Here is a 71084-nt window from a genome sequence, read left to right on the forward strand (position 1 = left end):
CCAGAACAAGAACCAGGACCAGAACAAGAACCAGGACCAGAACAATGGACCAGAACCAGAACCAGAACCAGGACCAGGACCAGAACCAGGACCAGAACCAGGACCAGGACCAGAACCAGGACCAGAACAATGGACCAGAACCAGGACCAGAACCAGGACCAGAACCAGAACCAGAACCAGGACCAGGACCAGGACCAGAACCAGGACCAGAACAAGAACCAGGACCAGAACCATGGACCAGAACCAGAACCAGGACCAGAACCAGAACCAGGACCAGAACCAGGACCAGGACCAGAACCATGGACCAGGACCAGAACCAGAACCAGAACCAGAACCAGGACCAGAACCAGAACCAGGACCAGAACCATGGACCAGAACCAGAACCAGAACCAGGACCAGGACCAGAACCATGGACCAGAACCAGAACCAGGACCAGAACAAGAACCAGAACCAGAACCAGGACCAGGACCAGAACCAGGACCAGAACCAGAACCAGAACCAGAACTAGGACCAGAACCAGAACCAGGACCAGACCCATGGACCAGAACCAGAACCAGAACCAGAACCATGGACCAGAACCAGAACCATGGACCAGAACCAGAACCAGGACCAGGACCAGAACCATGGACCAGAACCAGAACCATGGACCAGAACCAGGACCATGGACCAGAACCGTGGACCGGAACCATGGACCACAACCAGAACCAGAACCAGAACCAGGACCAGAACCATGGACCAGAACCATGGACCAGAACCATGGACCAGAACCAGAACCATGGACCAGAACCAGGACCATGGACCAGAACCGTGGACCGGAACCATGGACCACAACCAAAACCAGAACCAGAACCAGGACCAGGACCAGAACCTGAACCATGGACCAATCTTTAATCATAAACAAAACAAAGGAGATGACTGTAGATTTGAAAAGGAACGGGGTCAAAGGTCATTATTCCCACCATGGGAGAAGATGTGGAGGAATGTACGCAGCACAGACTGCTACAGGAGCCTCTGACATCACAGCTGATTAAATCACATGAACTGTGAATGAAAGAAACATGAACAGCAGTAATTTATTCAGGAACCTGGAGGTTCATTTCTCAGGTTTTATTCAGTTATAAAAATTATTGGGGCCTGCCTAGCAATGCATAAGGAGAGCAGTGACTGACTTGCAAAGCAATCTACACCCAATAGAATGTCTCTTTATTTATTTATTTTTCTTCCGTCAACCGGAATGCGGCTCGTACCGCTGCGAGCCCACCCACAAAAGTGGTATCAAATCGTGCGGCTCGGGGTGCTATTACTTTTGGTGGGATTCGGAGTTACGATAAAAAAGTAAAAAGCGAAAAACCATCAAAAATTCTTGTCAGTTAGAAACTGCCCAAACTAGAGTGTAATCAACGATTCGTTAGAGCAGTGCTTCTCAAATAGTGGGGCGGGCCCCCTTTGGGGGGCGCGGTGCGATACCTGGGGGGGGGGGGGGGGTGTGATCCTGGGGAACAGGCTTTTTTTTGGCCGTACTAGTATAAAGTGTAATTGCGCACAGTAGGCGGCAGTGGCGCTCTCATTGTTACTTCTGTCACGTTTGCGACAGTGCAACATTTTACGACTTACAAGACAACAGGTTTGCCTTGGTTAGCAGTGTTAAGTCAACAAAAAGCTCCGACTGCGTTCTGTCTCTGGCCTCCGTTATTCAACAACCCCCAACATGAAAAAGTTTTTCACAGGGATGAAAAGAAAAGCGGAGAGAGACAAAGATAATGAGACAACAGAAAGTCAACCGAAAGCTAAGAAGAGGAAATACGACGAAGCGTATTTAGCGCTTGGCTTCACTGTGACTACAGTTGGAGAAGAGGAAAGACCGCTGTGTTTGCTGTGTCTAAAAATGCTCGCAGCGGACAGCATGAAGCCAAATAAATTAGCGCGTCACTTAAATACGTTACATCCCAATCACGCCGATAAGCCGCTAGAGTTTTTTCAGCGAAAAAAATGTTAATAAGGAAAAAATGTTATGCAGAGATGGATAGTCACGGTGGGGAGTGGGGGGCGCGAATAGTTTTCTTCTTGCTAGGGGGGGCGTAACGGAAAATAATTGAGAAGCACTGCGTTAGAGTGTGGGAAGCAGTGAGATTCTGACCCCAAATAAATTTTGAAATCGCCGTCACACCCACAAATATTGTCCTATCGGTATGAAACTTGGTCATGATAAAGATATGCATGCCTGCTCCGGTAAAATGTTTTCAAAATTTTTCTAGGGCTTACGGTTTTCTGTCTAGGGGCTTCAGAGCGAAGTGATGCGACAGGATTTCGACTCGCTCAGCCAGGATCACTTCCATGTATTTCTGAAAAATGTCAGACCTCAGCGCACACCATTTTTATCTTGTCGCTGTTATTACTGTGAGTGATGTACAGATATGAATAGCGGGACTATAGGAGATGAAAGATAGCGCTCTCATACGCTTCAAACGGTTTTCCGATACGTATCACGGTTTCCGAATGGGAAGCAGTTGTTCGGACCGCTTTTTTCAGTGAAAACTGACTGGGTGTCTCACAAAGATAGAATTCTTTCTGTCTCACACACATGACAGTTGCAGAGGATTAATTACCATAGCAACGAAGCACAGCAGGGCCGAGCAGCTGATTAGAACTACAAAAACGCATCACTGTAGTTTTTACTATGGCAGAGCTCTGAGGAAGGAGCTGGCCTTTAGAATTATAAATTAGAACTACAAAAACGCATCACTGTAGTTTTTACTATGGCAGAGCTCTGAGGAAGGAGCTGGCCTTTAGAATTATAAATTAGAACTACAAAAACGCATCACTGTAGTTTTTACTGTGGCAGAGCTCTGAGGAAGGAGCTGGCCTTTAGAATTATAAATTAGAACTACAAAAACGCATCACTGTAGTTTTTACTATGGCAGAGCTCTGAGGAAGGAGCTGGCCTTTAGAATTATAAATTAGAACTACAAAAACGCATCACTGTAGTTTTTACTGTGGCAGAGCTCTGAGGAAGGAGCTGGCCTTTAGAATTATAAATTAGAACTACAAAAACGCATCACTGTAGTTTTTACTATGGCAGAGCTCTGAGGAAGGTGTTGGCCTTTAGAACTACTTGTGTTTTGGGCATTTTATAACTGATTTTATCCAACCATTGTTACACACAGGATTAGTGTGGTAATTTTAAATTAAGTTGAATTAAAATTTCAAAATAAAAGCCCTGACATTCTTTTATATTATGGAATTGCTCTCTTGGGATTATGTGACTTTTTTTAACAAAACCACTGTTACACTTTGGATTATTTTGGACAGTTAAAATGAAGCTTACTGAAAATGTCAAAATAAAAGCCTTAAGACTCCTTTCTGGCTCATGCCTATTTTAGTGAAAATGGCTGCCTCAAACTTATAGAATTATGTCTCCCCCTGTCTGACTCACAGCCTGCAGAGGATGCATTACCATAGCAATGGAACACAGCAGGGCCAGATGATTAGGACTACAAAAACGCATCAATGTAGTTCTAACTATTGCAGAACTCAGAGGAAAAAGCTGGACTTTAGAACTGCTTGTGTTTTGGGCCTTCTATAACTCTTTTGACCAACCATTGTTACACATGGAATTAGTGTGGAAATTTTAAATTAATCTTTAAAAAATTTTCAAAATAAAAGCCTTGACAATTTTTCCATCAAGTAAGTGCTCTTTTGACCATTTTATGTCTGATTTCACCCAAAAATCATTACACATGGGATTAGATTGGCCATTTAAAATGAAGTTCAATGAAAATTTCAAAATAAAAGTCTTAAGAGACGTCTGTGGCTAATGCAGTGCCGCAGGCGCTGCAATGATATTAGCTTGCTTTATCTTTTCGTCTCAAGTTAAGGCACTAGTGGTCTTGCATTTCACTGTTCCCCAGTAGTGCACTGCCATGTTAGTGCACTGCCATAGGCAGTGCACTAACATTATCCTGCATGATGTCTTCCAATCAGGATAGGGCTCTGCCTTGCGCAGCAAGGCAGAGCATTAGCATTAGCCTTTTACCTTAAATGAGGTATTAGCTGTTTCCTTTACTTATTACCCATGTTCAATAATTCATGCTTGTGACTGTCCACGTGCTATTGATGACATTGCAGCTTTCTTTAGCATGGATGCTAATGTTTAGCATCAGAACGCTGGGTCCAAACCGACGGGCACACTTTGGCAGGCCCCGGTTAAATTTCTTCAGGAATTTTCTAGTTTTAAAATAATATTTTCTGATCTAAATCTTTAGATAATATGCTAATTAGCTCGCCGAAAATTGCGTCCATAGTTCTTCTGATTTGGAGTTTCAAAGGAACCAGAACTGGACCGGGTTCTGTGTGTCCTCATCTGAGAGGAACCGGATGAGCTTGACCGGGTCGGAACCGAACCGCTGTCACTGAGCCGTTTCTTTTCTGGACCGGTTCCTCCTCCTCTGGTCCGAGGAACGGTTCAGAACATTTCTGCTTCCTAACATTTAGCAGATCTGACTGGTTCTGGTTGTGGACTGGTTCTGATCCAGACTGTGTTCTGAAGGAGATGGTTGTTTTGCAGAACCTGAACGAATCTGTTGGGTTCCTGTGGGAGAAGGTTGACTGATGGATCCGGACGGAACCGGTTCCAGGCCCCCGGGTCGGGTCTGGTTGGGTTTGTCATTTTGACTTGTGAAGTGCTGCAGCTCTGCTGATCCAGTTGGTTCTGGTTCTGCGTGTTGCTGAGGAATGACGATAACAGACTGCCGGCCGCAACAACCTGCCGCCTGCGGCACTTTGTGGCGCTTTGTGGTTATTTACGAGCTGCTCAGGAATCCGGCCGTAAACTCACACCTTCAGCCGCGCTTCAAAGCCGCAGGAGAGGACTGACTGCGGGCCCCCAGTAGCCCCCAATGGTCCCCAGGGGCCCCCAGTGGTCCCCAGTGGCCCCCTGTGGCCCCCCAGTGGCCCACCAATGGCCCCCAGTGTCCCCCCAGTGGTCCCCAGTGGCCCCCCAATGGCCCCAATGGCCCGCAGTGGCCCCCCCAATGGCCCCCCAGTCGCCCCCAGTGGCCCCCCAATGGCCCCCAGTGTCCTCCCAGTGGTCCCCAGTCGCCCCCCAATGGCCCCCAATGGCCCGCAGTGGCCCCCCCAATGGCCCCCCAGTCGCCCCCAGGGGCCCCTCAATGGCCCTCAGTGTCCCCAAATTGACCCCCAGTGGCCCCCCAATGGCCCCCAGTGTCCCCCCAGTGGTCCCCAGTGGCCCCCAGTGGCCTCCTGTGTCCTTCCAGTGGTCCCCAGTGGCCCCCCCAATGGCCCCCAATGGCCCGCAGTGGCCCCCCCAATGGCCCCCAGTGTCCCCAGTGGTCCCTGGTGCCCCCAGTGCCCTCCAATGGCCCCCAATGGCCCCCCAGTGGTCCCAGTGTCCCCCCAGTGGCCCCCAGTGTCCCCCACTGTCCCCCAAGTGTCCCCCCCACTGGCCCCAGTGTCCCCCAGTGGTCCCTGGTGCCCCCAGTGCCCTCCAATGGCCCCCAATGGCCCCCCAGTGGTCCCCAGTGTCCCCCCAGTGGCCCCCAGTGTCCCCCCACTGTCCCCAAGTGTCCCCCCCACTGGCCCCCAGTGTCCCCCAGTGGTCCCTGGTGCCCCCAGTGCCCTCCAATGGCCCCCAATGGCCCCCCAGTGGTCCCCAGTGTCCCCCCAGTGGCCCCCAGTGTCCCCCCACTGTCCCCCAAGTGTCCCCCCCACTGGCCCCCAGTGTCCCCCAGTGGTCCCCAGTGTCCCCCCACTGTCCCCCAAGTGTCCCCCCCACTGGCCCCCAGTGTCCCCCAGTGGTCCCTGGTGCCCCCAGTGCCTTCCAATGGCCCCCCAGTGGTCCCCAGTGTCCCCCAGTGGTCCCCAGTAGCCCCCAGTGGCCCCCATGGGCTCCACCGTCAGGCTGCAGAGGACAACAGGACTCATTGTGTTCATCAGAATAACGTCCAGTTCTTATCAAGGCCAGAACATTTCAGCCACCTGATGCTTCGCCAGATGAAAACACCAGAAACAAACAAGAAACTTTATTTTGCAGCAGCAAAGAAAAAAAAAAAAAACGCTGAAACATCAAATCCAGACAGGAATGAATCTATTTCACTGATTCATCAAAGGTTTGGTGTCGCCTCCTGGTCCGCGGATTAACGAGCAGCGGATTCATTACAGCAGCACATCTTCCTCATCCTCATCCTCAGCTGGAACTGAGCCGGCAGCTGAAGAACGTTCTGTCAGTTTGGATCTGTTTCTGATCTAGAGCAGTTCCTCTTCCTCTCTTCTCCTCTTCCTCAGCAGCTCAGATTTAAACCTTTATTCTTCCCTAATATTCACACCAGACCTTAACAGCCGTAATTGTGCAGTGTCTCTTTAAGATACTAAATATTAACATTAAGCCTGACGCCAACTATTGCAACAGACTCAAAGTTCTGCTCTGGGTGGGAAATATTTCAGTGTTAATTTTTTTGTTTCGTTGTTGTCAGTTGCTATGGTTTCAAGTCTTTTCGTTGCTGCGGTGATACGGAGACAGAAATGGTCCTGAGTTGGACTTGAACGGTTTTTCTCTAATATCTGCAGCGGCTGATATGGAGGACATGGAAAACAATTGTCGTTTTCCCCTCCAGCTGGTCCGCATGCGCGAGATTTCCTTATGCAAACAATAACATGAACAGGAAGTGGTTTTCTCAGCAGTTTGTAGTTTTTTTGTTATTTATATATTTATTTGCCTGGACAACAGGAAGTCATTCCAACATGTTGAATCCATTGCTGCTCTATAAAATGACCGACTCCTGCATATGTAGTCGCCCCAAGTGGGCGGGGCTTGGCGCTGCAACGCCTCCTCTGATTGGTAATTGAGGAGCGGAACCGGCTGTTATTTGAATTTCATTTGGTATTTAATAGAAGATGGACTGAAATTTGTCACATTTGTCATGAAAACGCAGAAATTTTTTTCCCACATGAGAGGAAGAAGATTCAGATCAAGATCCTCATCCAGATCCAGATCCAAATCCAGATCAAGATCCAAATCCAGATCCGGGTCCGGGTCCAGGTCCAGATCCAGATTCAGGTCCAGGTCCAGATCCAGATCCAGATCCAGATCCGGGTCCAGGTCCAGATTCAGGTCCAGGTCCAGATCCAGATCCAGATCCAGATCCGGGTCCAGGTCCAGATCCAGATTCAGGTCCAGGTCCAGATCCAGATCCAGATCCAGGTCCAGGTCCAGATCCAGATCCTGATCCAGATCCAGATTCAGGTCCAGATCCAGATCCAGGTCCAGGTCTAGGTCCAGATCCAGATCCTGATCCAGATCCAGATCCAGATTCAGGTCCAGGTCCAGATCCAGATCCAGATCCAGATCCAGATCCAGATCCAGGTCCAGATCCAGATCCTGATCCAGGTCCAGATCCAGATCCTGATCCAGGTCCAGATCCTGATCCAGATCCTGATCCAGATCCAGATCCTGATCCAGATCCTGATCCAGATTAACCAACCAGCTAACTCTGTTAACTAAACTGTTTAGCCTGTTGCTATAGTTACGCTGTCCAAAAACCTTCGGGTTCTGGTTCCGTTTGAAATGACCCGACATGGAACCTGAGATGGAAAGTTCTGGTTCGGACCTAACAGAACCGGGTCAGAAGTCTGGTCAGTAGCTGGTTGATTTGGAGGTTCTGGTTCCGGTCGGGTCTTATCAGGTTAGAGTGAGACCTCCTGTTTCTCTACCAGCTTCGTTTCTGTGGGAAACTTTATCATCTTCTGTCAGTTTTAACATTAGTAAATATTCTGCTTAAGTTTGTGATATTATGGTTTTATTCATTTCTATTATTTTTCTCATTTAGTCTTTAAAATAATATTTGCGCATAATGTTATATTTTCTTTTTAAAATATTAAATACGTTCAGATCAGAACTCGCTTTATTTTATTTTCTCTTGTTTGACAAACTTCTTGGACGAACTTTTAGTTTTATTGTGGGAAAAATATTTTCTCTTTGCGATTTTATGGACCATCTCCATCTCTGCATAGAAATTAAGCAAAATCTGCCGCATTTCCTATTTGAATTTACATTTATTAAATTCGGGCTACAGATGAATTTAGTTAGAATCAGTTGCGCGCGCCTGAAAATGAACACATTTATCGCAAAAAGACGTTTTTGATTTATTTATGGAAACAATTATTCTGCTGTTATGAAAACAAATTTGAAAAAAAAAACATTGAGGGATCAAATCAAACGAAAATAACTTTAAAAGAGACATTTACTATTTTTTCACATAAAATATGACACGAAAAAAAGAATAAATTAATCAAATTAAGGAGATGAACATCCAGAACATCAAATAAAGTTTCTGATTCACAGAAATATTAAATCTTCTGACTTTCTTCATCGGTAGAAAATGAAAAACTTTCAACCTGCATCTGCAGAAGCATCAAGAAAAATCAGTTTTCATCTGAATTACAGAGAATTTCAGCGGAATGTGAATGAAAACACGGAAGCTTCAGCTGAATCACTCATTATTATTATTATTATTATTATTATTATTATTATTATTATTAGTCATTTCATGATAAAATCATTTTTAGCTTCTGTTTGTTGGTTTCAGCTTCAAACTTGATTTTGTTTCTGGCTCAAAACCAGAGAAATTAAAATAAAATGATTATTGTAGATTTTCAACATTTGCAACAATTATAAAACAACGTGCAAAACGTGGGATTTTTTTTTAAAGAGCCAGAAATGAATTAAACATTTTTTAAACATGTCCTTTAAATTTTTCCACCAACAACGAGAGAATAAAGCAAACAGAGGAGCTGCAGACGATTCATGCTTCTGATGCTGAGTGACATTTTTACAGCAACACACGCACGTGCGCGCGCGCGCACACACACACACACACACACACACACACACACACACACACACACACACACACACACACACACACAGCGAGGCCTCGGTCTCTCTCTCTTTCTCTCTCAGTTTCCAGTTTTAGAAACAAAATGATATTTTTCCGGGACTTAACTCTGAAGTTCTGATAAAGTTCGGTTTCACTCATGAGTTTCCTTCAGCTTCATGTCTCTGCTCGACCCACCGAACCTCCATCTCCGAACCGAGCTCCGTGGAAGGTCAGAGGTCGCATTGGCAGACACGAACCCGCAGTTTGCCCCGCGTTCATGCGGTCTTGCGGGCGCTCAGTGCACCGCCACCGCGGACTGCAGCGGCTCTGCGGGCCCGGCCGGGCTGCTCTGGCCGGCGGCGGTCTGCGGAGACGTCGGGCTCAGGAGCGCGGGGAATGGGCCAGGAAGGCCGGGATGTGTGCGGGCAGGCCGGGTGCGGGTTTGATGGGCACCGGGATGGCGGGCAGAGTCTGTCCGCCGTGGCAGAGCGTCTTCAGCGGCATACCATAGGCCGAGTAGTCGGCGGGCGCCACGGAGGGGGCGCCGCGGGGTCCAGGACGCCCGAGCCGTACATGTGCGGCCAGGCCGGGCTCAGCTGGTTGTGCAGCGGGTAGCCGGCGGCCGGGAAGGCGGCCAGTCCGCCGGGAACCTTGTACTCTCTGGCGATTATGTTCTCGATGGCGAACGGGTGCTTGAAGCCGGACGGCTGCGTGGAGCCCAGGCCGTACCCCGCAGGGACCTGCGGGAGATGCGCGGCGGCGTGCAGCGCGCTCAGCCGCAGCTTGGCCTGCTGCTGCAGGTAGTGCGCGGCGTCCTGTGGCTTGCTGGGGCCCAACGGGTCCGCACCGGCACGCCGCCCACCTTGAAGCGCTTCCGGCGCCGCAGGAAGCTTCCGTTCTCGAACATGTCTCCACAGTTGGGATGCAGCGCCCAGAAGCTGCCCTTTCCGGGCTGGTCCGGCCGGCGCGGGATCTTGATGAAGCAGTCGTTGAAGGAGAGGTTGTGGCGCAGGGAGTTCTGCCAGCGCTGCGTGTTCTCCCGGTAGTAGGGGAAGCGCTCCATGATGAACTTGTAGATGTCGCTGAGCGGCAGCATTTTGTCCGGGCAGCTCTGGATGGCCATGGCCGTCAGGGAGATGTAGGAGTAGGGCGGCTTCTGGTCGCTGTACGTGTTCCTGCCGGGCCGCGGCATGGTTCCGAACGGCCCGAATCACTCCAGTCCGAGTCTCTCCAAACTTTCAGCTCCTCACTGCGTCTTTACGCACAGCGACTGGCATTGTTCCGTCTGGCTGGGAGGGAAACTCTGAGTCAAAGTTCAGGAAAAGTTGGATGAGGAGCAGCGGATGGTTCTCCGGTCCTCCGGTCCTCCGGCAGGCAGCGGGGCTCCGTGCTGGCTGTGGCCGATGCTGCGCTGCGCTAGGCGGCCCTGTCCTGCTCCATGTCCCGCTCTGCTCCGCTCGGCTCCCTGCGCGGCTGTCAGCGCCGGCAGCTGAGCGGCTTCATTAATGGGACACTTTTCCACAGTCACGTGACGGCCACACGCAGGAAGGGGGGTAGGTGTGTGGGAGCCGCGCACGCTCACGGGACGCCCTCAGGTTGAATGGTGGAGCAGCTGGCGGAGCTGCGGCCGGGCAGAGGAGGCTGATGACGGGGAGGATCCGCGCTGCGGGTCGCTGCGGAGCCTCTCACGCACGGTGTGAGCGTGGGAGTGGCGGGTTCGTGTTTCTAAGTGGGCTGTGGGGCCCCTCCAATTTGCTGTGACAAATCGGTCCACTGAGAGCCGCTTTCATTTCTTTATCCTCTTCATGGCTGCTGAGGAAGAGGAGGATGAGGAGGAAGGCTCAGGTAAACAAGCTATAAAAAATTGTAAATATGAATAATAAAAAAATGAATGGAGCAAAATTTATGTTTGTTTGTTTTTACACTTAAACAAATATCAAAAGTTAACGGCTCGTTTTTCTGCTTCTGGATTCATATTTTCTTTATTTAATCTCATTTAATGTCGCGGACAGAGAGGAAAATGAATCTTACAAAGGTCATTTAATTTTAATAAAATTTGTCAGGTTTTGGTTTTAAAATTCAAAAATTACTGTTATTAATATCACTACTATTACTAGCAATAATAATAATAATCATAATAATAATGTTATTTGTATTAAACGTTTTTTTGTCATAAACATTGAAACGTCTCATCTCTTCTACTTATTTGTCACTTTTGGTTCTAATGATTTAATTAAAGTTTAATTTCACTGAACAGTTTAAAGAATTTATTTTAGCTTCATGTCGTGATGGAGCAGATGGAGGATTAAACACGAAGAGCTGGTGGAGTGTGCGTGTGTGTGTATGCGTGTGTGCGTTTGTGTGTGTGTGTGTTTGGTGGGGGTCGGTTACCACTTCAACACGTCTGACCTTTGACCCCACACTGCTGAAGCGACAGAAGGGATAAAAGTCTCATTAATTTATATTTATTGTGAAATAATTTGGTAATTTTCCTTTTTGCTCAGATTCTGTTTATTTTATTATATTTATGTTGCTCATTTAATTATTTGTGTTTTAATTTATTGACTCAATAAATTAAAATGAAGCTGCTGAATTATTCAGTTCTTCTTTCTCGTATGATTTTATTTAGTTCATTTTTTAGTTGTTCATTTTTACATTTAAGCAAAATGAAACTTGGATCCAAAACATAATTAATTTATACTTTTAGAAACATGGAAATCTATCTGTCTTGTCTTTCTTATTTATTGGTGGGTTGAGTCTGGATTTTTTAAAATCTGAAAATATTAATTTGATTAGAAATGATGTTAAATATTGATTTAACTGGGGAAAGTTGATCAGAACAAACAGAATTTACACAAAGCCAATATTTCCTCGGAGCCAACAGAAGCAGACAAAGAGAGCCTCTGATTGGCTGTTGCTCAACCAATCACAGGCTCCCAGCTTCTGACGTCATCCAAATACATCGTTGTTTTAATTGAAACTCTTCAATCATGTGACTCCGCCCCCTCATGTCAAAGGAAAGTCACCTTACAGAGTTCAGATCAGAACCGGACGGGTCCAGTTCAGCCTGCAGGTTTCTGGTTCTGGAGGTTCTGCTCTCCACAGGAACCCGCTCCAGCTGACCTGTGTGTGTGTGTGGGGGGGGGGGGGGGGTGTAGGTGTGTGTGTGTAGGTGTGTGTGTGTGTGTGTAGGTGTGTGTGTGTGTGTGTGTGTGTGTGTGTGTGTGTAGGTGTGTGTGTGTGTGTGTAGGTGTGTGTGTGTGTGTGTGTGTAGGTGTGTGTTTGTGTGTGTGTGTGTGTGTGTGTGTAGGTGTGTGTGTGTGTGTGTGTAGGTGTGTGTGTGTGTGTGTGTGTAGGTGTGTGTGTGTGTGTGTGTGTGTGTGTGTGTGTGTAGGTGTGTGTGTGTGTGTGTGTGTGTAGGTGTGTGTGTGTGTGTGTGTGTGTAGGTGTGTGTGTGTGTAGGTGTGTGTGTGTGTGTGTGTAGGTGTGTGTTTGTGTGTGTGTGTGTGTGTGTAGGTGTGTGTGGTGTGTGTAGGTGTGTGTGTGTGTGTGTGTGTGTAGGTGTGTGTGTGTGTGTAGGTGTGTGTGTGTGTGTGTGTGTAGGGGTGTGTGTGTGTGTGTGTGTGTGTAGGTGTGTGTGTGTGTGTAGGTGTGTGTGTGTGTGTGTGTGTGTAGGTGTGTGTGTGTGTGTAGGTGTGTGTGTGTGTGTGTGTGTGTAGGTGTGTGTGTGTGTGTGTAGGTGTGTGTGTGTGTGTGTGTGTAGGTGTGTGTGTGTAGGTGTGTGTAGGTGTGTGTGTGTGTGTAGGGGTGTGTGTGTGTGTGTGTGTGTGTAGGTGTGTGTTGTAGGTGTGTGTGTGTGTGTGTGTGTGTGTGTGTGTGTGTGTGTGTGTGTGTGTGTGTGTGTGTAGGTGTGTGTGTGTGTGTAGGTGTGTGTGTGTGTGTGTTCCTGGACTTATTTTAGTTTTAAAAGCCAGTTTCACATAAAATAAACCTTTTGATTGTTCATCATTTTGTCTTTTTTCCTGAATGTTGTTTTGACTCGTTCATGTTTGACAAATTCTTTAAACCATTTAGTAAAATACCTGGGTGGACTGAGCCCCACCTTCAAGCCACAGCTCCTTCAGACTAGCAAGTAGCAATTAGCAAACATCTGCTGAGCAACAACTGTTGCTCAGAGCAGCGCTGGTAAAAATATTAAAGCGTTTACAGGGGAGCCATGTTGGGACGACTTCCTGGAGGTGGAGCCTCAGGAAGAGCAGGGTTTTTTCCTGCTCTCGTTGTCCTCTCAACATTCTTCCAGTCCACCTGTTGGACACACTGGGACTCCATCAAACATGTCATTGGGCTGTGGAAGGCCAAATGTCCCACAAACAGTGAACTCAGCACATCAGGGAGGTTCAGTTGCCAAGGTAACTTTGGTGAGGACTAGACATGTCAGAAGTTTCAACGTTTTGGTCTGGTTGTCTTTTCTGCTCAGTGCTGAAGCACAACTTGACTTCAGTTGAATCCAAAGTGAATGGATCATCAGAACCGATCACTGACAGACGGAGCAGCAGGAACGCAGCTCAGGTGGCAGTTAGCTCCGCCCACAAGGTTAGCTTCACTGTTGCCATGCCAATGTCAGGGCCAGGTTCCCACTGACCTCCATGCAGATTCTAGCAGACGTCTGACCTCCGACCCCTGGTAACGGCTCTGCACATGTATGTTTGAAGAACTGATGATGAACTCTGACCCCACAGCCAACATGGTACCCAGCAAAAATACTCAATATTTTATACTGGGATTGATGGGAATTACAGCAGAGCCAGAGAAACCGGAACCTTTTACAACAGAACCGCCCGGTAGAACCGCCCAGTAGAACCACCCGGTAGAAACCGCCCGGTAGAACCACCCGGTAGAACCGCCCGATAGAACCACCCGGTAGAACCGCCGGTAGAACCGCCGATAGAACCACCCGGTAGAACACCCGGTAGAACCTGTCTGCAGCTCATGAGGATCAAAATAAAATCAGAAGTTATTTTACTCTAATTAAAATAATCACAGGTAGATAAGAAAAAAACAACAAAAAATGAAATGAAATTTGGTATAAATGTGATTTTTCCATCAGGAACTCCAGGGAACACCGTCGGGAACGTCTCCAGAGTTACTGGGGAATCTGCTGGGAGTCTGATCCCAGTCAGACCCGATGGGACCTGACATCGGATCAGAACCTGATTTAGCTTCCGGCTCCTTAAAGCTGATCTCAGGTCTCAATGTCTAATTAATAATTAGTCAGTAATTCCTCCGCAGGAGTTATTATCCCTCAAAGCGGCTGGAGAATTTAATTATTAGCAGCCTTTTTGTTTCCGCGCCCGTCATTACTGTCAGGATTGATGAAACATAAACTTCATTAAAAATTAAAGTGGGATTCTTTAATTACGAGGCCGCCCTCACTGCAGCCTGAATTAGCCAAGTCAGTGATGTGCAAATGAGAGCATTATTAAGAAACATGCTGGAAGTAGTTATGCTAATTCAGCGGCTTCACAGTGGCAGAGCGCTGCGCTCCTCCTGCACATCCATTAAATGTTGGATGCAGATTTAATGTAGCAGCCGCAGAAACGCCTGTTCATTTACTCAGATTTATTGAGACGACTTGTAAAAAGTAGCCGTTTAATTAGCTCATCTGCTGCTGATGGCTGAGCTTTTTTAAAAACACTCGGCAGACGCACGCTTCCTTTCCTTCAGAGGAGAAGAACTGCTGCTGCTGCGAGGAAAGGGTTCTGAACAGGAGGAGAGCGGCCGAGCCGGGCCGCAACACGTCAACATGGGTCAAGTTGACCTCTGATCGGAGGTCGGACCGACCCAAAACTCAAAACACAAATTTAGTTATGGATCCACACGTTCATTAACAGGAAGTTCCTCTGCTCTATGAACTTGAAGTTGGTTGCCTGGATGTGACTGAAGTAGAACCAGAACAGCAGCAGGATCAAAGCTGCTGGAGTTGGCCCGGTTCAGTGTCAGCCCGGTTCGGTGTCAGCCCGGTTCCTTTCTCAGCTGTCTAACCCTAACCCTAACCCTTGAATCCTCTGGACCAGGTTGTTAGCAGCTGTTTATCCGCAGCTTCCCGTCCTCCGCCGGTTCGGCTGGGTTCGGCTCGGAAAGCCGCTGCTTCTCGGCCCAGAGAGGCAGCGGAGAGCCGATGGGACTAAACCCACAATCAGACATCACGGCGCGGCATCACGGCGCGGCGCCCCCGCGGCCTCAGCAGGGGCCCCGGGCCCGCAGCTCCTAATGGGACATTAATGTCGGGCTTGGCGCTGAATCCCGGTTCCGGTTCTGTTGGTAGCGCATCAGTCAAGCTGCCGCGCTGCATCCTGGGAGCCATTAAGCTGGATGGATCTGCCGTATTTACTGGGCTGTTATGCAATAATAAAGACAGAGGAAGTGACGCTCTTTACACAGAGAGGATATATCTGCTGATGCTGCAGGGGAACCGGATCCGTGGAGCATGCCGGAACCGAACTGGGAACAGGCGGAATCCGGAACCATGACCACCATTAATGATTTCCTCTGAATGCATGTTGTAGATCCGATTATAAAGAGAAATAAAACTGCATGTTTCTGCAGGACAGTCCAGTCACTCTGAGTTAAGAACCGGATCACAGACTGATTCCAGATCAGAGATTCGGAAAAAACTGAATCGGAAAAAAGAACTGGACTAAAAGAACAGGACACGAACCGAAATAGGGAGTTTTTCCGGTTCCGGTTCCTTCTACGGCCTCGTTCTTTCTTTATTCTGGTCCTTTTTATTATAATTTTTCTCTTTCCTGCAGAATCTCAGTAAAGATTCGCAGCAAATCTCGGAGAATGAAGCTGAAGCTGCTGATCAAACAGAACAGATTCAATTAGCAGGAGACAAATGTTTGCTTAGTTCAGAGATGAACTTTGATGATAATTAGATCCAAATCCTCCCCAAACACCACAAGCTGCTGGCCGCTGGTGATTTTCCAGGACTTAGCCACATCCCGAACACCAGAACGTTCTGAACCGGTAACCCGAACATCAGAGGAGAGAGTTCGGACCTGATCGGTTCGTTAAGAACCGGGCCGGAAACCGAAGTTTGCCTTTTATACAGAACGCAGGTAAAGATGACACAAAACAGCTCTGACTGACCAGAACCAGAACCAGAACCAGAACCAGGACCAGAACCGTCTGCATGCGGCTCCGCTGCAGCAGCATCATCCTGTGAGCTGATGGAGAATAAAAGATGGATGCGGCGGCGGCTCAGCAGGAGGACACTCCATCTTAACATGGCCGCCCGGTGTCTTATGATATCTTATCATTAGTTTCTGTGACAGTGATGGAGCAGCCGCGCCGCGCCGCCAGCCGTGTATAAAAGTAACCTTCTTTCCATAATAATGGCCATTCGTCACTTCCTGAACTGTCACGCAAACAAAGTGGGCTTTGACAAGGCGTGGGGGTCAGAGCAATTCAGTGGTCCTCTGCGTTCACCTGCTGATGCGTTCAGGAGCGTGGGACCACAGAGCATCAGGCGGCGTCATGCGGCCGGGCCGCGTCCCTCCAGACAGACCGCAGGCTGAAGCTCTGCAGGTCAGAGCGGCCCGCTGCCTGACAGACAGCGCGCAGGGAAAACATTTGAGTCATTCTGGAGAATTTACAGGAATGTTAATAAATTTAACCAGTGGCGGAGCTAGACTTTTTTCAAGGGGTGGCCAAAGGGTGTGCAAGGCTTTATCAGAGGGTCCATATACAAATGATGAACGAAAGGAAACAAATATTTTCTCACACACTCCAATTAAAATGGTTTATTTAACAAAGATTTGCCATGACCAAACAAGACATTAAACAGCTCTGGAACAGTGAACATGGAAATGTAAACTCAGAGCCCAGAATATGACCAAAAATAAATAAATAAATAAATAAACTGGTGCTTCTGGTGTGCAATAGGTTGTGCTGGGTGGGGGCAGTTCAGTGCCATTTCCTTCTGCTTCACTGTCTTCCTCCCCAGAGTCTGAATCTGTATCACCCTCATCTCTCTCTGGAACTTCATTGTGAAATGCATAAACAGACACAATAAAAAATGCAAAAAGCATCATGCTAACCTTTAGAATTAGGCTTATTGGATTTTACTACTCTAACCTCTAACAACCTCTAACCTGCTGGTGATCCACTTGGGCCTGGAGTCTCCTGGCTGGCTTCTCCAGGTTGGTCACTGCTGCAGGGTTCTGTCTGGTCCTGGTCACTGCAGGGTTCTGTCCGGTCCTGGTCACTGCTGCAGGGTTCTGTCTGGTCCTGGTCACTGCTGCAGGGTTCTGTCTGGTCCTGGTCTCTGCTGCAGGGTTCTGTCTGGTCCTGGTCACTGCTGCAGGGTTCTGTCTGGTCCTGGTCACTGCTGCAGGGTTCTGTCTGGTCCTGGTCTCTGCTGCAGGGTTCTGTCTGGTCCTGGTCACTGCTGCAGGGTTCTGTCTGGTCCTGGTCACTGCTGCAGGGTTCTGTCTGGTCCTGGTCACTGCTGCAGGGTTCTGTCTGGTCCTGGTCTGCTGCAGGGTTCTGTCTGGTCCTGGTCACTGCTGCAGGGTTCTGTCTGGTCCTGGTCCCTGCTGCAGGGTTCTGTCTGGTCCTGGTCACTGCTGCAGGGTTCTGTTTGGTCCTGGTTTTTGCCTCTTTAAGAAGAACTGGGAGATTTTCCCTTTTCTCTTCATTTGGGCTCTACACAAAATAAGAGCCTGGTATTTAGACTCCATGACTGTTTGGCAGACACAACACTATTTTAACTATTATTTAAATTATAGTTTTTAGTTTTCTGTAGCTAGCTAAAATAATATTAAATTAAAAATAGATTAATTAAAATTAATTAATATAACTAGTTAGGTTATAATTCAAAGCTTTCATATGACATAGCCTACTTACATTTCAGTCATTATAAAACTTAATGGTTTTCTCATATTCTTACCACACATTTCAAGCAAGAGCTGGGAGATAAAAACATTAGAGGGCAGCATGTCACTAAAACATGTTAAAAGAATCTGTCTAAAACACGATCTATTAGCACTAGCATGGCTAATATAATAAACGAGGCACTACGCAGCGGTGCACAACCATTTTGTTTCTTTTTAGAAATGTATGACAAGAGCCGCCTCTCATTAGGAAGGTAACAGCGGTTACTGCTGAGCGGTAAAATGTTGTAAATACCTGCAGAACTCCTGACGGTGTAACTCTAAATGTGTTTTGGATCAAGCAGGAACCACATGTCAGTTTAACCAATGAACAACGTCGGGCATCGGGCTGCCTTCAGGGACAGTCAGAAATTACAGTTTTCCTGGCAAATCTTTGCCGATCTCATAAGTATTATATTTTAAAATGACCATTTCCAGTGGGGTGGCAGTAGGGGTGGCCAGGGGTCTGTTGGGGGTGGCAAGTGCCACCCCGGCCACCCCTCTGGCTCCGCCACTGAATTTAACTGATCAATAAATAAAAGAGCAGAAATCAGAAGATAACATCAGATTCTCCTGATGATGCAGATAAAAAGGAAACATTATTAGAAAGTTTTATCACTTTTATTATTTTCAACAATAATTACATCCGTTTGGCATAAACACCACACACACACACACACACACACACACACACACACACACACACACACACACACACACACACACACACACACACACACAGACACACACACAGACACATACACACTCAGACACACACACACACACACACGCACACACACACAGACACACACACACACAGACACATACAAACACTTTGAACAAGGCTGGTTTGGATCTCTCACAGAACCGGACCGGTCCAGATCAGAGAGCTCCTTCAGGGGTGATCTTCACTTCCTCCAGGTCAAAGTTCAGGAGAGTTCAGGTCTTTGGGCTCCAGGGCAGCGCTACAGGTTTGGTTCCTTCACTCTTATTTAATTTGCTCTAAAGTTTTTATGTATTTATAATTAATGTCTGCAGGCTGTGAGTCCAATAAACCAAAGTCAGATTGTCAGAACTCACAACCAAAGCTGATGGGTTCCAGAGATTATTACGTTTTTCTATTTAAACTCTCAGGTTTTTTTCTGAAGGTTGAAGCTGCATTTTGATTGGCTGTTGATCTGAATGAGAACGGCTTCACCTTTTAAACTGATCAGAACCTCTAGAACCTGCAGACCTCAGGTTTGGGTCGGGCGACCCGTGATGGAGGAGCGGGGCTGAGATTAATGGCGGCAGCAGCAGCTCTGCTCATTAGTGGTTTCCCTCAGATTGATGAGTCTGATTATCTTCATAAAACGCTGCGAGAAGCGAGAAGAGGTCGGCCGGAGGAAGAACCAACTGGCAGCGAAGTCCACTTCCTGTGAGAGGAGAAGAAGAGCTGCAGCTGGTCGGACCGTCAGGCTGCAGCGTTACAGGAAAAATGAACAGCAATAATTTGGGTTATTTAGTGCAGGAGGGAAAAAATGAGGGTTAATTTTCAGTCATAGTTTCACCATGTTTTTCATTAATTTATCAATGCAGCAGTTTACCTACATCAGAACTAACAATGTTTGAAGCTAAATTTTGAACAGATCTAAATATATTTGAGTTAAATAGTTTGGAGATAAATTTCCAGGTTGCTAAGCAGCTTAATATTTGATTAGCTCTGAGCTAATCAGTTCCATCCATTATTTTATCCCGAGTGGAATAATGACAGGTGATGGTACCTGACTCCAGGGGGTCACCTGGTCGGGTCACCAGGGCGGGTCACCTGGTATGGTCACCTGGTCGGGTCACCTGGTCGGGTCACCTGGTCGGGTCACCTAGTTGCGTCACCTGGTATGGTCACCTGGTCGGGTCACCTGGTCGGGTCACCTGGTCGGGTCACCTAGTTGCGTCACCTGGTCGGGTCACCTGGTCGGGTCACCTGGTATGGTCACCAGGGGGTCACCTGGTCGGGTCACCTAGTTGCGTCACCTGGTCGGGTCACCTGGTCGGGTCACCTGGTATGGTCACCAGTGCGGGTCACCTGGTCGGGTCACCTAGTTGCGTCACCTGGTCGGGTCACCTGGTCGGGTCACCTGGTCGGGTCACCTGGTCGGGTCACCTGGTATGGTCACCAGGGCGGGTCACCTGGTCGGGTCACCTAGTTGCGTCACCTGGTCGGGTCACCTGGTATGGTCACCAGGGCGGGTCACCTGGTCGGGTCACCTAGTTGCGTCACCTGGTCGGGTCACCTGGTCGGGTCACCTGGTCGGGTCACCTGGTATGGTCACCAGGGCGGGTCACCTGGTCGGGTCACCGTTGCGTCACCTGGTCGGGTCAGCTGGTCGGGTCACCTGGTCACCTGGTCGGGTCAGCTGGTCGGGTCACCTGGTCGGGTCACCTGGTCGGGTCACCTGTCCATCAAGCTAACGATTTGGCTTGGGGATAAATATTTAGCTGCCTATCTAATTATTTTCTTATGACAAGCTTAATGATCCAAAGTTCTGCTGGTCATTGTGAGAGTGGTGCTTCACAAACAGCAGCTCCTCTAATCCAAATCCTGACCTGACAGACAGAAACAGGAACATCCTGGTTCTGACTCCTGGTTTTCTGCTCCCAGTTCACAGGAAACGTTATGGAAACTGAGTCAAGAAGTCCAAGAAACTGAGTTTTCCAATGTGACATGGAGATCCTGAATGCATCACTCAGCTGGATGAAGCTTCATGTTTGACTGCAGATTAGAGACAGCTAATTAGTTGTAATGCTGCTAATGAGAGCGTCCATGTTTACCCAGACATCAGAGCGCAGCCGGATTACAGGAGTAATCCACTGAAATCCCTCCCAACATGAACTGTTTGTCTTCCTGTGAGGAAGCTCTGTCTGCAAACACACACACACACACACACGCACACACGCACGCACGCACGCACACACGCACGCACGCACACGCACGCACACACGCACACACGCACGCACGCACGCACACACGCACGCACACACGCACGCACCAGGAGAGTCGGCCTTATAGAGACACCTACAGGTCTAGGAAGCTGATCACCAGAACCAGAATAAATGAAATGAGAAGGAAGAAGAGGAAGAGGAGGAAGAGGAGGAAGAGGAGGGCATGGTCGCTGGCCTGGTCCCAGCAGAACGTACCCGTTTGTTCGGACACATTGGGACGTGTTCAGTGATGCCTCCAGTCACAGTTTTAGCTCATAAGAAAATGCTGTGGAGGAAAACCTGCATCATGTCTGCAGGCAGGATGGGAGACATGCGCGGCTGCAGATCCATCAGAACGAATTCTGATGGAAAGGTTTCAACCTCCAACAGCAGAAACTGCTGCTGCCTCCTCCGCTTCCTCCTGTCTCTGTCTCCATGGTCACCACCTTTCCTCCCAGGTGAGATGAAGGGTTGAGGAACTGCTGCTTGTGATGACGTCTTCATGCTGTGTCTCTACAGCGAGTCGGGTGGGTCGGGTCGGGTCGGGTATAGTTCTGGACCAGAGTTCAGATGAATGTTTGCATTCTTTATAATCGTTCTGCCTGATGGCCACGCTCTGTCCCCTGATGCCTCCGGGGGTCAAAGGTCAGAGCAGCAGCTCCTGAAACAGAGCTGTTCACTAGTACGCAGTCGGCTCCCAGCAGAACCAGAACCAGAACCTGGCCTCTGCCTGCAGGCCGTTGCTCTGACAGGAAGCTGCGTGAAAGAGGAGAGAGGAAAACCTTCCCTCAGTCCGCTTCCTGATTAATATCCATCCGCTTAGAGAAATTAAAATGAAGGAAATAATCTTAAAGCAGCAGAGATTAGATCCATCAGGTTTATAAAATGTTTATGACACATTTCCATGACGTTATTCAAATTAATTTCCATTTCTCTGGATTTAACCTGAACTAGAAAATTAAAGTTTACAAAAAAAATAATTTTTTCACTAATTTCCTCAGAAATACATAATTTCTGAGCTGATCATTTTTCTGTTTTGTTCTTGGTTTATTCACATCCAGTCCGCATCACAGAGGACCAGAGCAGCAAACTGGAAATAACTGGCCTGTGTTGTACTGCCACCTACCGGCGGATCCCAGCACCACAATAAATATATACATATATTTATGCGACAGACTGGCGACCTGTCCAGGTGACCCCGCCTCTCGCCCGGAACGCAGCTGGAGGGGCACCAGCACCTCCCGACCCCGTTAGGGAGAAGGGTCCTCAGAAAATAGATGGATGGATGGATGGATGGATATACACATATACATTTATATAGGGAGAGAGAGTCATAAGATGAAAGTGTCTCCACAGATATCAAATCAACGAACCTACAAGAAAAAGCTGCTGAATTTACCTGCTCAGGTTTCGGTTTTATTTTGAAAAGCTCGGAAACGAACAGCTTTGTTTCAACTGCTTTTATTGTGAAAGGTCTAAGCGGAAGCTCGTTAGCGGCGGATGCAGCAGCTAGCTAGTTCTGTGAGGTTCGGTTTAGTGCAGTCAGAACCAGAGAACCATGGCCTACCAGCTGTACCGGAACACCACGCTGGGGAACAGCCTCCAGGAGAGTCTGGACGAGCTCATCCAGGTGACACCGAGCGAACTCACCGAACCGCGGCGCGGTGAGGCTCCGGATGTCGGGTCGGAGCCGACATCCGGATGTCGGGTCGAGGCTAACAGCTACTGTTAGCTTCGGCTGATCTCGCTGTGTTCTGGGTCAGAACCGGTCCGTAGAAGGATTTAGATCTGTTGACAGTGACATAGAAAATAACGTCCGAACTGGATTTAAACCAGTTAATGTTGAACTGATTTGAAACTGGTACCATGAACTCCTCTGCTGCGGTCCGGTTCGGCTGAAAAGCTCCATTTTGGTTCTGTTTTTTGGATTAAATCTGAGACTGAGTCCGGTCCTGGTCAACCCGCAGTTTGTTGGTCAGTTTCTGTTATTAATAGCAAACGGGTTATGCTCCTAGAAGTTCTGTTTTATCGGCTTCGGATCAGTTCGGGTCCATCGGGACCGGACTATTATCACCGCCTATGCTTAAGAAAATATTTAGCCACTCGGATTTTCTGTCTTTATCTTCAAAGTTCGGTTTCAAACCCGGATCTTTGCTTTTTCACTGATAAATGAGCCAACAGCATCAAGCTGTGTCGGCTCTGTTAAGAAAACTACAAGTCCCATGATGCAATGCGCTCCATTCTGATTGCTCTGCAGACTTCTGCCCTGTTAACTTTCCTTCTTTTACCAGCAAGTTTTATTATATTGGAGATTAATCTACAAACATAACGATAGCCCACACACACAATGTGGAATTGCCGTGACATAAAAATTAATAATAAATCAATTTTGGACATGATTGGCTAGAACGAGGTGTTTGGTCTGTCATGCATTTATTAAATAATGGAGATATAATGTCTTTTGAAGACTTCAGTGTGAAATTTGACCTGCACATAAATAAAAGTGAATTTCAAAAGATTATTAGAGCTGACATCTTTTCTATGCATTGCAAATCTTTGTGGGATGATGTTCACTACTGGCTTTGCCCTAAAATTCCTAACTTACCTAGATTTTCTAAGAAAGACATTATTTTTGGGAGTCTGGGAAAAGAAAAGAAATTTGAAAGGCTACTAAATGTAATAATTATGGGAAGTTTTTCATAATATTTTTCTCTATGAATTTTTACTTCTCATTTAAACTTTTTGAATAAAATTTTTTCCGCTCCAAATTTTGACGTTTCCTTCTTTAAATTCTGACTTTTTAATTTTAGATGGTTTTTTTTCCCCTCTGAATTTTGACAATTTTCTCCTGAATATTTAATTTCTGAATTTCTTTATTTTCTCTGTCCAGTGGCTCGGGTTGCAGTCTGTCAGTAGCTGTAGGTTCTGTGATCATCTGTTTTTCCAGCAGAATAAAAATCTGATTAAAGTTGAGGAGCAGATCTTGTTCTGGAACAAGCAAATCTTCCTGATCCAGATGGCCTCAGATGGTTCTGATAGTTCTGATGCTCCCAGACGGTTCTGATGGTTCTGTTCTGTGTGCTCAGACCCAGCAGATCACCCCCCAGCTGGCCCTGCAGGTTCTTCTCCAGTTCGATAAAGCCATCAACGCAGCGCTGGCCAGCCGGGTCCGGAACCGGGTCAACTTCAGGGTGAGTCTACGCTCTTGTGTGTCTGGTCCGGAACCAGAACCAGGTCTGAACCGGGCCTCCTGTTTCTCCTCAGGGTTCTCTGAACACCTACCGGTTCTGCGACAACGTTTGGACTTTTGTTCTGAACGACGTGGAGTTCAGGGAAGTCACAGAGCTGGTCAAGGTCGACAAGGTGAAGATCGTCGCCTGCGACGGAAAGAGTGAGTTCGAGCAGAACCGCACCAGAACCTGAGAATGAGTCCAAATCCCAGATTAGCTGCAGGTTAACAGCAGCAGAACCTCAGCTGGCCCGACCCACTCAGCGACTGAAACTAGACGAGTCGGCTTCAGAGAAAGTCTGACATTGAGCCCGGTCCTTTTTACTAGACCTGACAATTCTATCAGAACCACCAGAGCAGCAGGTCAAATAACAGCTGCAGCACCAAGTGAAACCAGCAGGCGGAGTGCTGCTCCACATGTCCCAGAAACGCCGTCAAGGGGACGCACGCTGCGTCCCGTGACAGGATGATGGGACACTGCGTGTTCGGGACTGTAGTCAGACTGTCTTGGTTCTGCTGTAAACATTTTCCTGTCTCCCCTCCTCAGATTCGGGCTCCAACGCTGCAGAGTGATCCTCCATGGACTGTACAGATAACTTATACAGCACAGTTACACCTGTGTGTGTGTGTGTGTGTGTGTGTGTGTGTGTGTGTGTGTGTGTGTTTTTTATTCCCGTCAGGAGAAGTGTGTTTAATTTCTTGAATCATCTTTAATAATAAAAGTTGATGGAAAGCTGCTGTAGACTCCTGGCTCCTTTCTGTACACTAGACCCGGCTGCGTGGTTCTGGGTTGGGGCGAGCATTGTCATATTATTTATCGGAAAAACAATTCTTATCAAAATTGCGGTTCATTGTGTCTTAATGTTAAATAAAAAGCAAATGGATTTATCCATCTTTGTTCTGGGAGGCTTACTGGGAAAACGATGACGAGTCTAACTTCCGGCGCCCACCGGAAGTAGCCGTATTTCACTAATTTGTAGGGTTTTTTTGGTAGTCTATACTCATGATGGAAGTAACATCTTTTTTCAGTTATAATACAATATTCAATCTTGTTCACGGACACCGTCTGCTGTGAGAGAGCTGCTCAGCACAGAGTTTCGTAATGGTGAGTTTATTCACGGGGAGCGACAGGAACAGATCATTAGGTTTTGTAGCAGAATGAGGTGAGTTAGCATCGCTGCTAGTGTAGCTGAGTTGATTTTATTTACTTATTTTTTAAAAAATGATTGTGAACCTTCTCAAAACACTTTTTGTTGAATTGACATGTCTGTTGTTTTTGGTTCCTGATGTTGTTTTGGGAGGGTAGTTATTGATGTTACACAGAGTGGGTTCTGTGAGGCAGCTGCAGCAGCCAGGCAGAAGCTGCCAACACAGCTGCTGGTAAGACGTGCTAATGCTACCTTCCACTGTTTATTATGTTTATAATTGTTTTCACATTTTTGTATTGCATAAATTAAAATGTTAATTGTTTTATGTGTCTTAAAAAAAGACTTTAGGTTCCGTTAGAATTAAGCTGTTGCCCTTTAAAGTTGTTAAAAGTTTTTCCCTCCAAAATGTTTGTAGAGCTGCTGGGATCTGACTGTATGTGTCACACCGATGGTTGAGTGTGTCCCATGTTGTGTTACAGAAATAAACTGACAGATCCTGAGTCCCGTGTGCTCCATTTTGCAACTGTTACACTAGCAGACAGCATAAAACTACAGAATATCAGCTTGCTGTGATTTTTGTTTTTTATTTGAAGTAAATAAAGTTCAATGATCTGAGTCTTTACCATTATAATTGGACCAGCAAATTTATTTATAAGACAAATATTTGGGATCATTTAGTCCATCAGAACCTCGAGGTTCCGGTTGCTGCAAATCAGCGCAGAAATGACCGCAGTTGCTGCACTGCAGACCCGCTGGACCAGAACCGAACCATACATTAACCTGTAAATAGAGGGCAACTTGCCTGTGGAGCTCAGGTAACTTTATGCTGTTCGTGGCTGTTCTCTAATAATCAGACCAAGTTTAGTTTATGGCAGCAGGTGTAAGCAAACTAAATAATTTAGCTAAAAATTCTAATCTTGGAGAGAGAACCCAAAATGCTTCATGTGCTCATTTCATTGTGTGGATAGAAAACCCGCATCTGCATCCGGAACAACAGAGTCAGTGAAGTAGCTAACTATGCTAGTGCGGGGAGCTAACTATGCTAGTGACAGTCGAACCTGTCACTAGCATAGTTATAATTATCCGACAAGAAACTGAACACGAATCAATCTTTGTTTTTGTACCACTGTGTTTACAAATCTTTAAAATCTTTTAAACTTTATTTCAGTTTCTGATCCTGCAGCGCCCTCTTCTGGATGGACATGAAGCGAGCAGCAGAAATCAGCTGATCAGAACGGTTTGTGTCGGAACCCAACGGACCAATCAGAAGCCTCAGAAGGTTTCCAAAGGCTTCCATGGTAACAGGCGGTTTAAACTCCTGCTGAGGCGTCATCCTCCTCCTCCGCTGCCACAGCGCCCCCTGGTGTTGGGGTCATTCTGTTTCCCGCTGCTGCTCAGGCTCCTCCCCGCGCGGTGGCCCCGCCCCCTCCGGTGTGGGAACAGCTGAGTTGGTCAAGCGGAGCTTCTTGCTGACCCGACCGGAAGCCGCGTTCCTCTCGTCGGACTGAGTGACGTAATGAAGCTGCGTTGACAGCCGATGGCTGACGGTCCCAGCGCCTCGCCTCCGTCGCCCCGCCCATCTCTGACGTGGTCGCAGGTTCGAGGGGCGGAGCCATACAAGTCTAAGGGGGGAAAACAATGACGTCATTAACAAGCTCTCAGCCCACCTGTGCTCTCTGGCGCCACCAGGTGGCTCCTCTAGGAAGGCCCATGGGCTGAGGGGCTTGGGTCTGAAAACAGGCATCATGGGAAATGTAGTCACGTGTTTTAAAGCGTTTTGTGATGAAGCTGACAGAGGATGAAACAGCAGCAGGTCTGAAACGAGCTGAATGTCAACATTAACAATGTGAATCTGCTGCTGCGTTTCCAAATGTGTGGGAGAACAAATATGTCTTTATTACATGTTGAATAAACTGTGCAGCATATCAACATGCCTCCAATCCGACCAGTTGTTTCTCTAATGGACATAAATACAGATGTTTAATGCAGGTGAAGTCGAACTGATTCCATCTTCTGCAGGTAAATATTTCCAGAGCCAATAAGTGGATCAGATTGAGTTTGATCCATTTCTTGGTTCTGCTGCTCGGCTCTCTGGGGAATCTGACAATTTGACTTGCAAATATTTAGTCTGTCCATGAATATATCAGAAGCTCATATTGAGAGCTGCAGAGGGAGTCGGATATTTTCATGAATTCTTTTTGAAAGCATTTCTGGTTCTGGTTTCTCTTCCTGCTGAGCCTGTTTGACCCACAGAACCAGTCTGACCTGGGCGGCTCTGCAGCTCCCCCTGTTGGCCCTCAGAGGAACTGACCGGCTCAGCTGGACCTCCTCCAGGACGAAACTCTGCAACAGAAAAAGGTCCAAACTAAATAGGACCGGATTCCCCAGGTTCTGCAGAACCTTCTCCGGATCAGACGTGTCACCTCTCTCGTCCTTCTGGATCTCTCCAATCATCGGGTTCTCCTTCACCTCCTCCAGCTTCACCTGCAGACCGGGTCACATTCGGTTAGTCGGTTCCTGTTGGAGTTCTGCAGCCGATCGGCGGTTCTGCTGATCTTACCACTCGGATGAGAGCTGACAGCCGTTTCTCTGTCTCTGAGTCCTGGAGCTCAAACGAGTTTCTGAAACCCAAACAGATGATCACCTCTGCTCCAGACCTGACCCCATGGATGGACATATTGTGGTTCTGGTGCCAGATTTCAGGAAAAGCTTCTGATCCACTGTTGTGGGCAGTTTGTAAATATATACTAATTAACAGCAATAATTTGGATCATTTAGCCTGTATAACAGAAAAAACTGAGGTAAATTTATTATTTCCACCATGTTGTTCATTCATTTATAAATGCCACAATTCTAAACTAAATATTTAGTTAGCAAGGTTACTAAATATATAACTGGAAAAATACATATATGTATTTTAATGACAGGCTAAATGAACTACATTATTGGTGTTTGTGTAACAGTATAAACGGTTCCCATCATTCCATAACTGCATTGAGATGCATCAGACTGTCTGTCTGCGTCTCAATGTGTCTCACTGCGTCTCAATGTGTCTCACTGCGTCTGTCTGCGTCTCAATGTGTCTCACTGCGTCTGTCTGCGTCTCAATGTGTCTTACTGCGTCTGTCTGCGTCTCAATGTGTCTTACTGCGTCTGTCTGCGTCTCAATGTGTCTCACTGCGTCTGTCTGCGTCTCAATGTGTCTCACTGCGTCTGTCTGCGTCTCAATGTGTCTCACTGCGTCTGTCTGCGTCTCAATGTGTCTCACTGCGTCTGTTTCAGAGTGTTTGTGTTCAGGCTGCAGAGCTGACCTGTTGCAATCGCTGCAGAGAGCAGTGAGGAAGATGGAGAGGAGGATGAGAAGGATGAGGAGGAGGAAGAGTCCTGGTGTCAGGAACCATGACCCGGTTGCATCTGGTCCCACTGCCGCCATGGAGGATTCCTGGGTCAAACCCTGGAATGAACCCAACAGGAACCAGGAAGTTGAGCACTGAGCTTTCGACCAGAACCAGGAAGTTCTGTTCAGTGAGAACGGAACCAGAGATTACTACTGGAATGGTTCTGCTTGTTGTGGTTCTGCACAGAAACCAGAACCCGAAACATCCACTGTGCTTCAGAAACATCAGATTCCACAACCGTTCTGACTCAACAAGCTCCTCACCTGGATCACAGGTGAACCAGAGGTGGAGCAGTGAATATAGAAACCTCAGCCGGGTCCGTCAGAACCATTTGGACCTTCTTTCATAGATAACAGTGACTCACCAGTCTGTGTTCTGACGCAGATTACTTAAAGATGTCGACCATGTTGGAAATAATCCCGAGGTTCTGGAGAGAGGCTGTGAATCGTAGCGTTTGGGTCGGGTTCTGCCCAGGTGAACTGATGGTTCTGGTTCCTATAAGAGAAGTGCGCCAGCATGCAGCTGTAAATGAAAATGAGTTTGTTTCTGTTTCCTGCAGCATGCAAATCCTGGGCGAGTCAGTCCCGACCCGACCGACGCCTCTCAGGACAAAGCCGGCTCTGTCAGAACCTTCAGAGTTCTGATCGGACCTTTAACGGGTCAGACCCTCCCACATCCTGATTGGACCTCTTATAGCTCATGTTTACACTGAGGAGGTACCGGGTGTGTTCAGCCCGACTCGCCGTGTTTGACTTTCTGGGTGTTTCCACCTCCGACGGTTCAGCGGATCAGATGACAGACCGGTTCTGTCCGACTGGGCCGATCAGAACCCAGAGAGACCAACACATTCTGAAACCGTTCTGAACCGGGTTCCTCACAAAACTTCAAACCTGCAGGAGTAGCAACTGAAAGACGAATCAAACTGCTGAGTTTAGAGAGAGACGATTAAAACTGGGACTAACTGGGACTAACTGGGACTAACTGGGTCTAACTGGGACTAACTGGGTCTAACTGGGACTAACTGGGTATAGCTGGGACTAACTGGGTCTAACTGGGACTAACTGGGTATAGCTGGGACTAACTGGGACTAACTGGGTCTAACTGGGTCTAACTGGGACTAACTGGGTCTAACTGGGACTAACTGGGTCTAACTGGGTCTAACTGGGACTAACTGGGTCTAACTGGGTCTAACTGGGACTAACTGGGTCTAACTGGGACTAACTGGGTCTAACTGGGACTAACTGGGACTAACTGGGTCTGACTGGGACTAACTGGGTCTGACTGGGTCTAACTGGGTCTGACTGGGACTAACTGGGTCTGACTGGGACTAACTGGGACTAACTGGGTCTAACTGGGTCTAACTGGGACTAACTGGGACTAACTGGGTCTAACTGGGACTAACTGGGACTAACTGGGTCTAACTGGGACTAACTGGGTCTAACTGGGACTAACTGGGACTAACTGGGTCTAACTGGGTCTGACTGGGTCTAACTGGGACTAACTGGGTCTAACTGGGTCTGACTGGGTCTAACTGGGTCTAACTGGGACTAACTGGGACTAACTGGGTCTAACTGGGACTAACTGGGTCTAACTGGGACTAACTGGGACTAACTGGGTCTAACTGGGACTAACTGGGTCTAACTGGGTCTAACTGGGACTAACTGGGTCTAACTGGGACTAACTGGGACTAACTGGGTATAACTGGGACTAACTGGGTCTAACTGGGACTAACTGGGACTAACTGGGTCTAACTGGGACTAACTGGGACTAACTGGGTCTAACTGGGACTAACTGGGTCTAACTGGGACTAACTGGGACTAACTGGGTCTAACTGGGACTAACTGGGACTAACTGGGTCTAACTGGGACTAACTGGGACTAACTGGGTCTAACTGGGACTAACTGGGTCTAACTGGGACTAACTGGGACTAACTGGGTCTAACTGGGACTAACTGGGACTAACTGGGTCTAACTGGGACTAACTGGGTCTAACTGGGACTAACTGGGTCTAACTGGGACTAACTGGGTCTAACTGGGACTAACTGGGTCTAACTGGGACTAACTGGGACTAACTGGGTCTAACTGGGTCTGACTGGGTCTAACTGGGACTAACTGGGACTAACTGGGACTAACTGGGTCTAACTGGGACTAACTGGGTCTAACTGGGACTAACTGGGTCTAACTGGGTCCAACTGGGACTAACTGGGTCTAACTGGGACTAACTGGGACTAACTGGGTCTAACTGGGTCTGACTGGGTCTAACTGGGACTAACTGGGACTAACTGGGTCTAACTGGGACTAACTGGGTCTAACTGGGACTAACTGGGACTAACTGGTTCTGACTGGGACTAACTGGGTCTGACTGGGTCTAACTGGGACTAACTGGGTCTAACTGGGACTAACTGGGTCTGACTGGGACTAACTGGGACTAACTGGGTCTGACTGGGTCTAACTGGGACTAACTGGGTCTGACTGGGTCTAACTGGGACTAACTGGGTCTGACTGGGTCTAACTGGGACTAACTGGGTCTAACTGGGTCTAACTGGGACTAACTGGGTCTAACTGGGACTAACTGGGTCTAACTGGGTCTAACTGGGTCTGACTGGGTCTAACTGGGACTAACTGGGTCTGACTGGGTCTAACTGGGACTAACTGGGTCTAACTGGGTCTAACTGGGAGGATCAAACTGACTCAAACAGCTGATCGACTGGAGATCAAGCATCTATAATCACATCCTGTCATCTCTGCGACCTTTGCCCTCTGTGACCTCAGAGAGAGAGGCTGGAAGGTTAGTTTGAAAACAGCTTTGAAAACGGCAATTATCAAACCGATGGTAAAGAAGAACAACCTGTACAAATCACTATTGCAGAATTACAGGCCGACCTCTGACCTCCCATTCATCAGCAAACTTATTGAAAAAACTGTGTCAACAATTAAATAGTTTCCTCATGATGACCGACTGCTTTGACTCTTTCCAATCTGGTTTCCGTGCTCACCACAGCACGGAGACTGGCCTAGTCAAAGTATTCAATGACATCCATATAAATACGGACTGTGGCAGAACCACGGTGCTGGTTCTGTTGGACCTCAGTGCAGCTTTTGACATATTACTGAATCGACTGGAGAGGAACAAGAAGAACAGGAATTTCTTGTTTCAATTGGAAACTTCTCATTAAAGAGGTCAAAGGTCACATGTGGGGTATCCCAAGGTTCAATCTTAGGACCCCTCTTATTTAATATTTATATTCTCCCACTAGCTCAGGTTATAACAGGAAATAATATTGGCTACCATAACTATGACACACAGCTCTACATTATGATGTCACCAGGTGACCTTTGACCCCATCCAATCACTGCATAAATGCTTAGAACAGATAAATGTGTGGATGTGCCAAAACTTTCTCCAGCTGAACGAAAACAAAACTGAAGTCATTATTTTTTAACCTAAAGAGGAACGATCTAGAGCTATAGATCTAGAGCTATAGATCTAGAGCTCTAGATCTAGAGTTATAGATCTAGAGCTATAGATCTAGAGCAATAGATCTAGAGCAATAGATCTAGAGCTCTAGATCTAGAGTTATAGATCTATAGATCTAGAGCTATAGATCTAGAGTTATAGATCTATAGCTCTAGATCTAGAGTTATAGATCTAGAGCAATAGATCTAGAGCTCTAGATCTAGAGCTACTCTAGATCTATAGCTCTAGATCTATAGCTCTAGATCTAGAGCTATAGATCTAGAGCTATAGATCTAGAGTCAATGCACAGCTTCAGTTATTACAACTAAAAACTAGCGATCAGCCTGAAACCTGGGAGTAGTGATGGACTCGGACCTGAACCTTGCGAGCCACATAAAGACAGTAACAAAGTCGGCCTTCTATCACTGAAGAACATCTCCAGGATTAGAGGACTAATGTCTCAGCCAGATCTAGAGAAACTCATCCCTGTGTTTATCTTTAGTCGCATGATTATTGTAACAGCGTCTTCACAGGCCTGTCCAACAAATCAATCCTCCAGCTGCAGCTGATCCGAAGCTGCTGCTCCTGTTCTCACTAAAACCAGGAAGATAGAGACATAACAGCAGTTTTAAAGTCCCTCCACTGGCTCCCTGTAGCTCAAAGAATAGATTTTAAAATACTGTTGTTAGTTTATAAATCACTGAAAGGTTTAGCACCACAATACATCAAAGATCTGCTGTTGTTGTATCAACCTTCCAGACTCTCAGGTTCTGGTTCTGGTTCTGATCTGCATCCAGAACCAGAACCAAGAGAGGAGAAGCAGCTTTCAGCATCTATGCACCAAACATCTGGAACGAACTTCCAGAAAACTGCAAAACATCAGAAACCCTGACTTCTTTTAAATCTCAATTAAAAACACATTCTGTTTAGAATTGTTTTTGAAATGTAATATGTAACAATGTATTGTTTACTATATGACTTTGTGTTTATGATGTAAAGCACTTTGAAATGCCTTGCTGCTGAAATGTGCTATACACATAAAATTTGATTGATTAGTTTAGAACAGATCAGTGTTTACTGGTCTCCAGTTCCAGTTAAACAGGCAAACTGGTTTCTAATCTTAGGTAAACTGGTTACGGAGAAGTTAAAGTCCAAACCAACTTGAGTTCTGGGAGTTCTGGTTCTGCTGGACTTCCTGCTCCACATTTGCAGAGCGACTGAGAGCAAACGGGTCACACCAAAACACACACACACCGACACACGGTGGATCTTCCTCCTCCTCTTCCTCACTGCAGAACCAATCATCCGAGTTTTATTGAGTCTGAAAACAGACCAGTCACCTGGTTCTGCTCCGGTCGCCTGGTTCCGACCCGGCTGGGCGTTGTGGGTTTTGTGGCGCCGCCTGCAGCTGAGAAGCTGCTGGAAGTGTTATCTGCCAGTTGGGCTCTGTTCCCCGTCGTCCATCACGGTTCTCATATTTCCCCCAAATTACAACAACAAACTCAATGAAAGATTTAAATGATGATGACTTAAATGATTCTAACGCGGCGCTCCATCAGGTTATTATATCAGTTATTAATTAACCTGATTAATGCTTTTTAGTTTTAGCTCATTTTCACCATCTGAAGGGTCAGACACCCGTAACGACAGAAACATAATTATGACTAGTCAAAGCTGCAGTTGTAGATCCAGGAGTGAAATGTTGCCCTGACATCCAAAACGCTGCCTGCAGAAATTTGATCAGAAAATACTTGAGAGTGGAAAACTCAGCTGGACTTTCGAAAATGAAAGGGACACGAGGGAAACCAAAACTTCACAAGACAGAAACCCGAAGAGCCATAAAGTAAAGGTTGTGTCTCGGTGTGGCCTCTAGGTGTCACTGTGGTCCAATAAACCCGAGAGCCTCTGGGTTGGCCGCTGGCATTCACTCTGTTAGATAAACTGGGAACCAGTGGGAACCAGTTTGGAACGAAATGTTCCCGAGAGTCAAACAGTAAATTCAACAAGTTATTAACTACAGCAGCCACAATAATAATCACAATAATCCTGTTATTGATCCTGATCCAATAATCCTGTTATTGATCCTGATCCAATAATTCTGTTATTGATCCTGAGCCAATAATCCTCTTATTGATCTTGAGCCAATAATCCTCTTATTGATCCTGAGATGACAATGCAGCAGTTTCTAAATACTTTGTTTCAATTTCAAAATGTGATGTAAATCTGTGACTTTGTTACATAATAACTGCTAAAGATATCAGTGACGTTATTCTGAATTGTCACAACGTTCCTTCAAGAAGCTAAAGATTTCCGAAATATATTTAAAAATGTCAAGAATTACTCAGAATTACGACAAGACAGAACAAAAATCAAGACGTATCAATTTATTTTATGACTCATAATTTACTGGTGAGTAAAATTAATGGATGGAACATTAATTTGCATTAATTTTCCATGCAAATTAATTGCAATGCTGACGTCATTTATACCGGTCTGAGCATAATTAAAGTTTATGACTGGTTTAGTCATAAACCAGTTTCAGATATCTTGAATGGAAATGTGGTGAGGATGATTTTATGTCCCTTCATCATCATCCTCATCATCAGCTGCAGGTTTGCACATCCAAAAAACTTAAAGGTCATTATATGAACATGAATCATGACCAGAAAACCAGAAGGCCGTGAAGTTTGCTTTTCACTGAGTGCTGAGTGAAATGGGGCTGCTGTAGCTAATGCTAACTAGCATGTGCAGCTAATGCTAACTAGCATGTGTAGCTAATGCTAACTAGCATGTGTAGCTTATGCTAACATGTGCAGCTAGAATTGTATTTTGAGTTTGATTGGTGGGCTAAATGTTGGATTGTCGTCACCATCCATCCCCTCTTGATTCTGAGAAAACCTGTAATATTTTATATTAATCCCATCACATTTTATTGTAGTTCTTACAAGTGTTTTTTACAGTGTTTCCTGCCGGTGTCATGGATGAACTGGTGGCCTCAGCAGGGAGATTCAGATGTTTACCCAACCAGCCATTAAGATCTGGGGAATAACTAATTAGAAAGACTTTCATTGGTCTAACTTTTTTTTTTTTTTTTTACATTATTCTGCAAAATCAGCAAACGTAAATTATGCAGAACGTGTCCTGATTTATTTGTTGCTGCAGAGGCTGAAACTTTTCAAAGGAAGATGCAAATAGATCTCACATCAAAAATGAATCCCTGAGAGCCGATATAAATGTTGAAGAGCCACTGCATTTAAAATCAAATGTTTAAAAAGATGGACTGGCTGTGTTGTTTTTCACATCTCCCCAGAAATCTTTTTAAACACAGTTTCTGTAACATGTTACAGTTTATTTCCTAGTTCATTTACAGCAGTCATGGCTGCTGCAGATCAATGTGGCATTTATTCCTTATTGTTGATATTTTTTCCAAGTAATTTAACTAAATATCTGTATACTTTTCATCAAATGATGCTAATACTCAACTAGAAGAGACAATGCTGAAAAAACTATTCTTGCATACTTTTCCTTCAGAAATGGGTTAAAATCTTCAGTCAAATTGAGATTTTGAAAGTATCACCACTTAATCCAGGTTTGCTTCCCAGAACGCAAGGATTATTGGATTAGGATCAATAACAGGACTATTGGATTAGGATCAATAACAGGACTATTGGATCAGGATCAATAACAGGATTATTGGATCAGGATCAATAACAGGATTATTGGATCCAGTTTTGTGGTGATGACCACTGGTTCGATATAAGTGAGTTTATTTTATTGCCTATTATATGATCAATATTGTTGAACAGGTTTGTCAGGCAGACTAACTGAGATTATTGATAAATGATCAAGTTGTACAGAAAGTGTCTGTATCTTTATTTTTCCCCTCCAGGGCTTTTTGTGGCGCTTCTATGACATCAGCTGACAGGAAGGGGTTAAGGAGGGGGAGGTCGTCGGGTCAGGGAGTCGAACCACGACTCAAGGCCTCCAGATGTGGGCCACGTGATCCCTAGCGCCAGTGCAAACCAAATAAGGTTGCTTCTATTAAACAGCAAGGAATCAGTTTGCATGATATCAAGTGTTTACATTTATTTCTGTTTGCATGTCGGTCAATAGAGCTTTGCAACGTGACGTCACTGCTGTAGACTATTCTACTGCGAAGGGATATGAGCGCTGTAAGAGCCAAATGACCTAAATGAGCATTATTTGTGGCACAGCTGTGACAGTTAATGGTGGGTGTGTCGTAAGTGGGCGTGACTGTCACTTAGTATGAATGAGAGCCGTACTGACGCGCTGGTCACTATGTAGAAGGAAACGGGTGCACCGGGTGGAGAGTCATAATTTCTGTTGACCGTGTTAAATATTGTTTATTGTTAGTATCATTATGATTTAGCCTGGTCAGCATGTGTCAGTTCTTAAGTATTTAAGCTGATATATAAAAAATTGATGGTAACAACAACACAAAGGAGCCACTTGAAGTTATTAGAACACGCGTCATGACAGCAACAACCTACCTAGTTAACCCTGTGCGACCTTCTATATTATTGTTAAGTTTTTACCGCACATTTATCGTCAACAGAAATGACAATTGAATGAGCGGCTTATGGAAAGAAAGTTTGGATTCTTCGCTTCTGCTTGGAACTGTTTGGAACGGTAATGGCGCATGAAGCGCAGATCGGCGTCATCAATTAACTGAATGAGATTCCTTTATTGCAGCGCAATCAAGTCTACTGGAACTGAGGTATGGACACATACACGCACTGAGTATTGTTGTCTGAAGAAAAATTGCTAAAGACAAACAACGAGAAATGGAGTCAACTGGATGTAAAACAAGTTCAGTTATCAGCGTTAAAGATGAAAAAAGACCATCAAAATTAACTGTCAAAGCATTACAAAATAATATTGAGAAACTTCAAAAGGATCTCAAGACAAGGTTCATAAAATTAAAGGAGAAATAAACATTATAAAAGAACTTATGAGAAATGAAGGAAATCTTGAGAGTGTTCAGTCTCATTGTGATGATTTAAAACTATTGCTTAAAAATGCAAATCAGCTGTATGAGTCTGTTATTCCATTGTTTCCTGCTGAAGAACAAGAAGACAAAACACTTGGTTTTTAAGCCTGTGTAAATATAATTCTGTATTTGTACAAGAAGTTGAAAAGTGGCTCTCAGGTGCAGGAATCAACAATGCAGCTCAAATGGGTGGAGAAGCTGATTTCAATCAGGCTCAATTGTCCAGTTTTGAACCTTGTGTGAATAATGAGCTTAATGCACCTTTAGTTTCTCAGCATTTACAGTGTGTTGACAATGCTGATGATGTGGATGATATCAAGCCAAGTGACAGTGTTTCTAATGTTGATAGCAGAAAGTCTAGAGGAAGTCGTTCATCAAGAATTAAGTCCTCTCTGTCTTCTACAGCTTCAGCTCGTGTTAAAGCAGAAGCAGATATGGCTGCATTAAGGCACGACACAAACTGTTGAAACAGAAACATGCTTTAGAGGAACAGGAGGAACAGCTAAGAAAAAAGAAAGAAGAACTGGATTTGGAGATTGAAATTGCAGCCTCAATGGCTAAAGTTAAAGTGTTCCAGGGCTCTGTCTGTTCTCAAGTATCTAGTGCTGCACAGAATAAGTCTGATGGCATGAATTCATATTTGGAGCATGAAAATAAAAGATCTCCAATGTTGAATGTTGATGCAGATACATTTGTACCTACAGCAGCTGGAACTGATTGTCATAATAAAGCTCCAGACTTTCAGTTATATTCTTATTTGGTGCACGACCTAAAGACACAAAGGTTAAACAAATTTCAGACACATTGACTGACCAGGTGAAGATAAAAACAGCACCAGTTGAAGTTCCAACACAAGAAATGTTTCATCAAGTACAGTTACAACCATCACAATATAAAATGTATTGCCAGTTGATGAAAATAAACAACTGTTAAGTGTTTTGGAGAGACAGAATGAAATTACAAGCTTGCTTGTAAATCAACAATCTTTATTTTTTCTGCCAAAACGGGACATACCAATATTTGATGGTGATCCACTCCAATTTAAGACATTCATGACAGCGTTTGAATACAGTATTGAAACAAGGCGCACAGTGCCAAAGACTGTTTATACTTCTTGGAGCAGTATACCAGAGGTCAGCCTCATGACTTAGTAAGAAGCTGTGTTCATATGCCTGATGATTCTGGATATGCTAAAGCTAAAGCTTTGCTTCAAGAGCATTTCGGTTGTTCATTGAAGATAATTGCTGCATACATGAATAAGGTCTTATCATGGCCTGCTTTGCAATTGTTGACCCTGTATAAGGGAATGGTGAACACAGACACGGGAAACAGACACGGACACGACGTTACGTCTTTCACTTCCAGTGTTGTAATGCATCTTCAAGAACAGTTTCAAATATTACATAACCACATACCGAGTGCTGAACATTGTACAGAAACATTATGGTTATCGCCATACAGTAATAAGAAATGTAGCACCGGCCGTTGCTAGCCAGAAAGCTAATGCGGGTGTAACGCTTAATAAAATTCAAACTACTGCAAAGAACTCAAAGACTCCCTGCTTATTCGGCAAACAGAATAAACTTAAATACAGGTCTGAACCTTATAAGTTGTAATTTTACCTGTATAAGGGAATGGTGAACACAGACACGGGAAACAGACACGGACACGACGTTACGTCTTTCACTTCCAGTGTTGTAATGGAGGAACAGAAGTAACGCGTTCCACTACCCCGAGTCAGACGAGACCAATCGAGACACGATCAGTAAACAGACAAAACTAATCGAGGCACGATCTGTAAATAAACTCTCAAAATTTTGGATTTCATATTAATAACATTAAATGCGCATTATACCCTACAACATTCTCCCCCACAAAATAGATGTTGTCCCCAACATCTTGACTCGTTCAATGTTGGGAAAGTATTAAACATATGAAGCAACACATCAGTCTTAACAACATATTCCTCAAACATTAAATCTACTGACAGACTGGAACTCTTTTCATACATTTTCATTTTGAGGGTAAACACCCAGTGTCAATAGTTTAAACCTTAAAGGCACTACTTGTCCATCATTAGTGATCATCCTGTGACCCCATAACAACAGTTCATTGAAAAGTGGATTGTAGCTTGGATGCCAACATGTCGGTTCACATAGAGAATAATCCCTTATCGTGAATGTTATAGTAAACAGTCCCTTAGATTATGAACCCAATGTGTGTCCATTCTTCCGGCTCAGTGGTACACCATGTGCTGTGCTCTCATCTCTGGTAGTCATATGAGATGTAGTATGGGTGAACAATGTTCATCCATGGCATTGTGAAGCATGTGGGCTCTTGGGGAGTCCTTAGGTTGTAGCAGACTGGAGATCCCAGTCTCTCATATGTAAAAAAAATTGGGTTTCCTGTGAAGCCGTTGAGGTCGTTGAGCTTCCTGAGGACCCTGAACTCTCTCTGTAATGATCCCTGGTGAAGCAGGTTGTTCAGTGGCATTCTCCATCATTTGTTCCTCATTACAAGTGCCAGACTCCTCATAGTCCATCAAAGTTGTTTCTCCTTGCTTGTGATCTATGTCAGGAACTGTGCTCTCCTCAAACCAAATATCTCCTAGTTCTTGGGTTGTGCTTGCAGGCATAGGATGCTCTTTCTCAGACTGAGCTGAATGGTGAAATAGCACAGGATAGTAATTGTCAGCATCATCATCATCCTCTTCCTCTTCCACCTTCTCCACTCCTTTGTTACTTAACACTTTTCTCTTCTTCTTTCTAGCCTGGACTGAGATCTCAAGGGGCAAAGTCACATGGGAGGAGCAGATTGCGATGGAGGATCCTTGACCTTCTTTGACCTTTTTCAGGTTTCAGTTCATAAACTGGGACATTTTCATTCACTTGGCGTACAACAACATGGACAATGTCCTCCCAGTGATTTCTTAGTTTCCTGGGCCCCACGAGGTGTCAAGTTGCGTACTAAAACACGATCACCTGGCTGTAAGACTGAACTTTTTACTTTGCTGCTGTACAATTTCTTACTCCTCAGGCCAGCTTTCTGGGCATTTTCTCTGACGATTCCATACGCTTCCTCCATGCCTTGCTTCCACTTTTCCATGTAGCTATGATGATTATGGCCTGCTTGTTCTGAAGTCAAGTTAAATAGCATGTCGACTGGCAGTCTGGGAGAACGCCCATACAACAACTGAAAGGGGGAGAAACCAGTCACCTCACTCCGAGTACAGTTGTATGCATAAATCAGTTTGTTTAATGAATCCTTCCAGTTGTGTTTCTGTTTGTCTGTGAGTGTCCTGAGCATCTGGAGTAATGTCCGGTTGAATCTTTCGACTTGTCCATTCCCTTGCGGGTGGTAAGGAGTGGTTCTGGACCCAGCAACTCCACAGTATTTTTTCAGGTGTGTGAATAGTTGATTCTCAAATTCACCACCTTGGTCATGGTGAATACGGGTAGGAAACCCGAATCTCATGGCATAATCATTAAAGATCTTGTCTGCTGCAGTTTTAGCTGATTTGGAAGTGGTGGCATAGGCCTGGGCAAAGCGGGTAAAATGATCAATAATCACTAGGATGTACTCATAACCCCGAGGCACTTCTCAAGATGCAGGAAGTCAACAGAGACAAGTTCAAATGGTTGAGTTGTTACAATGTTTGTGAGTGGAGCCCTTGTTTCTCGACTTGGTTTCTTATGTTTGAGGCATTCACATTTTTTCATGACATAGCTCTCTATCTCGCGCTGCATATACGGCCAATAAACCTGTCCCGTATCAGAGATGATGTTCTGTCGACACCTTGGTGGCCCATTTCGTCATGAAGTTCCCTCAACACTGTATTTTTATATTTTTCTGGGAGTACAAGTTGTTTTTTTCTTCTGTCTGTGCAACACCCCACTCTCATCAATGTCCAACTTGTCCCACTCTCTTAGCAAGCACCCCACGTGTGGACTAAGTTGTTTGAGCTGTGCACGTAACGGTTTGCTTGCTGTTAGTTTGAACTGGATTACTGGTCCCAGAACTGGATCATTTCTTTGGTCATCCTGGATCTGTTCTGGTGTCAGTGGGATGATGGGTGTGTCAGGTGTTAAACCTGCATATGGTACTGAGACAGCCATGGACCACGACACACTGGACTCATTTTGATTTTCCACAGCCTCTGTAGTTGCCCCAATGACATCAGATGGCATTTCTTCTGAACACTCCTTCATAAAAGACTCCACATCAAGAGGCATTCGAGATAGACTATCTGCATCCACATTTTCCTTCCCTGGCCTGTATTTCACAGAGAAATTAAAATCTGCCAGCTCTGCAACCCATCGACAGCCTGTTGCATTTAGTTTGGCAGTGGACAACACATATGTGAGTGGATTATTGTCACTATAGACAGTAAAAAATGGAGCATAATATAAATAGTCTCTGAATTTCTCTGTTACAGCCCATTTAAGGGCGAGAAACTCCAACTTCCCCGAGTGCAGATGATAATTTTTCTCTGCGGCCGTTAAAGTGCGTGAGCCATAGGCAATTACGCGAAGCTTCCCATTCTGCTTTTGGTATAGCACGGCACCTAGACCCAGGTTGGACGCATCCGTGTGAAGAACAAATGGCTGTGAGAAGTCTGGGAAGCCAAGAATAGGGGGTTGACAAGAGAGTCAATGAGTTTTTCCAGGATCAACTGGTGTTTTTTCAGTCCACTGAATGATTGTGCTGGATGGGACAGCTCTGTTGCCACTTTCTGTTGTCCACTTTTTCTTTTTGTTCATTAATGGCTCATGCCTTGTAGGTGCTTTCAACAGGTCATAAAAGGACTAGCAATACGTGAAAAGTCTTGTATATATTGCCTGTAATAGCTTAAGAGTCCAAGGATTGCTCTCAACTCACCAACATTCGCAGGGTGTTTATGTTTTAGGGATCTTACAGCATCAGTATCAGCTGGGTCCATTCTGTTGCCCTCAGCAGATACGATCCTGCCCAGGTAACGCACCTCAGCTTTAAACAGGTTGCACTTTTAGGTTTTAGCTTGATCCCATGCTGCCTCAGACGCTGCAACACAGCTCGGACATGGCTGACGTGATCTTCAAATGTCCTGCTAAACACAAGAACATCATCAAGATATGGCACACACATTTCATCTCTCAAATCTGCTAAACATTGCTCCATGCAGCGCTGAAAAGCAGCGGTGCATTCATCAGGCGAACGGGATTCGTATCCATTCATATAGACCCCATGGTGTCACAAAGGCAGTTAAATGCCTGCTGTCTCTGTCCATGAATCCCTGATGGTATGCTTTCCCTTGGTCCAGTAATGAAAAGTAGGTGTTTCCCCCAGGTTATCCATTATATCTTGGACCCTGGGAATTGGGTGGCGGTCAGGATGTGTTTTTTTGTTGAGCTCTCTGTAATCTATACATAAACGCAGGGTGCCATCTTTTTTCTTACACAGACAATTGGCGAAGAGTAAGAAGATGTGGATTTTTCAACCCACCCCTGTGCTATGAGATCCTGCAGGTAGTCTTTCATTTCCCTGTACAAAGGTTTTGGTACAGACCGGTATGTTTTTGACACAGGTTCATCATCCTTCAATGAGATGCTCATTTGCAAGTTGTGTATGCAACCAATATCTTCATCAGTTTTGGAGAAAAGACTCGGATTCTTCTCTTAGCATCTGACGACTATTTGTCTCTGGTCCTCATCCAGGTGAGTTAAATCAACAGGAGGGTCCCACTGTTCATCTGCAGGGGCACCTTCACGGGTGCTCTGGACCTGGATGTGATTGACTGATTACCTGCCGGTTGTTGGGTTGTGCTGAATAAATCAGGATACACAGACTTTACAGACTGCACAGTTCCCACAACTGTCCGGCCGGAAAGTGTAATATCGTGGTTTGTGGGATTTTGAACACTTAACACAACCTTTGGGGCGGTTTCTGCCTCAACTGATACAAGGGTATCACAGAATTCCAATCCTTCAGGCCACTGTGGGTTCACAAGAGGCTCAAAAAGCAGAACTTTAGCCTCCTTGGACTTTAAGCCCTGGATACGACACTCAATCTGGATGGTGGTCTGTTTCGGACATTTACTCTTTCATTTACTGTCCTCACATTGTGTTCACATGTTTGACCGAGGCTGACAGCAGAAATAAAGGCTTTTACCTTATCATTTTGAGATGAGGGAATGCAATTTTTACTGCCTTTACAAGTTTGTCCATATCGCCATATATTGATTGGCCTTCCTGGTTATTCTGCACGAGATGTTCAATTACATTGAACCCAATGGTTGGACATGCTGTTGGTTGCCTTTCAACACAAGCACAGGTATCAGCAGTTCATCATCCATGGTAGTCAGCTTGAAAGGGACTTCCAGCCAGCCAGAGTATGGCATATCGGTGCCATTAGCAGCTTCAATGTATAATGGGTCTAGGGGGTCGTGTAGCTCCGTAACATCCCTTAGCGGCAAGTCAGGTAGGTAATTCTCTTTCCAGACCTCATCTATAGCACATATTTGAACCTGTGTCCAGAGTGCTGAGTATTCAGTCCGTTCATGAAGCACTTGATAATACATTTTTTTCTACTAACTCTCTTATAGTCTGGCCTTTAACAGGAGCTTTGATAGTTTGGGTTCAGGTTTTTCATGTAGTTGCCTGACTTGTTTGACACCGAAACATGAGTGTGATTTGCAGTCAATTTTGTGAACAGGCCAATGCATTTTCTGACATGTTTTTGAGCAATAAAGTGCAGTTTTACAACTCGAGCAACGTTTTAATTCCTTTTTCACTGTCTGTTTTTCACAGTTTACACAAAAATGGGACTTACAGTTAGCTTTGGCTGCCCCGCGCCCCACAGAGGCAACCCAACTTAGTTTAACGGTTTCCTATATGTTGAACTAACTGCCCTGTCTGCCCTACAACCTGCTCTGAAGTGCTCAGTACTCCCACATCTGAAGCAATGCTGACAATATTCCTCATTGGCTTGGGCACAAGCAAAGCATCTGGGTTGCTGGCGTGGTCTTTGGTAATGTCATTGTGGAGCAAACCTTTGTTGAAATTGTGCAGTCCCTCTCATCCACCCTGGATCATATGGCGGCCTGTACTCCTGTAACAACTCTGGATACTGTTGAGGGTAAACCGGCACCATTGGAGACATGGACCTGAAGGACTGTTCTGGGGGTGAGAACAATGGATTTCCGATAGGCACTTGCTCTGTACTCGGTGGGGGTTGCTTTGGCTGTGCACTAGTGTTTTTTTGGATTGTTTCCCTGATTTGGGACACTTCAGCTCTGAGGTCCTTTAACAACACCATGTCAGAGCGCATTTCTTTGATCTCAGATAGCACATCAGGGGACATTTGAGGTCTGTTTTGCGTTGAAGTTTTTGTTTCTCTAGGGGGCTCACCAGTCTGGACAGTACTTACACTGGTTGCCCTTTGTGGGGCCGCGTGCCTCTTTTTGTCCTGCCTCTCCTTTTCGTTTGTACAAGCAATATTCACTTTCTCCAACAACAGTTCATCAGGTGTGTCGGGCTTTGTGAGATAAGGCTGAAGATCACTCTTGATGTTGTCATTCTGTAAACCAGTCAAGATTGTATGCATAAACAGATTTTGGACAAGAGCAGGGTCATATTTTAAAGCTGACTCTGCTTCCTGAGAGGCAAACAGAATTTTCTGCCTCAGGTCCATCGCCCTGATTAAGAAATTCTGAGGGGACTCTTTACTGCCCTGTACCTCAGTAGTTAGCTGCTTGTATAAATCCGTAGCGCCCCTCTCCTGGTAATGGGACCTTAAGATTCTGCGCAGAGCAGGCAAGGTAAGGGTCTCTTTCCCTTCCAAATAGCTCCGTAATTGTAGGCCGGGTGTTATAGCACGGATCACAGCATCAATAATATCTGTCTCTGAATAGCCTTTGGTCAGCCCACTTTCAATCTGTCTTGCCAGGCTAGAGAAAGTCAGTCGATCCTTCTGGCCTGGCTCTCCTATCTGTCCGAGAATCTTGAAATCTTTGCGCCACATTGGGTTTTCTGAAAATGTTGGAGTCACATTCATCTGTGAAACCTGTGGGCAAGGAAGTGTTTTTCTGTCCATTACACCCTGGGCCTCTTTTTCTTTTTGACGTAGTGACAATCTGAGTGCCTCTATTTCTTGTTGAAGCCTCTCCTGGTCATCAGACTGAGTTTCTACTCTAGGTGACTGTTCAACAGACTTTACTTTATTTATTGTGTCCCACATGCTGAGATATTCAGACATTCCTTCATCTTCAAGGCTAGCCAGTTCCTCCCGCTCAAGATATTTAATGACATATGATATTAGATGACTGCGTGTTTTACTAGTCAAAGGTTCTCTTCCAGGTGCTGAGAGCTGCAGTGTGATGCATACTTCAATCAGCTGTTCAACTGTCAAGTTATACAACGCTCCTTTTACCTCCAGCTGAATATTCTCCAATTCCGACTCCATTTTATATTCCGGGATGTCAGAAGCAACAGAATGAGGCCCAACAGCTTCCAATTGATTGGTGTTGATCCCTAGCGGTCAGTGCACACTTCAGGATACAATTTATCAGCTGCTGGCTGAAGACCTCCACGTTGTTTTCTGCAGATTTGGGTTGTTTTTGGGATGATCAGCAGGAGGGTTTCACAGGAATCTTGGGAATAATCCTCGTGCTAAACGATCCCAGCGGTGCCTCCAAAATGTTGACCCTGTATAAGGGAATGGTGAACACAGACAGACACGGGAAACAGACACGGACACGACGTTACGTCTTTCACTTCCAGTGTTGTAATGCATCTTCAAGAACAGTTTCAAATATTACATAACCACATACCGAGTGCTGAACATTGTACAGAAACATTATGGTTATCGCCATACAGTAATAAGAAATGTAGCACCGGCCGTTGCTAGCCAGAAAGCTAATGCGGGTGTAACGCTTAATAAAATTCAAACTACTGCAAAGAACTCAAAGACTCCCTGCTTATTCGGCAAACAGAATAAACTTAAATACAGGTCTGAACCTTATAAGTTGTAATTTTACCTGTATAAGGGAATGGTGAACACAGACACGGGAAACAGACACGGACACGACGTTACGTCTTTCACTTCCAGTGTTGTAATGGAGGAACAGAAGTAACGCGTTCCACTACCCCGAGTCAGACGAGACCAATCGAGACACGATCAGACACGATCAGTAAACAGACAAAACTAATCGAGGCACGATCTGTAAATAAACTCTCAAAATTTTGGATTTCATATTAATAACATTAAATGCGTATTATTCATATTAATAACATTAAATGCGCATTATACCCTACAACACAAGCAGAGGATGCAAAGGCTTTACAAGCATTCAGCTTTCTGCTCAGGGAATGCTGCAATGTGATGGAAAACAATGGATGTATGCATGAGTTGGACGTTCCTGCTAATATGCAAACAATTATCAAAAAACTGCCCTTTAAACTGCGGGACAGATGGAGAAATGATGTGTGTGATTTACAGGAGAAGTTTAATAGAAGAGTAATTTTCAGTGACATTGTTCAGTTTGTAGAAAGGCAAGTGAAGATTGCCAGTGATCCACTTTTTGGTGATATTCAAGATTCTTTATCTCGACCAAAGAAGGATGTTGGAATCTATAAATCACAACAGCGATCAAAGATAAAAGGAAGTAGTTTCGCTACTATTGTTGGAGATATGCAGAAGAAAGCTGACCTTGAAGTAAAGAAAAGACAGGAGACAACTGTTAAAAGGAGTTGTTTGTTTTGTGAAGCTGGACATTCCTTGGACACATGCCCTCTACTGGAAAGGAGGACACATGTGGAGAAATTGACATTTTTGAAAGAAAATGGGGTGTGTTTTGGCTGTTTATGCACTGGGCACATCAGCAAAGATTGTAAAAGGCGACACTACTGTAAAGTGTGTAGCTTAAGACATCCCACCATGTTACATGTCTTTTCTAAAGAAAAGGAAATTGTTCCAGTTCATAAGAAGAAGGAAGTGGAGACAACAAGTGGAAGTGCCTCCGTTTCTGCCCAATCCAGTGGTCTAACTGGGGCCGGTGATCTCAGTTGTACTCTCTCTATTTTACCAGTCAGAGTGAAGTCTACAAAAAGCCAAAAGACAATAATAACATATGCTTTTTTGGATCCTGGAAGCTCTGCATCATTCTGTACTGAAGAATTGATGAACAAATTATATGTCACTGGGAGACATACAAGCATCCTTTTACGAACAATGGGTCAAGAAAAGGTGGTTGAAAGCAACATTGTGTCAGATTTGGAGATTGCTGGGCTGAATGAAGAGATCTTTTGTGAATTACCGGATTTATTCACACAGAGAAACATGCCTGTTCATTATAACAACATTCCTCACCAAGAAGACATCGAAAGATGGCCACATCTGAAAAATTTGAAGATCACTGAAATAAATTCAGGAGTTGATTTGCTCATTGGAACCAATGTGCCTAAAGTACTTGAGCCATGGGATGTCATTCGGAGTCAAAATGGAGGACCATATGCAGTTAAAACGATTCTTGGATGGACAGTAATGGACCTCTCAGAGGAGACTGTGATGTTGACACAAGAGAGCTACAAACAACTGTTACTGTTAACAGGATTTCGGTGACAAGACTGGAGGACTTGTGGCAACAACAACTGAAGGTCGATTTTCCTGAATGTCCTCAAGATGAACAACCTGGATGGTCCAGAGAAGATATTCAGTTCATGGAGCGGGTTACAGAATCAATTGAGCTGAAAGATGGACGTTACACCATTGCTCTACCTCTGAGACAGAAAGATCTGAAAATGCCTAATAACAGGAAAATGGCAGAACAACGCATTTTGAATCTCAGAAGGAAGTTTACTAAAAACCATCAATTTCTTTCTGACTATACCAACTTCATGAATGATATAATTTCCAAGGGCTATGCTGAGAAAGTACCAGTTGAAAATCTTGAACGGTGTGATGAGAAGGTTTGGCATATACCACATCATGGAGTATATCATCCTCACAAGAAGAAGATAAGAGTTGTGTTTGATTGTGGTGCAACATTTGGAGGAACATCTTTAAACACTCAACTCTTACAAGGTCCAAACCTCACCAGTTCATTGGTTGGTGTCATCATCAGATTCAGAAAGGAACCTGTTGTTATAACAGCAGACATTGAGGCCATGTTTCATCAGGTCCGAGTACCACCATCTGACTCGGATCTGTTGAGATTTCTCTGGTGGCCGAATGGAGAGTATGAGCAGCAGCTGGTGGAATACCGAATGGTTGCACATCCTTTTGGAGCTACATCATCTCCAAACTGTGCATGTTTTGCATTGAGAAGGTGTGCAGAGGATAACATACAACTGTTTCCATCTAATGTTATAGATGCTGTGCTTCACAATTTTTATGTGGATGACTGTTTGGTTTCTGTGAGCACAGAAGAAGAGCTGTGTCATTATATCAAGGACTTCGTGATTTGTGCAAGAAAGGTGGATTTCAACTTCTCAAATGGATAAGCAACCGACGCAGTGTTCTTACTGCAATACCACAGCATGAAAGATCCATTGAGGTGAAGAACCTGGATATGGAAAATGATGATCTACCTGTGGAACGTGTGTTGGGTGTACAGTGGTGTGTACAATCAGACCTGCTGAAATTCAAGATCATTCTCAAAAATAGACCTCTGACAAGACGAGGAATCTTGTCCATCATAAGTTCCATCTACGATCCTCTTGGTTTTTTGGCACCAGTTGTTTTGGTCGCAAAGGGGATTTTACAAGACCTAAGCAGAAGACATGTTGGCTGGGATGATTCTTTGCCGCATGATGTGTTACAGAAGTGGAAAAACTGGTTGGAAGAACTTCATCAGCTTGAACAATTTGAAGTTAACAGATGTTTGAAACCACAGGACTTTGGACAAGCCACAAATTTGCAGCTTCATCATTTCAGTGATGCAAGTGAGAATGGATATGGAACAGTGAGCTACTTGTTGCAGTATAATGCTGATGGACAGGTGCATTGTGCATTTGTAATGGGTAAAGCTCGTGTAGCTCCACTGAAACCAATCACCATCCCTCGGATGGAGTTGACTGCTGCAGTGGTTGCCAGCCGTATGGATAAGCTGTTGAAGAAGGAGTTAAGAATGGAACTGAAAGACTCAGTATTTTGGACTGATAGTACTTCAGTTTTGAAGTACATCAACAATGAAAGATTGAGGTTCAAAACCTTTGTGACAAATCGAGTTGGAGAGATACTCAATTTGTCAAATCCCTTACAGTGGAGGTACGTTGCTACCAGTATGAACCCAGCAGATTTGGCATCCAGAGGAACAAGTGTGGAGTCTTTTCTCAAGACAAATATCTGGATGTCTGGACCAAAGTTTCTTCATAATCCTGAATGGAAATGGCCTACAAATCCTGAGTGCATAAGTCGTTTTGCTCAGGAGGATCCAGAAGATCCAGAGGTCAAGAAATTGGTTTCTGTTAATGCAACATGCCTTAATGAGCAAGTGGATCCAATTATGAATTTTATTCATACATTTTCCTCTTGGAACAAACTAAAAACAATGGTTGGGTGGCTACTCAGGTTCAAACAATTGCTTTCCAAACTGGCTCAAAAGAGAGCACAACTGAAGTTGGAACTTGCAGACTCCAATCTTGATGATGAAAATTTTCAAGAAAGGCTTACGAAAGAAATGAATGTCTACAAGAAAGATGTTGCATTGGGAGCCTTAACAGTAGAGGAGTTTGAGAAAGCTGAGAGTGCCATCATTTGTTATTGTCAAAGACAACGATATCCAGAAGAAATAACAAGTTTGCAAAAACATGAAAGTGTGAAGAAAACAAGTCAGCTCTACAAGCTTAATCCTATTCTTGAAAGTGGTGTATTGAGAGTTGGTGGAAGGCTAAGCAAAGCAGCTATGCCAGCTGAAGCCAAATATCCAGCCATATTGTCTAAAGATCTTCACATCTCTGAAATCTTACTGCGCCATATACATCATCAGACAGGCCATGGTGGACGTAATCATATGCTCGCTGAACTACGTCAAAAGTATTGGATCCCAGGTGCCAGTGTTGCAATCAGAAAGACTCTATCAAGGTGCATAACTTGTCGACGACTCCATGCCACACCAGGAATTCAAAGGATGGCAGACCTTCCACAGGAACGAGTGTATCCAGACAAACCCCCATTTACTTGTGTGGGTGTGGATTGTTTTGGTCCCTTTGAAATTAAACGTGGCAGGAGCCTGTTAAAACGATATGGAGTCATTTTTACGTGTATGGCAATAAGAGCGGTTCACCTTGAGATGTTGTCATCACTGGATACTGATTCTTTCATCAATGGTCTACGAAGATTTATTGCCAGACGTGGTCAAGTGTTGGAGCTGCGTTCAGACAATGGAACCAACTTTGTAGGAGCTGAACGGGAATTAAGGGAAGAAATTGAAAGATGGAATCAAACTCTGATCAGTAACACTCTCCTTCAGAAAGGAATAAAATGGTCTTTCAATCCTCCTACTGGCTCACACCATGGAGGTGCATGGGAAAGTCTTATTAAGTCTGTGCGAAAGGTGTTAAATTCTGTTTTAAGGACGCAGAGTCTTGATGAAGAAAGTCTTCATACAGTTTTCTGCGAAGTTGAGGCCATTATCAATAGTCGACCTATAACCAAAGCATCAACTGATGTTCAAGACCTGGAAGCACTAACTCCAAATCATCTTCTTCTTCTAAAGACTACACCTTCATTACCACCAGGAGTGTTTTCCAAGAATGATGTATACGCTCGACGAAGATGGAGACAGGTGCAATATATGGCGGATCTCTTCTGGAAGCGTTGGTCAAAGGAGTACTTGCCTCAACTACAAGAGCGACAGAAGTGGCAAAGAACGAGACGGAACTTCATTCCTGGAGATGTTGTCCTCATCGTGGACGACTCTGCTCCACGCAACTCTTGGTTAATGGGAAGAGTTGTGAACATTGTTCCTGATAAAGGAGGACTTGTGCGATCAGTTCGCATCAAGACTAAGACAAACTACCTGGAAAGACCCATTACCAAGTTGTGTCTGCTTCAGGAGGCGGAGATACCATGAACATTTTAATAACCTTTTCTCTCCCTTTTTAGGATTGTTAGTGACTTTCTTTCTAATCGATTGCTTACTCAAGAAGAATAGATTAGGATGAATTTGATATTGAGTAAATTTATGGTCATTTATTGCCGAGGCTTGGCTCTTATAATGTTAATATGATGGATAATTATCTTTATAATAATTAGGGGCCGGTATGTAAGAGCCAAATGACCTAAATGAGCATTATTTGTGGCACAGCTGTGACAGTTAATGGTGGGTGTGTCGTAAGTGGGCGTGACTGTCACTTAGTATGAATGAGAGCCGTACTGACGCGCTGGTCACTATGTAGAAGGAAACGGGTGCACCGGGTGGAGAGTCATAATTTCTGTTGACCGTGTTAAATATTGTTTATTGTTAGTATCATTATGATTTAGCCTGGTCAGCATGTGTCAGTTCTTAAGTATTTAAGCTGATATATAAAAAAATTGATGGTAACAACAACACAAAGGAGCCACTTGAAGTTATTAGAACACGCGTCATGACAGCAACAACCTACCCAGTTAACCCTGTGCGACCTTCTATATAATTGTTAGTTTCTACCGCACGTTTAAGCGCCATCTTGAGGGGCCATAAAGATAACCAGCATAAAACGACTGTAAGATTTTTTGAATCCAAGTTACTTAAAATAATTTAGTGATGGTGCAAACTTGCTGCATTATTGGATGTAACGTCCAATCACACGACCGAAACGGTAAAACGATGGAAAATGGACTTTCATTCCACTGTTTCCTGCCTATATATAACGCACAGGCAGTTAGCTCTGATATCTTTCATAAGCTAACGGACCTAAGCTAACGGAGCTGAGCTATCGGAGCTGAGCTATCGGAGCTAAGTTAACCAAGCTGAGCTAACGGAGCTAAGCTATCGGAGCTAAGCTAACCGAGCTGAGCTAACGGAGCTAAGCTATCGGAGCTAAGCTATCGGAGCTAAGCTAACCGAGCTGAGCTATCGGAGCTGAAGAAAAGGAGCCGAATGCCCTGGTATTGTGATGTTCCATGTTTTTCTGTGTGTGATTTTGAGTTTTCTGTGTCCTGAGTCTCCTCGTTGTCCTGTCTTCCCCTTAATTATTCCCAGGCGTGTCTTGTTCCCATGATTACCCTCAGCGTCCTTTGTTCCTTGTCGGGTCCTCGTCGTCGTTACTTGTTCGTTGTACTGTCCGCCTGTTTGACCAGTCGCTACCGGTGTGAGCCCTGGATTCTGCCCAGCCGTGCTGCCTGGCCGCGGACTTGCTGTTTTTTGCTGTTTGTATTTTTAGATTTACTGTCATCATAAGTAAACGTCCACCACTCACCTTACCTGGGCCTCCAGCGTCTGCCTCACCAACCCCTCATGACAGGTATCAGCGGCGAGACGTCCTGATGTCTCCAACATCTCTACCCGTTGCTCCAGACATGTCCATTCTGGCCAGTGTCTAAATTCGCTTGGTTGGTTTTGCGTCATCATGTTTTGCTATGATTTGTCCGGGTTACTCATGTTCAGTTATGTTGAGTTCATTTAAGTGGGTCAACCTTGTTTAGGTCGGGCTTATATTTTAGTGTGAGTTTCGTCAGTGGACATTGTTATTTAATTATTAATAAGCAGTTTTACTCGTGTTTTAGTAATACTGATGTGTGTTCTGGTTTCTCCTCTTCAAGGCAAACCGTCCTATGAACTGGATTCAGTCGATCCAGACTGAATCTGGGTCACTGCAGGTAAAACCCACATCAGACCCACATGCGTCATTAAAGAGGCGAAACAGCAAAACCATGTTGGATCAACAAGTTACAGAGACTGTTGTCTTTATTTACCCCAGAAACAAATCTATAAAATGTAATAGATGAGTATGCTTCAAATATACAGTCTAGTAGAATAATTTCACACTGATTTACAGTCAATGAGGTGACGAGTTAGAAGCCCTTGAAGAAATAAGATTTAATATTAAATTATGGGAGATATCGAATATGACTTAAAATTTTAATAGATGTAATAACATGAATTATCACTTGTTTGTATCAGTTGGTCACAAGGCGTTTATTTACAGGAGTGTTAGGCTGGGAAATGGATCAGAACCAGTGAACCTCCAGCAGCCGGCCGGAATCAGCGTTCATGAATCGGATCAACCTGCAGCTAAACGCCCCCGACTCCACGGAGCGCGGATATCCGACATGCAACTAGAGAACTGCTTCACTGCGGTGGGCAACAATGAAACACGGGAAAAAGTTAGTTTTGGTCTGTGGCCTTTAATGATGGCACCGAGCGACTGAACGTCACACGCAGTGACGTCAGTTCCAAAGCTCTATATAAAATCCAGAAGACTCTGAATAAAATAATCGTCATTACTCCAGCGATGCTGGATGATGGTACAGTTTAGCACAGGCTCCTCTTGATTGTGGCATATTTTGGTTATATTTCAATATATTCTTCAATACTCCTTAATATACAAAGAATTATTTTTGCTTTGAAAAGATTTTAGCGAAAGAGACATTTTCTAATCGTTTTGATCAGGAAACTAATCAGACACCTAATGTTTCCAAACAGCAGCGCTGAGGACCCGTTGGGCTCACAGGTTCATCTTAATGCCAATCGTTTGAGTTGGTTCCCAGTGGAGGCTGTAGATATGGATCATAATCTGACAGTTTAATGCAGGAACGTTTATTATTATAACTTTATCTTGTTTCGCCACCAACTATAACATTGGCTGTTAACTTTGTCATTTAGATGAGATGTTATTGCAGGATAACTGATGGACGTTACTTGATATGTTGCTTTAAATCACAGCAGCACATCAGTGATTTAAAGTTTATTAAATGTGATGACCTCATAGTTCAGCGTCACTTCCTGTGGGTCGAGTCGCTACAGGATATATATTATATTTCCACTTTAAATATGCCTCTACTAGATATGCCTTATACAGAATTGCACTAATGTAATTGCCTTATTTGTTTGTGATTACCTTGTTTAAAAATAAAAAAAATGTTCATGTAATATCACGGGGATGTACTGTCTATGTATGTGACCCCTGGAAGTCATTACTGTATTTGTATTGTTATGTCTTCTGTTTCTCAATAAAGATCTATTCAAAAAAAAAAAAACATTTTGGTTGCAGAGCCAGAAACTCTCAGCAGGCTGGAAATGTTAATAGCTCCCATTTCAGGAAGCTGATCGATAATCGATCAGTGCTGGTTAGAAAAGCTTCCACTCAGGTTCACATTCTGCTGTTCATGACAGGAAATGAATTTATTCTGGTGAACCTGGATGGGATGGTCCTGTTCCTCATTGGTTCTAATCCAATGAAGCGAACTGATCGCTGCTCTGTAGAAACTTCTTTTGAAACATAACTTTCACATACAACATTAAATGTATATGCATCAAATAGGATTTAAAGTAAAGTTTTGCCAACGTTTTCGTCACATATTTAGCATTTTTCAACAGGCATCAACACAGCCGCCTACAATTCAGAAGCATCTGCGGTGCGCGAAGATTTCACCCAGTTAATTTATCCACCAGTTGATCCATAAAAATCTAAATTGGTTATTTTAAATTAGATTTTATTTTTTTCAAGTGATTGAAAAACAGAAAAAAGTAATCATAAAATGTTTAAGATTTAAAATTCATTGGCTTTTATTTATTTCTCATTTCCTGCCAACTTTTCCGCCCCCTAGCGGCCATACTTTGAAAAAAACAAGCCACTTCAGTTAGATTGATGCAGCATCTGGTTCAGAACCAGAACCGGTCCAGAACCAGAACCGGTTCAGAACCAGATAATAAACAGAACTGGATGGATTTTATTCACATTTCTTCTGGCCATTTTATTTGTATGAAATTAAAGAATTAAAAAACTGTCCACATTCGAACAGAACTTCAGCTGGACCAGAACCAGGACCTGGACCAGAACCAGGACCAGGACCTGGTTAGAACCCAAACAAAGATTCAAAGTCTTTGTGTTTTCCAGCATTTATGTACTGAAAGTTTAATCGAATTGTGATGTGAATAAATGTGAATATGTAAATAAACAGAACATTTTGGAATCAGAATCACAAACAGAACCCGTCTTTGAACCCAAAACATTTCAGGTTCAGAACCGGGCCGGAAGACAGCGGTTCTGTCCGAGTCCGTGTTCATAAACTTGTTCAGAACCAGAAAATATCTGTTTCTTTGGAAACGCAGAGCCAACAGAGTTCTGAACAGAACGGATCAGAACCAGCAGGACATGGACCAGAACCGGGTCGAAACAGAATATCAAACTGGATCCAGAACCGTTTGATGTTCCATCAAACTATTCAACCAAAGGATTTCTGGTTCTGGTCTTTTTGCTCGGCTCTGATGCTGGTTCCGGGTCCAGTTGTGGTTCTGGTCTCTAGTTCTGCTCGGTGCTGGCCCGAACGCAGGTGCAGCCCACTGCCACTGAGAGGTAGGAGGCATTGTAGCAGCTGCTGTGCTCCATCCGGGTCAGAACCAGAATGTTCTGGTGGATCGGGACGGAGTTCCAGTCGTGTTCTCCCTCCTGACCCGGTTTGGGTCCGGAGCAGAACTTGGTGCTGCAGCTGGCCTCCCAGATGGTGGACGGGATCCGGTTCTTCACCGTGCTGGACCTGCAGGGGCATATGGCAGAGTCAGCACCGGAACCAGGACCAGAACCAGCGGTTCTGCCGGACCCACCTCCAGCTCCACGGCGACAGCGAGCGCTGATGGACGTTCCCGTTTCCTTCAGACGGAGAAACGTCAGCGGAGAAAACCAGCGTGGAGTCACAGACCGGCTGGCCGGAGATTACCCACAATGCACTGCACAGGACCTGAGGAGCACACAGCAGGGTGAGCTGGACCAGAACCAGGACCTGGACCTGGACCTGGACCAGAACCAGAACCTGGACCTGGACCTGGACCTGGACCAGAACCAGAACCTGGACCAGAACCAGAACCTGGACCAGAACCAGGACCTGGACCAGAACCAGAACCTGGATGGTATTAATGGTTTTCATCTCCAAACTTAGATTATTTTTACTGTTTCCAAATAAAAACACAAATATCAGCAGTCCGACCCGTTTGGACCCGGACCGGGCTGGTCCAGGTTTGGACCCGGTCCAGGTCCAAACGGGTCCAAACCCATAACCTGACGCTCTCTGGCTGCTCGTCTGCATGGCTACCGCTGCGTCCTGCTGCCTGGTTCCCTCCAGGTTCAACTGGGACAATAATTTCAGAAAAAATTAAATCGGTTTCAGATCCTGAGAACAAAAACCCAGAGATTCAGTCAAATCCATAAATCTATTGATTGATCTACTGAGTTCTGATTGAAATAAGACAATAATGATAATAAACCAATGATTTACTTACTAAAAAAATCGTTGCTCTCAAATTCAGTAAAAGCCATTTAATCTGATCTCTTCATGACAATTAATCCCAAAACTTAATCTATAAATTCAGCATGAATAATTTAAACTCAGATTTATTCGTTTATGCTTCATATGTTTATATTTATGATCGGTTGCTGTTCAGTCGGAGTTTGTTTGGTTTTCCCAACGTTCCCGACACGAGCCGGACCCAGAAGGACGGGGCCCGGGTCCCAGAGGCCTCCCGGGGCCTCCCGGGGCCTCCCGGGGCCTCCCGGGGCCTCCCGGTGCCTCCTGGGGCCTCCCGGGGCCTCCTGGGGCCTCCTGGGGCCTCCAGAGGCCTCCTGGGGCCTCCTGGGGCCTCCAGAGGCCTCCTGGGGCCTCCAGGGGCCTCCTGGGGCCTCCTGGGGCCTCCAGGGGCCTCCTGGGGCCTCCTGGGGCCTCCTGGGGCCTCCAGGGGCCTCCTGGGGCCTCCTGGGGCCTCCTGGGGCCTCCTGGGGCCTCCTGGGGCCTCCTGGGGCCTCCAGAGGCCTCCTGGGGCCTCCCGGTGCCTCCTGGGGCCTCCTGGGGCCTCCAGAGGCCTCCTGGGGCCTCCCGGTGCCTCCTGGGGCCTCCCGGTGCCTCCTGGGGCCTCCCGGTGCCTCCTGGGGCCTCCTGGGGCCTCCTGGGGCCTCCTGGGGCCTCCCGGGGCCCCCTTAGCCCCCCGGGGCCTCCCGGGGCCCGGGCTTTAAAAAGTGGCTTTTATATTTAGTTTTAACATGAAGTTGATAAAATGACCTGTTGATAATATCACCAGGTCATTTTCAAAAACTTTAGGATTTTTTATGTTCAAACTATAATCCCAAACTATAAATTTGACTCACCTGCTGTCGGCCTGCTAGCTTTATATAAAGTGGGACGTTTGCGCCGCCCAAAGCGTGGCTGCCCTGGGCTACTGCCCTTCCTAACACCCGGCTGGTTCCTGACCTGGTTCTGGTTCTTATGAATCTTAATCTTAGCGTCATCCTGAGCTCTAAACACAGCAGCCATTTTCCAGTTATCGGTTCCTTTCAGAACCAGAACCGGGTTTGGGCTCCCTCCCTGACAGAACCCAGCAGCGCAGTGTCAGCCAGAGAGCAGTCAGAGTTCAGCAGCCGTGATTCTCACCAGCAGCGTGTCGGCGGCGCGGCAGAGCGGCGGCATGTCGGCTCCTCTGTGTTCTGGTCCGGTTCTGATTCATCTGCTGTCAGATCAGCTTATTTATGACCATCAGATCTGATGTGGGCTCAGATAACCGATCGGGGAGATTCCTCCTATCAGAGCGTCCATCAGCTCTGAGCGCGCTCAGGTGATTAATGCTGATCAACTTCCTGCCTGCTGATTAGCATCTATCTGTGAGAAAAACCCAAAAACAGAGAAACTCCTACAGACTGAGGCTGAGTCACTGCAGAGCACATCATCCAACTGTCATCCAGCATCCATCAGAACCTGCTGGCCGGGTCCGGACGGAGGCTTGGATCTCTGCCGGTTCTGATCCTCTGGATCGACGACCCAGATCCTGAAACCTCTGATCTCTGTGAAACTCAGCCGAGGATGGCTTTGCTCATTTGTCCTGGTTTCACCCCAGCAGCACCGATCAGAACAAATCAGAACCGATCAGAACTGATCAGCACCGATCAGAACCGATCAGAACCGATCAGCACCGATCAGAACAAATCAGAACCGATCAGAACTGATCAGCACCGATCAGAACCGATCAGAACCGATCAGCACCGATCAGAACAAATCAGAACCGATCAGAACTGATCAGCACCGATCAGAACTGATCAGCACCGATCAGAACCGATCAGAACTGATCAGCACCGATTAGAACCGATCAGAACTGATCAGCACCGATCAGAACTGATCAGCACCGATTAGAACCGATCAGAACTGATCAGCACCGATCAGAACTGATCAGCACCGATTAGAACCGATCAGAACCTATTAGCACCGATCAGAACCGATCAGAAGCGATCAGAACCGATCAGCACCGATCAGCACCGATCAGAACCGATCAGAACCGATCTGAACTGATCAGAACCGATCACAACCGATCTGATCAGAACCGATCAGAACCGATCTGAACTGATCAGAACCGATCAGAACCGATCAGAACCGCTGGCTCTCAGCAGAAACGGGATGAAAACATTATTAAGCTCTAAATATCTGAGGATCTCCTGCTGCTCAGCACAAAACTCAAGATATCAGGTTAAAGGTTAAAGGTCATCACACAGAAAGCCTCTCCTCTCTAGAAACAAGATGGCTGCCGGCCGGAGGTTGGATCGAGATGGAGGAAACCAGCAGATCAGGAGAAGCCAATGCTGTCAGGCACGGTGGTGGCAGAGTGATGGTGTGGGCCTGACTTAGTCCCACAGGCCTGCAGTTCCTGACTGGACCAGGATGAGGCACAGCCGCTCATGGGCAGAAGCACAGAGGCCTAGTCAAAGTCCAGGCTCAAGTTGTGGTGGGATCTTCAGAGAGGTGAGGAGGATCCGAACCAACGCCGGATCGGACCGCAGACAGGAAGTCGGACAGGAAGTCGGACAGGAAGTCAGACAGGAAGTCGGACAGGAAGTCAGACAGGAAGTCGGACAGGAAGTCAGACAGGAAGTCAGACAGGAAGTCGGACAGGAAGTCAGACAGGAAGTCAGACAGGAAGTCGGACAGGAAGTCGGAAAGGAAGTCAGACAGAAAGTCAGACAGGAAGTTGGACAGGAAGTCGGACAGGTACTGTAGGGAGTTCCACAAGGTTCTGGATCTGGACCAGAGTTCTGTCAAATCACCTGGCAGTGAGAACGTCGGCCAGTTCAGCAAGCGCCACAAATTATGACGAAAAAAAGTCAATAAACTGTTTCAATGATAACTGGATAGAAATACATGCACAGCTGCAGCACCTGACCTTCTGACTAGTTAACCCCTCTGCTTGGTGACCCTCTGACTAGTTAACCTCTCTGCTTGGTGACCTTCTGACTAGTTAACCCCTCTGCTTGGTGACCCTCTGACTAGTTAACCTCTCTGCTTGGTGACCTTCTGACTAGTTAACCCCTCTGCTTGGTGACCCTCTGACTAGTTAACCTCTCTGCTTGGTGACCTTCTGACTAGTTAACCTCTCTGCTTGGTGACCTTCTGACTAGTTAACCCCTGTTGCGTCAGCATGTCATGCAGCTGTTAATAAAGTGTGTGATGATCTTCCTCGTGCTGCTGGTTAAATAAAATCACCTGGTAATGTCGGCGCCTCCTGGTCTGACCGATGCAGGCGGCCGGCGGGTCGTGGACCTGGACTTTTCCCCCGACTGGACCGAGAGTCCTGGAGACAGAAAACATGGACAGATGTTTGGAACGTCTCTTCACCTCCTGCCGGTTTTTAAGTTTGTAATTTTCAAAGTAAAATCTCCTCAGAAAAGTTGTGAGTTTCTGAAGCTGATAAATTTGTGTTGTCAGCATCCAGGAGCAGGAAATGATCAGACAACCGCTGATAGTTGGGGTTCCAGTTTAGATGAGTCAGCTTCGTTCCTAAAGGTCAAAGTGTTGAATGCAGCAGCAGCCCAACAACATCCGGATTTTCCTGTAGAGGATCCGCTCCGATCTGGATCCCAAAACCAAACCCACCGGTTCCACCTGTGGATATGAATCTGATTCAAAGCGACATGTTTACAGTCTCAAACAGAGCGCTGCAGGACCTGCAGGACGGAGACTGCAGGACGGAGACTGCAGGACGGAGACTGCAGGACGAAGACTGCAGGACGAAGACTGCAGGACGAAGACTGCAGGACGGAGACTGCAGGACGAAGACTGCAGGACGGAGACTGCAGGACGAAGACTGCAGGACGGAGACTGCAGAACGAAGACTGCAGGACAGAGACTGCAGGACGAAGACTGCAGGACGGAGACTGCAGGACGAAGACTGCAGGACGGAGACTGCAGGACGAAGACTGCAGGACGGAGACTGCAGGACGAAGACTGCAGGACGGAGACTGCAGGACGAAGACTGCAGGACGAAGACTGCAGGACGAAGAGTGCAGGACGGAGAGTGCAGGACGAAGACTGCAGGACGGAGACTGCAGGACGAAGACTGCAGGACGGAGACTGCAGGACGAAGACTGCAGGACGAAGACTGCAGGACGAAGACTGCAGGACGAAGACTGCAGGACGGAGACTGCAGGACGGAGACTGCAGGACGGAGACTGCAGGACGGAGACTGCAGGACGAAGACTGCAGGACGGAGACTGCAGGACGAAGACTGCAGGACGGAGACTGCAGAACGAAGACTGCAGGACAGAGACTGCAGGACGAAGACTGCAGGACGGAGACTGCAGGACGAAGACTGCAGGACGGAGACTGCAGGACGAAGACTGCAGGACGAAGACTGCAGGACGAAGAGTGCAGGACGGAGAGTGCAGGACGAAGACTGCAGGACGGAGACTGCAGGACGAAGACTGCAGGACGGAGACTGCAGGACGAAGACTGCAGGACGAAGACTGCAGGACGGAGACTGCAGGACGAAGACTGCAGGACGAAGACTGCAGGACGGAGACTGCAGGACGGAGACTGCAGGACGGAGACTGCAGGACGAAGACTGCAGGACGGAGACTGCAGGACGGAGACTGCAGGACGGAGACTGCAGGACGGAGACTGCAGGACGGAGACTGCAGGACGGAGACTGCGTTCTTCTGCACATCCTTTGGGTCGTGTGGCTGCAGTCTGGTTTAATTAGTAAAATGAATTTTAAAATGATTTCAGTGATTGAAGTTACAGCTGGATCATCATCATTATCTGGAGTTACTGTCATCTAGATAGATCTACATGGATCTACATGGATCTAGATAGATCTACATGGATCTAGATAGATCTACATGGATCTAGATAGATCTACATAGATCTACATGGATCTAGATAGATCTACATGGATCTACATGGATCCAGATAGATCTACATGGATCTAGATAGATATACATAGATCTACATGGATCTAGATAGATCTACATGGATCTAGATAGATCTACATGGATCTAGATAGATCTACATGGATCTAGATAGATCTACATGGATCCAGATAGATCTACATGGATCCAGATAGATCTACATGGATCCAGATAGATCTACATGGTTCCAGACAGATCTACGTGGATCCAGATAGATCTACGTGGATCCAGATAGATCTACATGGATCTAGATAGATCTACATGGATCTAGATAGATCTACATGGATCCAGATAGATCTACATGGATCTAGATAGATCTACATGGATCCAGATAGATCTACATGGATCCAGATAGATCTACATGGATCCAGATAGATCTACATGGATCCAGATAGATCTACATGGATCCAGATAGATCTACATGGATCCAGATAGATCTACATGGATGGTTTATTGTGAGCCTGGAGCTGCTGAACGTTTTGTTCACAAGTGAAGCAACTTTTTCAGTCCAGACTGAGTTGCTGCTGTAATTTTGTTGCTCTCAGCAGCCATGTTGCTGCTTTGGTTGCTCTGCTTCCTGTCGGCCCCTCAGCTTGTTTCTGCTTCATGCTGACTTTCTTATCTGTACTACACATCTGCTGGTTGTTCTGCTGCTGCAGCGCTTTGGTCAGACTGACTGAGATCAGGAAAGTTCATCTGATCTTATCTCCATCTGTCTGTGGGAGTCTGAACTGAGGTGACTGGTGTGGCCCCGCCTCCTGCTGTGATGTCACAGCTTGGTTGTGGTCGCTCTGAGGTCGGAGCATCGATGATCTCAGCATCTTTTCTCTGACCTGCTTTAATGCACGAGGAGGAATTATCTGATAAATCATCAGGTTTACAGGAACTGCTGTCAGCGTACTTCACCTTCACCTAGGAAACGGCATCCAGCGGCAGCGGCGGTTTGTCAGCTCCACTTCCTGCGGGAGAGCCGAGCAGATGCAGCTTCAGCACCAAGCAGAATCTGTTGCTTATGTCGCTGATGACCACCAGATCGACCCGCCGGGGCTAACTCTGTCCCGCTAACGCCTTCCCGTAACGCCATCCCGCTATCACCGTTCCGCTAACGCCTTCTCGCTAACTCCGCCGACGCATCAGGACACAGCAGAACCTGGAAATCTGCTGCATGAGGCGCCAGCGTCCTGCAAGGTCATCAGGAATTGAACCTGCTTCATAAAACCAGAAAAGATCCGTATCCTGCTCTGATTCTGACCGATTAAATCTTGTAGCTTTGAATAAGCATAGGCCTCAAGTCCTTTTTAGTGTTCTGGATAGGATTGTTAATCCTCTGGCCCTTTAGCCTCTGTTGAACTTTGTGAGGCTTTCTCTAAGTTCTTCACTGAAAAAAATTGTAGCTCCTAGAGGCTCAAAAACCCGAGTAGCTTTAGATTCCCATGAAATGCCGCAATGCACAGCTATTCTGGAGCATTTTCAACCAGTTTCTTTAGAAAAACTGACTTCAGTTATTAAACATCTGCAGCCATCAAATTATCCTTTGGATTGTCTTCCTACTCGTCTGATAAAAGACGTTTTTCTTACTTCTAGCCTATATCCTAATGGTGATAAATGCCTCATTGCAGTCAGGTTGTGTCCCATCAATACTTAAACATGCTGTGGTTAAACCCTTCTTAAAAAACCCAATCTGGACTCAAGTGTGCTAGCAAATTTTAGGCCCATTTCTAAACTCCCTTTTTTATCTAAGGTCCTTGAAAAAGTAGTTTATATTCAGCTTGAATTCTATCTAAAAATCAATAATGTAACTGAGAAATTCCAGTTTGGGTTTAAAGTTGCTCATAGCACTGAACAGCTTTGCTTCGAGTTTATAATGACCTTCTTTTAACAGTTGATTCAGGCAATGTTGCGGTTTTATTACTTTTAGATCTGAGCGCTGCATTTGACACTGTTGATCATCAGATTCTTTTAAACAGATTAAAAATTGTGTTGGCCTGAGAGGCCCAGCATTTGAATGGTTCAGATTATTTAGAAATCAGAACTTTCACAGTTCATCTTGACCAATGCTATTCTGGGGCCAAACCTTTAAAGTATGGCGTCCCCCAAGGCTCAATTTTAGGTCCCATTTTGTTCATTTTATATTTATTACCTCTAGGTCAGATTTTTCATAAATTTAACGTTTCCTTTCATTGCTTTGCAGATGACATCCAGATTTATATGCCCCTTAAACTAAAAAATGGAAATAATGAATCTCTTCAGCTATTGACAGATTGTTTGGCTGAAGTTAAATTTTGGATGGGACAAAACTTTCTTCACCTAAATTAAAGAAAAACTCAAGTTATATTATTTGGCCAAAGTCTTTACACTACAAATCCAGATCAGATTCTGGGTTCTTTGGCTCAATTTTGTGAGACCTCAGTTAGGAATCTTGGCTTTACTTTTGACAGCTGTTTAAAGTTCGATAAACAAGTTAGTTCTGTCGTTAAATCGAGTTTTTATCACCTACGGATTTGAGCAAAAATCAAATCTTATTTTTGTTTTAAGGACTTTGAAGGACTGATCCATGCCTTTATTACCACTCGTCTGGATTATTGTAATTCTTTATATAGTGCCATGGTTAAATCACAGATTCATCGACTTCAAATGATCCAGAATGCAGCGGCACAGCTTCTTACAGGAACCAGGAAGCATGACCATATAAGGCCTAAGCTGGTCAATTTACACTGGCTGCCTGTTATGTATCGAATAGATTTTAAGATTCTTTTATTAACTTAAAAAGTTTTAAATGGGTTAGCTCCCCTTATCTTCAGGACCTTTTAAAATGTCAGTCTGTGTCCAGAACCCTCAGATGAAACAATCAGCTTTTACTTACAGTCCCTCGGACCGACTAAGGAAAGGAGATCGGGCTTTTTCTGTTGTTGCTCCGAATTTATGGAACAATTTGCCTTTTCAGATTAGATCTGCTAGCAGCCTGGATCATTTTAAATCGCTTCTCAAAACTAATTTTTATTCGTTGGCTTTTAACTGAAGCAATTTTTGATATTCTGTTTTTATCTATTTGTGTTACTGTTGTTCCTGTGCAGCACTTTGCTGCAGCTTTATACCTGTTTTAAAGTGCTATATACATAAATTTGACATTGACATTGACAAAACATTCACAATGATGAATCCAGTCGGATCCGGACTTTTTACTTCTGAAGCGCCGATTCACAACAAATGTCTCCAGATTTTAGAAAAATATGATTTCAGTTCAACCACATAAACTGATTCTGATCAATCAGAGAATTAAGTTCAATTGATTATCAAAAGATTGAAAAAATTTTTATTTTGAGGAAGAATAAAGAGACATTAACCTCCAGCACTCACTCCTTCTGGGCCGTTTGGTTCTGTTGGACCGTTTGGTTCTGTTGGACCGTTTGGTTCTGTTGGACTGTTTGGTTCTGTTGAACCGTTTGGTTCTGCTGGACCGTTTGGTTCTGTTGGACAGAAACATGCAGTAGATCTGAGGTTCATTCATTATGACAAAACACTGAGTCAGAACCTCCGTGGTGCTTCCAGAACCACACAGCGAAGTTTTCCACACGGTTCTGTTGGATCATAATGAGTCAAAAAGTTATTTTACTTATTTATATGAAAACCAGTTCAAGCTGTAAGTCGATGATGTAACACTGAGACGTTTCATCGAAGCAGAAAATCACCATAATTACTGGAATAAAGGTTGAGAGAGCAGAGAGTTCTGCTTCGGTTCCAGGCGGTCAGAACCACAAACTGAAGGAACACTGACCTCTACAGGCAGAGAGCAGAACTGCAGCTGGAAGTTCAGTCAGACGGGTCCAAAGTAGAGGTTCTGTTTCTGTTGGGGGAAGACAAGGTTCTGACAGTAAATGAACACAAACATTAATAATTATTACAGGAACGCTTATTGAGTTTGACGGTTAGAAAGTTTCACTGAGTTTTGATTTAATTTAGAAATTAAAGTTCAAGTTTAACAACAAGAGACATCAAATTCTGATAACTTCAATCTGAATTGTTCTAGTTTAATTCTGTAATTTAAGTAAAATAATCCTGTTAATTGATGCAAACAAGTTTCCTTGACTAGTTGAACAAGAAAAATTCCTGTATAATTTTCATGATTGTGATAATAACTTATTTTAAGGTAGGATTAGCTTTATTGATTCAGTTTCCATGAACAAACATTATTAAATATCAACTGAATTCTGCTCACATTTATTTGAATCAAAGTAAAACAATCTGCTGCAAGGCATTCTGGGAACTAATTGCCTTTTCAGTTTTTTTAAAGTGTTAATTCAAAGACACAAAATTAAGAAAAGGTTAATAAAACTGATCAACTTTATTTTAAAATGTAAAACTTGCAACGTTTCTGGTCGTAGACAGTTAGTTTTATATACTGGAGTCACTTTTTGGTAAAAATGTGCTTTAAATATTCTGTATTTTGACCTTTCAGCTGAGTAATTAATGATGGAATATCAATAGTAAATATTCAGTGAGTTCTTCTCAAACTTCCCCAGAAACAAATCTGCAGCTTCTGCTTCAGAAACGGAGGTAGAAAAATTATTTGTTGCCTGATTTGCTTGTTTTGTAGGTTTTTATACAAACTGTTTTAATTTTGAACATTAAACACCAAAATTCCCATTTAACTTTCTATTCTGGTCCATTTGATTAATGACTCTGAATTTTTACTAAATACTTTTTTTACATTTGAGTGAAAATATGTTGAAGTCGAGCTACTTTTACAATTTTTGGTCCCCCTGGTTATGTCACCAGGTGACCTTTGACCCCATCCAATTCCTGAACAGATGCTGAGAACAGATCAATGTGTGGATGAAGTTATTAAAGAGAACAATGTAGAGTTACAGATCGAGAGTCAGAGCTTCACTTTGTCCAGCTGCAAACTCAGGCTGACCTCTGACCCTTCGGTTCCACAGTGGGCCTTCTCCCAGTGCTGAACATTTCCAGAACCAGAGACTATAGTCTCTGATTAAAGAAACTTTGATTCTAGAACCTGCTGGTCCAGAACCTGTTGCTGGTTCAGAACCTGTTGCTGGTCCAGAACCTGCTGGTCCAGAACCTGCTGGTCCAGAACCTGCTGCTGGTCCAGAACCTGCTGGTTCAGAACCTGCTGGTCCAGAACCTGTTGCTGGTCCAGAACTTGTTGCTGGTCCAGAACTTGTTGCTGGTCCAGAACTTGTTGCTGGTCCAGAACTTGTTGCTGGTCCAGAACCTGCTGGTCCAGAACCTGCTGGTCCAGAACTTGTTGCTGGTCCAGAACCTGCTGGTCCAGAACCTGCAGCTGGAGTTCTGACTAGAACCAGGAGGACAGAGACACCTCCTGGTTCTACAGTCCTTCACTGAGAGACTTTAAACTACTGCTGGTAGTTTGTAAACCATTGAACGGATCAAACATCTGCTGCTGGTCCGAACGCCTTCTGGTTCGGTTCCTGGATGGGTTCTGTTCTGCGTCGCTGTTCGGTTCCTGGATGTCAGGGGCGGCTTGTGGTGAGCCCTGAAAGCCCCTCCTCTGGCTGTGGGGGTGTTTCCAGGCAGCAGCTCAAGTCCTAGAAAGACTCTGTGTGACCCGGTTAGCAGAAGATGACATCATGTTTGTGCCGGCTGACGCCGCACGATGATGTCTGACCTGATTACCAGTCGGTCTGCTCCTCCTTCTCACATTTTGCCTTCTGTTCATCTAAACTTTTTACATGCAATAATTTAAACCTGAAATTGATCGCAGGTCATGATCTCACAGAATCACCAGCAGGTCCAGGAGATCCTTCAACTTCACGAAGATTTTAATCCAGCAGAAAGTTTTCACACCCTGCTGTCATCCTCCCCTCCAGCAGCTAGCGCAGAGCTAACGCCAAGCTAATGATCAGGCTAAACATTTAGCTAATTCAGAAATAAAAACTTAAATAGTTAGTGCACAAGCTCATTATTTAGCTAAACCAAATGTTTAGTTCTGAGTTGGTTGAATAGCTGCAGGCTAACTTCACACAAAAAACAGAAGCTGAACTTTATAATTGCTGGTAAACTGTGGCTTCTGTGTATTTTATCAGGCCTGAATGTTTTCTGGATGTGCTGTTGGGAGACAGCGGTAAATACGTGCTGTGGGTTGTAAAGCTGAGTCAGGCAGCATGGCGACAGAAACACAACAAACTGCTGAACGTCCTTAAAAGGCTGCAGCTTTGCTCTGATGCCCCGCAGCAGCAAGCAGCGCCGGCGGCAGGAAGTCTCTGAGATCAGAGATAAACTGCAGCGACGGCTCTGAATGGAAGCAGGTCAGAGAGGAGCTGACAGCGTGGGCAGCACAATGCAGCAAACGCAGCACACAGTGATGATGCAGCAACCTGAGCCTGCTGAGTCACAGCAAGCCTGAAACCGGATCAGAGAGTCAGCAGGCTGCGCCCTGCAGCCCAGGCCTGTATTTTCATATTTGTCCTGCAATAGCAGTAGAAACCTAAACTCTGCTTCGGCTGCAGAGACTTCTGACTTTGACTTCATCATTCTGCTAAAAGCCCGGTTCTACAGGCCGTCTGGGTCGGAACCACCAACAGATAGAAAGAATGTCTGGTTTATATCAGACATCCCGATATGAGACTCGGTTCCGACTGTCATCGTGAGTCACAGCGCAGCTCAAAGCCCGGTACCACCCGAAACTGCCCGATACCGCCCGATACCCCGGTACCACCCGGTACCGCCTGGTACCACCCGATACCGCCCAATACCTCCCGGTACCCCCGGTACCTCCCGGTACCACCCGGTACCGCCCGGTACCTCCCGGAGAGGGAGACCAGGTTCATTGGCCCAGTTTAAAATCAATCACTGATTATTGGTCATTTGCTGTGATGTATTTGTGAACAAACCAATTTGAACACAAAGTTTACATCATATTGTTGCCATGGTAGCACAACAATCAAACTATCAAGATGATTTACAAAGTAAACGTCCTAATTAAATCCTTAATGTAATCTTTTTTTTCTCAGCTGAATCCATTAAATAAAATGTAATAACATTGTCATTCTCTATGAGTGAAGCTACAGCTTTAGATCTGTGGTCTGTGTTACAATTAAATCATTTCTAGGGGCCCCTGAATGTCCGGGGCCCCTGAATGTCCGGGGCCCCTGAATGTCCGGGGCCCCTGACGGGCCCCCCAGCCTTGATATCCCAGTCTTATAATTCTAGATCTAGAAGTTCTAACATAGAAAATTATATAGAGTTAAACCTTTTGAGCTTTTTGATCTATAAATCATCTGCAGCCAAGTTGTTCCAGAGGTTAAGTGGATTTTATTAGATATTATTAGGGCTTCATTAGTAAAATGGCAGCAAATTAGCTAATTTCATAACTTCATAACCTTTGACCTTCTAGCCTGTTTAACAGCTCCAGTCTCAGATCAGCTCAGACCTTCAGGACTGTCAGCAGAAACAGCAACAATATTCCTGTTGGGGAAAATAAAGACATTTGCTTTGCATGATGGCAATGATTTAGATTATTGATCAATATGTGTTGCTGCTGTGTTGTTGTTTTAAGATCTTGTTCAATTTGCCCTTTTAATCTTTCAGCCCCTCCAAAGGTCTCTGCACGGCCCTGCAGTCAGCGGTCCTCAGTGGGGCCTCAGGTCCTGCAGAGCCTGAGTGCCTGGCCCTCTGCGTTCAGCAGCCCAACATGGAACCTCTGACATGAAGTGAGATCATGATGTGAGTCAGAACCGAAACCTTCTGATTATCTCCTTCTGAAATCTGCAGCAGAAACAATCAGCAACCGCGAGAAGATTCCCAGAGACGGAGAGAGACTCAAACGCTTCCTGGAATGACTGCAGTTCCTCGACTATTAAAACTAATCAAGGAAAATGTATCTGCCTTGAAGCTTCCTTAGTTTTATTTATTAGCACCGTGTTCCGGAGGGATTATTAGCTTTACATGCAGCTCTGACTTCCTCTGGGTTGTTGGTGGAAGCTAAGTGTTAGCAGCATAACGTCCAGTCTTCAGGTTCGGCTCATGGGGATTTAATTGATCGGTGATAATACCCGGGTTGTCATGGTTTCGGGGACCAATCAGAATCCTTAAATGACGGGTGGCAGAGCGTCATGGCGGAGCATCATGGTGGAGCGTCATGGCGGAGCGTCATGGCGGAGCGTCATGGTGGAGCGTCATGGCGGAGCGTCATGGCGGAGCGTCATGGCGGAGCGTCATGGTGGAGCGTCATGGTGGTCATGGTGGAGCGTCATGGTGGAGCGTCATGGCGGAGCGTATGGTCATGGCGGAGCGTCATGGTCATGGCGGGCGGGTCATGGCGGAGCGTCATGGCGGAGCGGTGGGGTGTTGTCATGGTGGAGTCATGGTGGAGTGTCAGGTGGAGCGTCATGGCGGAGCGTCATGGTGGAGCGTCATGGTCATGGCGGAGCGTCATGGCGGAGCGTCATGGTGGAGCGTCATGGTGAAGCGTCATGGCGGAGCGTCATGGTGGGAGCGTCATGGTCATGGCGGAGCGTCATGGTCATGGCGGAGCGGACATGGCGGAGCGTCATGGTGGAGCGTCATGGCGGAGCGTCATGGCGGAGCGTCATGGTGGAGCGTCATGGTCATGGCGGAGCGTCAGGTCATGGTGGAGCGTCATGGCGGAGCGTCATGGTGGAGCGTCATGGTCATGGCGGAGCGTCATGGCGGAGCGTCATGGTGGAGCGTCATGGTGAAGCGTCATGGCGGAGCGTCATGGTGGAGCGTCATGGTCATGGCGGAGCGCATGGTCATGGCGGAGCGTCATGGCGGAGCGTCATGGTGGAGCGTCATGGCGGAGCGTCATGGCGGAGCGTCATGGCGGAGCGTCATGGTGGAGCGTCATGGTCATGGCGGAGCGTCATGGTCATGGCGGAGCGTCATGGCGGAGCGTCATGGCGGAGCGTCATGGTGGAGCGTCATGGCGGAGCGTCATGGCGGAGCGTCATGGCGGAGCGTCATGGTGAAGCGTCATGGCAGAGCGTCATGGTGGAGCGTCATGGCGGAGCGTCATGGCAGAGCGTCATGGCGGAGCGTCATGGTGGAGCGTCATGGTGGGCGGAGCGTCATGGTGGAGTGCATGGCGGAGCGTCATGGCGGAGCGTCATGGTGGAGCGTCATGGCGGAGCGTCATGGTGGAGCGTCATGGCGGAGCGTCATGGCGGCTCATGGTTGCTCAGCGTGATGAACGAGGGCCGTAAAAATCCCGTATTGCTGCCAGGTCTTACTAACGTCCCCTGGTCCATTTCCCCCAGCTTTCGTTCATTTGCCCTCTATGACCTCCATGACCCCATGACCCCCAACACGAGGTCACATTTCTGTTTTCTCAAACCCAAAGCTTGACAGGTTTGGGCCAAGGTCAAAGTTCATCTATTAAACTGAGTGGAGATGAAAACCAAGAGCTGGATCATTTTCAGAAGCGTGTTGTGATTCTGCCTCTTTGTTATTCAGTTTCATATCATTTCAGATTCTTCATAACTTAGAAAACGTTTTTGTTACAGTTAGTTTTCTAAACTACAGAAAAGTTTCTGTTGGAGAAGCTCAAAAATGAAAAACGGACTGATATTTGATATGTGATCGTAACTGGTGTTACGCCAGATTTACAATATTATATATGATCAGTTTTTATCCCTTTACTTGATTAATCGTAAGAAGATCGGTAGATACTCCATTACTAAAATATTTGTTTACAGCAGCCCTCGACGCAACAGAGACAG

General features: G+C 45.6%; 3 protein-coding genes and 1 pseudogene across 9 annotated transcripts; 1 reads left to right on the forward strand and 3 right to left on the reverse strand.

Moving 5' to 3' along the window:
• Positions 1 to 9186: 9186 nt before the first annotated feature.
• On the reverse strand, positions 9187 to 10083 carry LOC129355536 (forkhead box protein B1-like; annotated as a pseudogene).
• A 12189-nt stretch (positions 10084 to 22272) lies between these two features.
• On the forward strand, positions 22273 to 24755 carry LOC129355530 (transcription initiation factor IIA subunit 2). 2 transcript variants are annotated; one of them, XM_055025134.1, is made up of 4 exons: positions 22273 to 22418; positions 23875 to 23979; positions 24053 to 24179; positions 24565 to 24755. In XM_055025134.1, the coding sequence occupies exons 1-4, from the start codon at positions 22347 to 22349 to the stop codon at positions 24588 to 24590; spliced, it is 330 nt and encodes a 109-aa protein (XP_054881109.1). In that variant the 5' UTR covers positions 22273 to 22346; the 3' UTR covers positions 24591 to 24755. The 2 variants fall into 2 exon arrangements, with proteins under 2 accessions (XP_054881109.1, XP_054881108.1); XM_055025133.1 differs by lacking the exon at positions 24565 to 24755 and having other exon boundaries at positions 24053 to 24556.
• A 1207-nt stretch (positions 24756 to 25962) lies between these two features.
• Positions 25963 to 52515, reverse strand: LOC129355529 (uncharacterized). Of its 6 annotated transcripts, none has more exons than XM_055025129.1 (6): positions 52408 to 52449; positions 28477 to 28619; positions 27726 to 27885; positions 27589 to 27649; positions 27431 to 27508; positions 25963 to 26787 (listed from the first exon to the last, which is right to left on the reverse strand). In XM_055025129.1, exons 2-6 carry the CDS (start codon positions 28596 to 28598, stop codon positions 26618 to 26620), a joined length of 591 nt encoding a protein of 196 aa, XP_054881104.1. In that variant the 5' UTR covers positions 28599 to 28619; positions 52408 to 52449; the 3' UTR covers positions 25963 to 26617. The 6 variants fall into 6 exon arrangements, with proteins under 6 accessions (XP_054881104.1, XP_054881103.1, XP_054881105.1 ...); XM_055025128.1 differs by lacking the exon at positions 52408 to 52449 and adding an exon at positions 52214 to 52374; XM_055025130.1 differs by lacking the exon at positions 52408 to 52449 and adding an exon at positions 33274 to 33354 and having other exon boundaries at positions 27726 to 27786.
• A 2916-nt stretch (positions 52516 to 55431) lies between these two features.
• Positions 55432 to 57617, reverse strand: LOC129355539 (interleukin-17A-like). The gene is made up of 3 exons (XM_055025143.1): positions 57569 to 57617; positions 55755 to 55888; positions 55432 to 55687 (listed from the first exon to the last, which is right to left on the reverse strand). The coding sequence occupies exons 1-3, from the start codon at positions 57602 to 57604 to the stop codon at positions 55453 to 55455; spliced, it is 405 nt and encodes a 134-aa protein (XP_054881118.1). The 5' UTR covers positions 57605 to 57617; the 3' UTR covers positions 55432 to 55452.
• Between the last annotated feature and the right edge of the window lie 13467 nt (positions 57618 to 71084).

This window comes from Poeciliopsis prolifica, unplaced genomic scaffold, assembly GCF_027474105.1.
Source record: "Poeciliopsis prolifica strain line A6 unplaced genomic scaffold, Auburn_PproV2 SCAFFOLD137, whole genome shotgun sequence".
NCBI classification, from domain to species: domain Eukaryota; kingdom Metazoa; phylum Chordata; class Actinopteri; order Cyprinodontiformes; family Poeciliidae; genus Poeciliopsis; species Poeciliopsis prolifica.

Excerpts from the sequence above, each read along its gene's own strand:
- LOC129355530 (XM_055025133.1), top strand. The coding sequence starts at position 22,347 with ATGGCCTACCAGCTGTACCGGAACACCACGCTGGGGAACAGCCTCCAG. Across the intron at positions 22,419-23,874 it reads GTCTGGACGAGCTCATCCAG|ACCCAGCAGATCACCCCCCA; the intron begins GTGACACCGAGC and ends CTGTGTGCTCAG. Across the intron at positions 23,980-24,052 it reads GGAACCGGGTCAACTTCAGG|GGTTCTCTGAACACCTACCG; the intron begins GTGAGTCTACGC and ends GTTTCTCCTCAG.
- LOC129355529 (XM_055025126.1), bottom strand. The coding sequence starts at position 33,324 with ATGATTGGTTCTGCAGTGAGGAAGAGGAGGAGGAAGATCCACCGTGTG. Across the intron at positions 27,886-28,476 it reads CTCTGCAGCGATTGCAACAG|TGGATCAGAAGCTTTTCCTG; the intron begins GTCAGCTCTGCA and ends TGCCCACAACAG. Across the intron at positions 27,650-27,725 it reads TGTCAGCTCTCATCCGAGTG|GTGAAGCTGGAGGAGGTGAA; the intron begins GTAAGATCAGCA and ends CCCGGTCTGCAG.
- LOC129355539 (XM_055025143.1), bottom strand. The coding sequence starts at position 57,604 with ATGCCGCCGCTCTGCCGCGCCGCCGACACGCTGCTG. Across the intron at positions 55,889-57,568 it reads GCGCCGCCGACACGCTGCTG|GTCCTGTGCAGTGCATTGTG; the intron begins GTGAGAATCACG and ends TGTGCTCCTCAG. Across the intron at positions 55,688-55,754 it reads CTGTCGCCGTGGAGCTGGAG|GTCCAGCACGGTGAAGAACC; the intron begins GTGGGTCCGGCA and ends ATGCCCCTGCAG.